Source organism: Camellia sinensis, chromosome 6, assembly GCF_055761805.1.
Source record: "Camellia sinensis isolate YWXY chromosome 6, ASM5576180v1, whole genome shotgun sequence".
Taxonomy (NCBI): domain Eukaryota; kingdom Viridiplantae; phylum Streptophyta; class Magnoliopsida; order Ericales; family Theaceae; genus Camellia; species Camellia sinensis.
In genome coordinates this window covers 136924382-136996470 of record NC_138966.1, presented here as the reverse complement: position 1 = coordinate 136996470, position 72089 = coordinate 136924382, and the positions used below count along the sequence as shown (strand labels likewise).

General features: G+C 39.6%; 1 protein-coding gene, 1 long non-coding RNA gene and 1 pseudogene across 4 annotated transcripts; all 3 read right to left on the bottom strand.

Moving 5' to 3' along the window:
• Window positions 1–34871: 34871 nt before the first annotated feature.
• Window positions 34872–38978, bottom strand: LOC114318145 (uncharacterized). The gene is made up of 2 exons (XR_014333122.1): window positions 35847–38978; window positions 34872–35719 (listed from the first exon to the last, which is right to left on the bottom strand). It is a non-coding gene; the product is annotated as an uncharacterized LOC114318145 (long non-coding RNA).
• Window positions 38979–40788: 1810 nt separating this feature from the next.
• Window positions 40789–50287, bottom strand: LOC114318143 (putative 12-oxophytodienoate reductase 11). Of its 3 annotated transcripts, none has more exons than XM_082874818.1 (6): window positions 49723–49973; window positions 48071–48314; window positions 43318–47881; window positions 42950–43080; window positions 41799–41960; window positions 40789–41640 (listed from the first exon to the last, which is right to left on the bottom strand). In XM_082874818.1, exons 3-6 carry the CDS (start codon window positions 43497–43499, stop codon window positions 41045–41047), a joined length of 1071 nt encoding a protein of 356 aa, XP_082730944.1. In that variant the 5' UTR covers window positions 43500–47881; window positions 48071–48314; window positions 49723–49973; the 3' UTR covers window positions 40789–41044. The 3 variants fall into 3 exon arrangements, with proteins under 3 accessions (XP_082730944.1, XP_082730945.1, XP_028120803.1); XM_082874819.1 differs by having other exon boundaries at window positions 48071–48243; window positions 49723–49968; XM_028265002.2 differs by lacking the exon at window positions 48071–48314 and having other exon boundaries at window positions 43318–43458; window positions 49723–50287.
• A 3188-nt stretch (window positions 50288–53475) lies between these two features.
• On the bottom strand, window positions 53476–54925 carry LOC114318126 (stromal 70 kDa heat shock-related protein, chloroplastic-like; annotated as a pseudogene).
• Between the last annotated feature and the right edge of the window lie 17164 nt (window positions 54926–72089).

The window sequence follows — 72089 nt, the reverse complement described above, 5'->3', positions numbered from 1 at the left end:
ACAAAACAGGTCAGTATACAAGTATACTGGTATGAGTACAAGAATTGACACCCACGTGTCCACCAGACACAAACAAAAATACATTAAATTCTTATTACAGGACAAGACAAGTAGTTCCAACCGCACCGAGACGAATGGGTAGTTTCTCGAGACACGGTGGCATTTAGTTTCTTGTCCGTACACAACAAAATATAAATGTATTATAAAATAAACAAAATAGAATTAGAATTATGGTGGGTCAGCCCTGCATAAAAAGTTAGTAAGACCCACCATCCTGCAAAACAAATAAAGTTAGTATAATTTAATCATAAGTAACTTGTTGAAACAAATACAAAATTACACCGTTTCATACTTAAATAATTCGAATTGATCAAAACTCAAAGAACGAAAGTCGTACAGAATCAAATTTCCTATAGGACAATGCGAAGGAATTTAACAGAAACTGAACATGTTAAGAGAAAAACTTGATATAAAAATCTAGATAGAATTCAATCGAAAAATCTGAAGCTGAAAACGAACCAAAACTGCCCTAAGATGATTTTTTTCGAAAAATTTCAAAACACGAAAAGTGTGCAGAATGATGTTTTACTTCAGTTTACGCGAAACCAATAAAAATGAGCTCGTTTCATGGGTTAAAACAGCCTATAAAATCTGCATTACCAAAATGAATCAAACCGACAATAACCAAGGTCATCCGATTATAAGTTCTAATCGATCTTTTTAATAAAAAGGTACAACACAAGAGTTGTCCAAAATCACGTATACATGCTTCTGCTCAAATTTCATAATTTATCAAGATCATTTACTATTTTTTTATCATGTACATAACAGTACCATACACACTATTCTAATAAATTCATAATTAAATTCTTTGTTCCTTAACTCCACCACTTCGGCCCTCCACTTCTGGCCTACACATATATCCCATGTGCCTCCCTTATATCTAACACCGCTCCGAAGCCAAACTTGCACGGAGATATCGTCCCGAGTTTGACTCACACTCCCCAGATGGTTAGCATATACGTACGCGCGTAAATCAAAGCACTCGTCTACTCATGAGAACGAGGCAACAATATAAATAACATCTCATCAACATCATGAGACAAATATAACAATGCCGGGCATAAGGCATTAAACAACTCTCATAATACTCACTTTTTTATACACTCTTTCTCCCCATCACTCAAATAAAACAACAATCCATGGAGTTATGGTGGAGTATAAGGAATTTATCTATAGGTTCATAATTAATTTTAATTTCATATGACCATGAGTGTAATTACAACCATAAAATAAATCTATATAAAAATCATAAACATGGCATACACAACTAATCCAAATAAGTAAAATCAATCCTTCATTTACATGCAAATACAAAATTAATCCAACATCAAATAAAAATAAATAAATAAAAACAACGAATCAATCCATCCTCTAACCAATATCTATGGATTCTAAGTTTATTTTAATTTTATATAATCATGAGTGTGATTACAATTATAAAATCAATTCATATAAAAACCCTAAACCTTGCATATATAACTAATCAAAACAATTAAAATCAATCAATCATCTAAAAACCCTAAACCTTACATAAACAACTAATCAAAATAATTAAAATCAATCAATCATCTATAAATCCTAAACCTTACATACACAACTAAACAAAATAATTAAAATTAATCAATCATCTAAAAACCCTAAACTTTACCTACACAACTAATCAAAGTAATTAAAACCAATCAATTATCTAAGAACCCTAAACTTTGCATACACCACTAGTCAAAATAATTAAAATCAATCTATCATCTTTGTGTGAATACAAAATCAAACTAATATCAAATAAATAAATAAAAACAAAGAATTAAATATAAATCAAGGGAAGTGGATTTTGTACTCACAATTATTTTTGAAGATCAAAGAATCACTCAAAGAATTAATAAAGTCACCCAAAATAAAACCTTAAACCTTGCATACCCAACTAATGCAATTAATTAAAATCAATCAATCATCCAAAAACTCTAAACCTTACATACACGTCTAATCAAAATAATTAAAAATTAGTCAATCATTTAAAAATTCTAAACCTTACATATCCAACTAATTAAAATAATTACAATCAATTAATTATCTAAAATCTTAAACCTTACATATACATCTAATCAACATAATTAAAATTAATCAATCATCTAAAAATCCTAAACCTTACATATACATCTAATCAACATAATTAAAATTAATCAATCATCTAAAAAAAATCCCAAACCTTACATACCCCACTAATTAAAATTATTACAATCAATTAATCATCTAAAAATCCTAAACCTTACATATACGTCTAATCAACCTACTTAAAATTAATCAATCATCTAAAAATCCTGAACCTTACATACTCAATTAATTAAAATTATTACAATCAATTAATCATCTAAAACCTTAAACCTTACATATACATCTAATCAACATAATTAAAATTAATCAATCATCTAAAAAAAAATCTCAAACCTTACATACCCAACTAATTAAAATTATTACAATCAATTAATCATCTAAAAATCCTAAACCTTACATATACGTCCAATCAACATAATTAAAATTAATCAATCATCTAAAAATCTCAAACCTTACATACCCAACTAATTAAAATTATTACAATCAATTAATCATCTAAAAATTCTAAACCTTACATATACGTCTAATCAACATAATTAAAATTAATCAATCATCTAAAAATCCTAAACTTTACATATACATCTAATCAAAGTAACTAAAATTAATCAATCTTCTAAAAACCCTAAAGTTTACCTACACAACTAATCAAAGTAATTAAAATCAATCACTTATCTAAGAACCCTAAACTTTACATATACTACTAGTCGAAATACTTAAAATCAATCTATCATCTATAACCTTAAATCTTATATCCACAACTAATCAAAATAATTAAAATTAATCTATCGTCTTTATGTAAAGCAAAATCAACTAACATCAAACAAAAAAAATAAATAAATAAATAAATAAAACAGCGAATTAAACATAAATCAAGGAAAGTGGGTTTTGTACTCACCATATTTTTTTGAAGATCCAAGAAATATTTGAAAAACTAATGGAGCCACCAAAATAAAACCATAATCTATTTTTTTCTTTTTTTCTCTTTTTCTTCTTCTTCACTTTCACGCCACACACACAGCACTCTTTTTTTTCTTCTTTGATGATCAATCTCTCCCCCCCTCTCTCTCTCTCTCTCTCTGTCTCTCTCTCTCTCTCTCTCTCCCGTAGCCCTGCTGCCTCTGCTTCTCTTTTTTTTTCCTTAATTTGTTTATAACCTAAACACTTCTTATAAATCCTAATAGTTATAATATTATATAACCTCATAGTTATTATACTATATAATATAAATACAACATAATTATAATATATATAAATATAAATATAAGATAATATATATATATATATATATAACACCTCTTTTCTTTATATAACAAATATAAATATTTAAATATTTAGATTAATTATATATAATTAAATAACACATTAAATTAATTAATCACCACATTAAATTCATTAAACTCACATTAAATTCTCATGTGACCACACAATTAATAAAACCAAAAATAAAATAAGATAACAATAATCATAATAATAATAATAATAATAAATAATGACTTAAGAAAATTAAGGTCGCTACATCGCCCCCGGTTCTACCCCAACTATCTAAAACACCCACCAACTTGCCAGACTCCCTCTTTGAGTTTGAGACGGACCCCACAGCATTGAAAGTGAGCAAGCTTGAGAAATTGTTCAAAAAGTCTCAGGGGGCCCGCTCTATTCCTGATATAGAGGATGGTTATACCGACTCAGTGGTGACCTTCCTGGAGCGGTTTAAAATGCCGCATATCGATCGATTTGATGGCTCTGAAGACCCAATGGTGCACCTCCAACTGTTTTCTGATATCTTGAGGCCAATGGGTTTGACCACAGCCCAGAAATTGTCACTATTCGGCCGAACCCTGTCTGGGATAGCCGCAATCTGGTATGCAAAATTGGAGAACTCTGTGAAACAGAACTGGGAAGGGCTGGCTGAGGCCTTTATTGCTCAATACTTCTACAACACACAGATCGAGGTCACGACTCGTGATCTCGAAGTCACCCGCCAAGAGCCATAGGAGAGTTTCTCAGAGTTCGTGACAAGATGGAGAGCAAAGGCCTCAATGATGACTACAAGGCCTTCCGACAAAGATCAGATCAGGATGATTGTTCAGAATCTGCATGGCAAGTTGCTGTAAAAGATGGTCATTCTACCTCTGTTTACCTTTCCAGCCCTTCATGAAATGGGGGTTCAAATCGAGGATGCCATTAGACAAAGGATCTTTGCAGAAGGTAATGAGCCTTCGAAGAGGAATGTTGCTTGCAATTCCAATGCTACTACTGATGGTAGAACAGCTGTGAAATGCTCAGAAGTAGACATTATCACCATTTCCCTCAATGACCAAAAACCAACCACTTCAACTCGCCTCCAAGCCCGAAAATTCCATCCTCTTTACATGAGTCTCTCCCAAGCTTTGAAAAAGCTGCAAGAAGAAGGGCACCTAGAACTCCTAGAACCCCAACCCCTTCCAAATCCTCTTCCACCAAGATATGACCCAGCTAAATACTGTGCCTACCATCAACAACACGGTCATGATACGAACCGTTGCATCCGCCTCCGTCATAAGATTCAGGATCTTATTGACGAATAGACCTTAGCTCCACCAAAAGGACCTCAGGTTAGTACTGATTCGTCACCTCCCCATCTCAACCTCATTCATACACTACCATCCACCTTCGACCCCAGCATATACATCACCCCAGCCCATCTACCCAAGCCTGAGGTGTTCATTCCAGAAAGCATGGACTTATGCATGATGGATGCACCTGGACCCTAATCATCTCAAACCCGTGAGCCCACTACTTCTGAGCTGAAGAGAATGATCGAAGATCTTTAGAGAACTGTGACAGATTTAGCCTCCAGGACATCGGCTCCATCATCAACCACATCACATACCAGGGAGTTCATGTCAAAAGGCTCCCCAATCTTGGAACGGGCTGTATTTGAGGAATGACAATCCCTTGGCAAAGTGGAGGCGGGTGGAAGGAACAAGATAGGGGCGGACATGGATCTCCATGAACATCTTCTGTTGGCTGTTGAGGCTTTGAAAGCCGAGGGACTGAACAAAGAGCAAGTGCTCGCAGTTGGTGCAAAAACTGTGGACGATATTTTCACCACTCAAGTTGGGGGCAGTTTGAATCAAGGGGCAAGCCGGGAGAAGGGTTGTTGTATCAGAAACGTTCCTTTCAGCTATAATCCTGCACTCAGAAGAGATCGACAAACCGGGCCAGCACCTGCCAATCCCTTTACTCACAAAAATCCACAAACCTCGAAGTACCAACCCCGAGGTTAGAGGGTCTTTCATGCCCTCTATATGCCTTTGTCCAACGCTCTCCGAGTCCTTGTTGGACAAGGCCATCTCAAACCCCTTGAGCCTCGGCCTCTCCCGAATCCCCTTCCGGCTATGCATGATGCCGCCCAGTACTGTGCCTTCCATCAGCAAACCGGTCATGACACTGACAGTTGCGTCCGTCTCTGCCACGAGATACAAAATTTGATTGACAACGGGGTCATCCCCACACCAGGTCCTGCAAAGTCTATCGGCACTTGATCAGTGAACTTGTAGGGGATAATGTGATGTGATCGAGGGATGAACTACCTGCGGGCGGCGTTCAGTTTATTTCAGATATGGTGTATAGCATGCACTGTTTTGAGCATTTGTGAATGCTAGTTTTGTACATTCTGACTTGGGTATTGGGTCAGTCTTGTTGTGTTGTTTTGAGTCTGTCTCTTTGTTTTGAGTCAGTCCTTTCATACTGAGTCAGTCGGGTCTGTCTTATTGTATCAAGTTAGTCCTGTTTTGTTAGAGTCAGGTGATTTCAGGGGTGTTACCTTGGATATCGCTTGCTTGTTTTGCGTTTGTCCTTTTGCTTTCCTTTGAGTCTGTTTCTGCCGGAGAGCCAGTCGTGCCAACAGATTTGAATGGAACAACAGTGATTTTCACACTCTTGTGTTTGCTTCTGCCATGTGCCAGTTGTGCCAGAAATTCTAAATGAGATGGCAGTATTTGACTAGAAGCTGCCTGCTTTTCTGTGCCTCGAACTCATTGCATTGACCTAAGCTTTTCAAAACTTTTTCAAACATTGTGATGAAAACAAAGAGGAAGAAATTCCTCGGGTTTTGCAAAAATTTGATCAATTGAGAGAAAGAGAGGCATGCTAAGCCCTTAATGAATGAGATCATGCTTGTTAGTGTGAGTACTGGGAAGGACCCTGGCTTGATCTAGACTGGTTTCACACTATCTTCAGCGCGAGCGATTTGTCGTTTTCTTAAAAATTTTCAAAAACAAAATGTTTTGCGCGGTCCTGCGAAGACTTGTGCGGAATCGCTCTTGAGATTGTGTATCTTAGGATCGCTCTCAGCCTCGAGACTTGAGCCCTTGCTTTCAAACCTTGACCTTGGATTCAGAGTGTTCAATGGTCAACCGCGATATGAGGCCTGTGTGGCCAGATTTGAAATAGCCCTCGAACAAGATGCACCAAAGTCAGATCAAGAAGATCAGACCTCATCAGAATAAGCTTGCGAAGCTAGAACAGAAGCACCCCTCGAACTAGGGACAAAAATGTCCGATATGCTCGAAGAGCTGAAGATGGATCCTTTAGTAAATCAATGCAACAGCCACTCTCCTGGATACGGATGGCTGCAAAACCCTAAAACCATTTGGCATGGACTTGTTACACTTTTACCCTTTGAGAGGCTCGCTGGGCCGAAAACCCGGAAGGGCGACCCAGGCAAAAGTTAGAGCAAGAGAAAAATACAAAAAAGAAGCAACAAAAAAAAATGCAAAAGATGCAAAGAAAAGAACAAAAAAGAAAATCAAAAAAGAAAAGAAATGAAAAGAATTGAAAAGAAAAGAAAAACAAAGCTCGCAAGGTCGAAAACCCGCAACAGGCGCCTTGGCAAAAGTTAGAGCATAAAAAGGAGAGGTTAAATACCCGAGCGTACCTTAACCCTGAACTACGTAAGGCTTGATTCCCATCTTTGGGATACGTAGGCAACTTCATTCTGAAGTCCAGCCGTAAAACACTCCAAATCGATTGTACCCATGTAATGGTTTTGATCATCTTTGCTTTCTTTGTATCCAAGAATTTGGTTGTGTTCGTCACTCTGAGGACTGACTACAATGCGCTGCGGTGCTATCCAAACAAGGGGCAACTTTTCGTTGCCATTCAAAACGCTGCAGTGTCATTTCAAACAAGGGGCAACTTTCCGTTGCCATGCAATGTCCTTCAGACAAGAGGCAATTTTCCATCGCTATGGGTCCGAGGTTGTGCATCTCAAGAGTAAGTTCCGCGCTTGTTAAGCATCGGCCGTTTGCAAAAATAGTTTTTGAGAATTTTTACTGAGGTTGATTAATTTTCTCGAAAATTGTTCTATCTTTTCCAAAAACTGGACCATTTCTTGGACCTAAAAAAGGAAAATTTTCAGTGCTCATAGCCTGACTTGCATGATTTCAAATAAAAAATCGAACAAGTATGTTAATCTAACTCTCATGTTGGTCAAAACTGTTTTAGTAGAAAGCAAAAAAAAATAAAAAATAAAAAATAATGGTCAAAATGATGAACTAGGAGCACAGTTGAGTCAGATGTTCTGTCTTTTCCCCTTTGTCAAAATACTTGCTAGAAAGGGCACTCCACTTGTCGGAAAGGGCACCGTATTCGCCAGAAAAGGGCACAACAAAGGGCAGAAAGCTCTCACATCCTCCAAGCAACGAGGTATCAAGCCAAGTGCGAAGTACGAACTGGAATGGATCAAGATATCCCACTCCCTTATCTGGATAGGTCTAAGCACGTCCAAACTCCCCAGCAAAGCATCATCAACTGATGTTAGCTGCAGATTTGCTACACACCCAGTTGTAGCGCAACCTTTCCGTGGGAGGAATTCACTAGCTGTGAGCGGAAGAAAGAGAATCTAGCAAAATGCTAGGGGCACGAGCCTACAATTTGCTGTTTATCCATCAACCACCCAGAGGAGGGATGAAAAATGAGAGATTGAAGAATAGAGAGATGTGCGATGAGAGGAAAAGTGAGAAGAGGGCTTTTTCAGAAAAACAGAGCTTGAGGGCCGAGTGATATGAGAACCACAAATGAGAAAAGGATGGGAAACACTACCCGGTGAAACAGGCTCCCTGTGCACGTTTGAGTGTCGTGTCTTTTGTGTTGTTTGTCTCAAATCTTGTTTTGAGTCGTTTCAAGTGTTACTCGATGTGTTTAGGTTGTTTACCTTTGTTTTTCCTTTGTCGAGTCGTTTTGGCTGTGGCCAGTCGTAGGCTCAATACCCGGTTGAGAACCCTTTTCTCATTTCAATTTCAAAAATCGTTTTGTGCTCAGAGTGCTGTGTCGTTCTCCACATTTGTGCAAATCGAGATTGGTTCTTTCATAAAGCAGCGGGATTCAACCCAGGTCATGTGAAAATAGTAAAACCAGGACCCATCTGAAGCTATGAAAGTTCCGGGCTACAAAGCAAAAGAAAAGAGGGAAAATGTTGGGCATCCGAGATTGTTTTCTGCAAGTTTCGTCATTGCATCATGTATGATTCAGAATGAGCAGTGTCTTGTATGAGCTGTGTGCCGAATAAACAAAATACTGTGTTATGGGCTGTGAGTTCAGAATGAGTCATGTTCAGAACGGGCCGTGTGTTCAGAATCAGCGGTGTCCTGCGTGAGCCGTATGTTCCAAAATAAGTAGAATATTGTGTTATGAGCTGTGTGTTCAGAATAAGCAGTATGCCGATACGAGCTGTGTGTTCAAAGTGAACAGAATACTGTGTTGACTGTTTCACTATTTCAAGCCAGAATGGGGATCAGAAGTGCTCTCTCTGAGTACCATTCCCCGTCAGAGTAACGCGGTTTACCGCCACTCACTCCATGAGGTGCTTTCTAAAGTGCCGCTTTGCTTGTTTATTGCATTCCTTAAACATCACGCTCTGCATTGCTTGCAACATGTATCGTATCATCACACTTATTGCATTTATTTACATCTTGTGTTATCTCTTTTTGTTTATCCTTTTACGCAGAGCAGCGTTTAGGATCGTTGTCCCCCGGGACTCAACTTAGGTTGCGTGGAACACGCTCCCGAGTTGTTTACCTCTTCTCACGGTTTCAGCGTGGTTAGAGTGTTCTTTTCCTCACACGATTTCAGCGTGTTTGGAATTTATCTCAAGTCGCGTTGTGCGCACACCTAGGCGGTTGTTGTTTGGACCTCCTCTCACGATTTCAGCGTGGTTTGAGTGTCCTGTTCCTTACGCGATTTCAGCATGTTTGGATTTTATCTCGAGTCGCGTTGTGCGCACACCTGGGCAGTTGTTGTTTGGACCTCCTCTCACGATTTCAGCGTGGTTTGAGTGTCCCGTTCCTTACGCAATTTCAGCGTGTTTGGATTTTATCTCGAGTCACGTTGTGCGCACACCTGGGCAATTGTTGTTTGGACCTCCTCTTACGATTTCAGCGTGGTTTGAGTGTCCCGTTCCTTACACGATTTCAGCGTGTTTGGATTTTATCTCGGGTTGCGTTGTGCGCGCACCTGAGCGGTTGTTGTTTGGACCTCCTCTCACGATTTCAGTGTGGTTTGAGTGTCCCGTTCCTTACGCGATTTCAGCATGTTTGGATTTTATCTCGGGTTGCGTTGTGCACGCACCTGGGCGGTTGTTGTTTGGACCTCCTCTCACGATTTCAGCGTGGTTTGAGTGTCCCGTTCCTTACGCGATTTCAGCGTGTTTGGATTTTATCTCGGGTTGCGTTGTGCACGCACCTGGGCGGTTGTTGTTTGGACCTCCTCTCACGATTTCAGCGTGGTTTGAGTGTCCCGTTCCTTACACGATTTCAGCGTGTTTGGATTTTATCTCAGGTCGCGTTGTGCGCACACCTGGGCGGTTATTGTTTTCAGACCTCCTCTCACGATTTCAGCGTGGTTTGAGTGTCCCGTTCCTTACGCGATTTCAGCGTGTTTGGATTTTATCTCAAGTTGCGTTGTGCGCGCACCTGGGCAGTTGTTGTTTAGACCTCTTCTCACGATTTTAGCGTGGTTTGAGTGTCCCGTTCCTTACGCGATTTCAGCGTGTTTGGATTTTATCTCAGGTCGCGTTGTGCGCGCACTTGGGCGGTTGTTGTTTGGAACTCCTCTCACGATTTCAGCGTGGTTTGAGTGTCCCGTTCCTTACGCGATTTCAGCGTGTTTGGATTTTATCTCTAGTTGCGTTGTGTGCGCACTTGCGCAATTGTTTTCGAACCTCTTCTCACGATTTCAGCGTGGTTAGAGTGTTCTTTTCCCTCACACGATTTCAGCGTGTCTGGAATTTATCCTAGGATGCATGGAGCGCGCTCCTGATTAATTTTCTTTATTCTTCCTCCACTCACGAGTCCAACGTGGTTGGAGTATGTCACCATTTTGCATCTATTGTACTCTCGTTGCATCGCATCTATTATCTATTGCATCACATCTATTACATCCATTGCACCATATCTATTTTATCATCTAGTCTAAGGAGACCTTAAATCCTGCATCATCATTCACGCTGTTTTGCGCATCGTACTTGCATCGCACTTGCATTTATTCGCACCGTCTTGTGCACTCCCCGGTCTAGGAGACCTTAAATCCTCTAAAGGTGTAATTCCTTTGGTGTTTTTCGTGCCCAAACGACTTCCCGTGGTCTGGTATAGCCACCTGTCTATGTTTGCGGTGAGTTCCTAGGAGACCAACTGAGACGGTGGAAACTAGAGTTCGAATGGCTCATGCCTAGAACACAAAGGTTCGGGATTTCCAAGACTAAAGTCTGGTTTAAATACCCAGGGGTATATCCTCGGCTTGAAATCTGTATGGCAGCCCCATAGATTGAGATAGCATGTGTATGCCCCTCAATTCTGGATACTGAACCAACCTAGTCTGTCACCCTGTTGGAGAATAGGGAAAGCTGCGACCATAGTCAGGGAGAAAAGTAGTACCTGTGGTTCAACTGAGAAGAAGCGAAAGATCCCCAATAGCATGAGGTAAGTCATTGCCAATTGCCCTTGTAAGGTACCTTTACCTCTTAGCTATTACATTGCATTTTAGCCACTTCATTACAGTGTATTGCATGAATCCTCAATTTTCAAACCGGCTTCGCGTAGCGTATAAGTCCAATTATCAAACCGGCTTCGCGTAGCGTATAAGTCCAACTTTCAAAACCGGCTTCGCGTAGCGTATAAGTCCAATTTTCAAACCGGCTTCGCGTAACGTATAAGTCCAATTATCAAAATCTTCCTGCATATCATTTTGCATCTTGCCCCCTGCCTGCAGGCATGCCTGCGGGCATATCTTTGTTATCTTGCCTGTTTGTCTAAGTCTTCGGCCTTGTCAAAAATGGGTCGCCTTTGGGCTTTGACATTCACTCCCGTCACGTGTGACTTTCGAGTTCTGTCAAAGAGGGGCAACTGTAGGCACCCCATTTTTGACCGACCTTAAGACTCAGACGTCATCGATTGAGCACTTAGTGATGTTGCATATCGTGCTCGTTCAGAGGTTTCAGAGTCTCGGCTGCGAGCCTTGCCTCCGGACTTCCGACTCTTTCATGCTTTGCCTCGGTTTGTGAACCAGGCTCTGTTTTCTCTGTTTCTCTTCCCGATGGGAGGGAGAGGTCTCGTAGATCATCTCTCAGTGGCCATAGGCTACGTTTCGTGGTCGTAGGCCATTTTGCCCGTTTGGAGTCCGGTTTTCCATTTTTTTCGGAGCCGTTGGCCGTGTGCCTCGGTTCGGGACTGCTTAACCACCTCCGTTTGCTCCGGTTTTTGGCATGCATCTTATTTGCTCCCTTTTGAGGGACACTATGGCTCGAAAAACCAACTTCGTGGTCGAACACCACTTCTGGTGCCTAACAGTCAGTTTTCGGGGCCTCGGGCTGCGCGTTTCGGCCCCCGAACCTCCATTTTGCATCAATTTGAGTTCATTTTTGGCAGGGACCTCTGTTTCATTATTAAGAAGGTCGTAGAAGGGTGGGAGGCCAGTAGTTGTTCTGACAACCAGTTTTATTCCTCCATCGCCTTCCGTCGCCCGTTTTTCCTCACTTGAAAGCCAATGTTGACCACCCTAAGGCCACTTTTTCTTGCCCCAAACCACATATTTGTGTTGTACACACCTGGGAGGCCACCAATATCATATGGCCGGCTAGTAATTGTGTGTGACCCTTTTGAACCCCTCCTAAAAGTGGCCTTTTCTCTCTCCTGGTTCACTTTCTCCAGTTTTTGACCACATGGTTGTGTTGTGCACACATGGGAGGCCACCAATCTAGGGTGGCCGGCCACTAATCATGATTGAGCCTTTTGACCCTTGATCGGCCGGCCATGGGGAGAGCCGGCCGACCACCTGCAACTTCAGTAACCGGTCGGCCATGATCCCCTCCACTGGTACATTTCAAATGTGTGTTCTGTTTCCCCCCAAATTGTGTATCCGGGGGGCTGCACTTTTGGGGGAAAACTTGAATTCTTTCCCCCCCATTTTTCCCCCATTTTTCTCCCCTCTTTTGCCTATATAACAGCAGCTCCAGCTCATATCTGAGGGTTACAAAATTTGGCCCTAAGCCTCTTGCATTGATCCTCCCTCTTCTCCTCTTCCAAGCACCAAAACCTCCCAAACCCTACACCATTTTACACTACACCACCTAGAACCACACCACCACCATCCATTCCAGCAGCTTGAGGCTGATTTCCAGAGGTGAAGAACTTCCAAACTTGGCTCAAAGGTTGTTGGAGTATTGGTCTACAAAGGTGAGTCACATTCTTCCCTTTTCTAGCCTTCTTTTGCATGCTTTCTAAGCCATACTTGCTTCCATTTTTGGGCTCCAACCCTAACTGAAAATGGTCATGTTTTGATGTATTTTTCATGTTTGTTTTAGGGTCCTTCCATGTTTAAGGTCTCTAGTTAACACTTGCTTCTTTACCTCTCTTGTATGCCTCTTTCTTGCATAGTATTTTTGGCCTATTTATAAACTGTTTTGAGCTTGGTTATAAACTGAAAAGTGGCTTATTTTGAGCCCTTCTTCAACATTGTTGAAGGGTTCTTCACTGTTTGAGGCTTCCATCTGTCACTTGCCTCTTTATCCCTCTTTTGGCCTCATTTTTGCATGTTTTGTTAGCCCCTTGTGCTTGTATTTTTAGGCTCTAATCTGAACTGTAAATAGACTTATTTTGACCCCCTCTTCATGTTTGATCAAGGGTCTTTTACTTTTTGAGGTTCGCTTTTTGCACTTTTTGTTTAAACCTCTTTTTAGGCCTTATTTTGCATAGTATTTTAAGCTTGCATTTGCACGGTTTTGGGTTTGGTCACTAAATTTAAAATACCATGTTTTGATCCCCTCTTCAACTTTGTTGAAGGGCCCTCCTATGTTTGAGGCCAGCAACCATCACTTGCTTCTTTGTCTCCCTTTGGCCCATTTCTTGTACATTGTTTTAGGCCTGTTTGTGTTTAGATCCGTGGATTGTTGTAAACTGTAAAGTGCTTCATTTTGAGCCCCTATTAAACTTTGTTGAAGGAATCTTGGCCATTTAGGCCCAGAAGATGCTACTTGCTTCATTACCTCTCTTACGGGGCCATTTTTGCATGCTAGCTTAGTCCTATTTGTGTTCATTGTTTGGCCTTGCTTAGAACTGTAAATATGCTTGTTTTGGGACTGCCTTGAATCTGTCTTCACACTCCATGTTCGAATAATGCATGCTTTGTATAGCTATAGGCCATTGCGTGTGCCTAATTTTGTGTTTCGGGTTCATTCCATGCATCGGGTACCATATTGCCATGTTTCGGGGCTGTTTTGCATCACATTTTGGTACTGAAATTTGCATGTTTGCATGCCATGTTTCATACCTTGCCATGCTTTGTTAGAGTGGCATTTGTGCCTTAGGATCGGTCCTCGGTTTGCGTGCACGTGTGCATGCATCTCGAGTGTCTCATTTTCATCTAATGGCCTCTTATGTGAGTGTGGTTGTGGTCCACTCATGTTGGTGTAAGTCCATTGCGCATTGTGTATGCTATTTCATTTCATAGCATTGTGTATGCTAGGTTGCATGTTAGCGCATTGTGTATGCTATGTTACCTCGTGCATCGTGTATGCCATTTCATAGCATTGTGCATGCTAGGTTGTATATTAGTTGCATTCATGCATGTCATGCATATTGCATTGTGCTTGGGATAGGGGTTAGCCCGAGCACGGAAAACGAGGTACGTTTCGTACTCCGAGTGACGGAACGTGTCTCAATTCTCAGTCACCGACACTCCGGATTATCCATGATGGAGTTTAGGTTTTGTTGTGTTTATATGTGCATTCATTCTATATTGAGTTGCACAATTCGACTCCTCGGCCATCATGCATCGAGATGCGTGATTGGTGGCACGAGGATCGAGGCATGCATACATTTGTGAAAATACATTGCCATGCCCTTTTTCTGCTCTCTGTTGTAGCAAATCAAGAATCAGTAGCCTTTCAAAGGCCTTGCACAGCATTCCGGCATCAATCGCAAACAGAGGCTAATTGGGGCATCGCAGTGGATTTCCGTACCAAGCAACCCGAGCATGCATCATTCATCATCCGAAGGAGCGTCGAGGCCGTCCCTAGCTTGCATGCTAGTTTACAGCTTACCTAGTTTAATTAGTTAATTAATTAGGATTTTGTAATTATTTGGACTGTAATATTTATTCGGGACTGTACATTATTTATTCGGACCCTCTGCGCGAGGGCAATGTTGTAATAAGTGCGTGTGTGTGTGATGTATGTCTTCCAACCCCACGTCTTTCTCCCTTTTATTTACCAGCTTATGATGGTTAGATTAGGGCATGTTTCAATTAGCATGCAGTATGATAGCATGTTTGCATTCATTCATCTGTTTTGCATGCACCGAGCTCGGCGCATCATACTAACTGTATTGTATTTTCAATTCCAAGTTGAATACATGTTAGCTGTAGCATTTCATATGTCATGTTTAGAATAGCCGAGCCTGCTATAGTTGCATTTTTGCATGTGTTGCATTAGGCATTTTTGTATAATTAGGATCATGCATGGATTTCTAATTAGCTTCTGTTTTGGCTTGAAGTACTCGGTAAGTTTTATGCTTTAGCATCTTTGCATGCATGTGAGTGACTGCCATGAATAGCATGCTTACCATGAGGCTATATGCTTATGTGATATAACTGCCTGAATTCCTGTGGGTGAAGGTTGGGTTATTTGAATTGGAACAATTCATCAAATGTGTGTTTTAAGCCCACTAGATAGTGGCAAAATCATGTTTTTCTAAGCCCACCTGAGGGTGGCAAATCCACGTCTTAGCTTACTTGCGGGTAGCACCATCAAACCATTTTCAAACAAACAAACATGAAATGTTTTGTTCCAATTCAGGCGATCCAGTCTATACTTTTATGCTGTGTGCATCACATAGTACATCTAGGCTAATAACCGGAATAAGAATGCATAATGTTTTCAAAAATAGATATCATGGTTAGTAGAGGCCGATCTTTGATCGGGCGAGCGGGGGTGCTCACGAAGTGACCTTCCCCAATCGTACCCAAGTTCCCGAGCCGAGGCAACTTTGGTGATGACGGACACGTGGCCTTAGGCAAACGAGTCAGGGTTTCCTAAATTTCGCAAAATAAAATATTTAGGTGGCGACTCTGTATCTGGCAAAGCAGTCCATGTTTGGCACTTCTTTCAAAATCTGTTTTCTCAAAACGATTTGTCAGATTTGGACTCTTTGGTTCAGATTACGAACCGTGGCAATTTGAGAGTCCTGAGCTGTAGTGAGCCCAATATCGAACGGAACGGGGTACTCGTTCCTCCCGGGGCGTTCGGGGACGTCTACAGTTTCTGGCGACTCTGCTGGGGATTTTGAGAACTTGACTCGAACTCATGATATCTTGTTTTGATTACACTTATGTGTTTCTTTGCATTGCATTTGCATTGGTGCGCCTAGGACACCGTGTTTGCCATCTGCTATTCCTGAACGGTTTGCCGGAGGCTTGTCTTGTCAAGGCATGACCATAAGGCTGACCGGTTGTGGGCTCTGCCAGTATGGGAACACAAACCCCGGTTTTACCGGGGCACCCTTTTGACCATTCGACCTAGTGCATATTCAGAATCCATAGTGACCATTCCAAACTAGGACAGGTTGCTTACCCGATTTAGGTTGTTTGAAACCGCTGCGTGCGTAGTGAAACCCTAGATCCTGACAAAATAGGACAGGGAAACCCTACCCCAACATAGGGGTGTTTTGGCTCTCACTTGTCTGCTATGTGCTTTTAGAGTGCGTCTCTATAGGAATGCATGTATCAGTCTACAAGTTTGGGCATCAGGCCTGCGGGCACCAGTTCAGTACTTTGGGATTCAGTTCACCTGAGGGTATCAGTTTACGGGCAGAATTTTGGGCAGAATTCTGTAGGAGGCACAGTCATTCAGCTCTGCTCATATGGGTTATCGTGAAATCAGGCTGAGATCCTGCATGTTTTCCCCTTTTGCTAGGTAGTCTTGGAACCATAGCTTCAGAAGGCTCCGATATCCCCCGAGGTTCATCAGACTTGTGCTGATAGACTTTGTCAGGTCAGAGATTCAGTTCAAAGGCAATCAGTGTTCCTTTGCCAGAAGCAGAGTAAAAGGCCAGTCAGGCACAGATCATCAGTTCAACAGTCTTCGGATCAGCAGTCATTGTCCATCTCACCTGTGTGCGGTTTGGTTGAGATATCTTCTTTTACCACAGAGACAGATATACCGATAGATAAGTTAGATCAGGGCAGTATGGCGGGAATGGAAGAGATGGTGCACCAACTCCAAGATAGTATGAAAGCCATACAGCAAGACGCTGTCCATCAAGCAGAATTCGCCAAGCAACAGGCTGTGGTCATAGCCCAACAGGCAGAGACAATTGCCAGGTTAGAGCGGCAAACTGGAGTATCTACTTCACACCAGGCTCCTCCCTCACCAAGAGTTCCAACACTCGGGGAGACAACTAATGTTCAGGAGGATACGGACATTCCGACAGGGCCAGCTCCGCCTCCGGTTCTACCCCAACTGTCTAAAACACCCACCAACTTGCCAGACTCCCCCTTTGAGTTCGAGACGAACCCCACAACATTGAAAGTGAGCAAGCTTGAGAAATTGTTCAAAAAGTCTCAGGGGGCCCGCTCTATTCCTGATATAGAGGATGGTTATACCGACTCAGCGGTGACCTTGCCGGAGCGGTTTAAAATGCCGCATATCGATCGATTTGATGGCTCTGAAGACCCAATGGTGCACCTCCAACTGTTTTCTGATATCTTGAGGCCAATGGGTTTGACCACAGCCCAGAAATTGTCACTATTCGGCCGAACCCTGTTTGGGATAGCCGCAATCTGGTATGCAAAATTGGAGAACTCTGTGAAATAGAACTGGGAAGGGCTGGCTGAGGCCTTTATTGCTCAATACTCCTACAACACACAGATCGAGGTCACGACTCGTGATCTCGAAGTCACCCGCCAAGAGCCATATGAGGGTTTCTCAGAGTTCGTGACAAGATGGAGAGCAAAGGTGTCAATGATGACTACAAGGCCTTCCGATAAAGATCAGATCAGGATGATTGTTCGGAATCTGCATGGCAAGTTGCTGCAAAAGATGGTCGTTCTACCTCTGTTTACCTTTCCAGCCCTTCATGAAATGGGGTTTCAAATCGAGGATGCCATTAGACAAGGGATCTTTGCAGAAGGTAATGAGCCTTCGAAGAGGAATGTTGCTCGCAGTTCCAATGCTACTACTGATGGTAGCACAGCTGCGAAATGCTCAGAAGTAGACACTATCACCATTTCCCTCAATGACCAAAAACCAACCACTTCAACTCGGCCCCAAGCCCGAAAATTCCATCCTCTTTACATAAGTCTCTCCCAAGCTTTGAAAAAGCTGCAAGAAGAAGGGCACCTAGAACTCCTAGAACCCAACCCCTTCCAGATCCTCTTCCACCAAGATATGACCCAGCTAAATACTGTGCCTACCATCAACAACACAGTCATGATACGAACCATTGCATCTGCCTCCGTCATAAGATTCAGGATCTTATTGACGAAGAGACCTTAGCTCCACCAAAAGAACCTCAGGTTAGTACTGATTCGTCACCTCCCCATCTCAACCTCATTCATACACTACCATCCACCTTCGACACCGGCATATACATCACCCCAGCCCATCTACCCAAGCCTGAGGTGTTCATTCCAGAAAGCATGGACTTATGCATGATGGATGCACCTGGACCCCAATCATCTCAAACCCGTGAGCCCACTACTTTTGAGCTGAAGAGAATGATCGAAGATCTTCAGAGAACTGTGACAGATTTGGCCTCTGGGACATCGGCTCCGTCATCAACCACATCACATACCAGGGAGTTCATGTCAAAAGGCTCCCCAATCTTGGAACGGGCTGTATTTAAGGAATGACAATCCCTTGGCAAAGTGGAGGCGGGTGGAAGGAACAAGATAAGGGGCGGACATGGATCCCGATGAACATCTTCTGTTAGCTGTTGAGGCTTTGAAAGCCGAGGGACTGAACAAAGAGCAAGTGCTCGCAGTTGTTGCAAAAACTGTGGATGACATTTTCGCCACTCAAGTTGGGGGCAGTTTGAATCAAGGGGCAAGCCGGGAGAAGGGTCGTTGTATCAGAAACGTTCCTTTCAGCTATAATCCTGCACTCAGAAGAGATCGACAAACCGGGCCAGCACCTGCCAATCCCTTTACTCACAAAAATCCACAAACCTCGAAGTACCAACCCCGAGGTTAGAGGGTCTTCCATGCCCTCTATATGCCTTTGTCCAACGCTCTCCGAGTCCTTGTTGGACAAGGCCATCTCAAACCCCTTGAGCCTCGGCCTCTCCCGAATCTCCTTCCGGCTATGCATGATGCCGCCCAGTACTGTGCCTTCCATCAGCAAACCGGTCATGACACCAACAGTTGCGTCCGTCTTCGCCACGAGATACAAAATTTGATTGACAACGGGGTCATCCCCGCACCAGGTCCGGCAAAGTCTATCGGCACTTGATCAGTGAACTTGTAGGGGATAATGTGATATGATCGAGGGATGAACCACCTGCGGGCGACATTTAGTTTATTTCAGATATGGTGTATAGCACGCACTGTTTTGAGCATTTTTGAATGCTAGTTTTGTACATTCTGACTTGGGTATTGGGTCAGTCTTGTTGTGTTGTTTTGAGTCTGTCTCTTTGTTTTGAGTCAGTCCTTTCATACTGAGTCAGTCGGGTCTGTCTTATTGTATCGAGTCAGTCCTGTTTTGTTAGAGTCAGGTGATTTCAGGGGTGTTACCTTGGATATCGTTTGCTTGTTTTGCGTTTGTCCTTTTGCTTTCCTTTGAGTCTGTTTCTGCCGGAGAGCCAGTTGTGCCAACAGATTTGAATGGAACAGCAGTGATTTTCACACTCTTGTGTTTGCTTCTGCCGTGTGCCAGTTGTGCTAGAAATTCTAAATGAGATGGCAGTATTTGACTAGAAGCTGCCTGCTTTTCTGTGCCTCGAACTCATTGCATTGACCTAAGCTTTTCAAAACTTTTTCAAACATTATGATGAAAACAAAGAGGAAGAAATTCCTCGGGTTTTGCAAAAATTTGATCAATTGAGAGAAAGAGAGGCATGCTAAACCCTTAATGAATGAGATCATGCCTGTTAGTGTGAGTACTGGGAAGGACCCTGGCTTGATCCAGACTGGTTTCACACTATCTTCAGCGTGAGCGATTTGTCGTTTTCTTAAAAATTTTCAAAAACAAAATGTTTTGCGCGGTCCTGCAAAGACTTGTGTGGAATCGCTCTTGAGATTGTGCAGCTTAGGATCGCTCTCAGCCTCGAGACTTGAGCCCTTGCTTTCAAACCTTGACCTTAGATTCAGAGTGTTTAATGGTCAACCGCGATATGAGGCCTGTGTGGCCAGATTTGAAACAGCCCTCGAACAAGATGCACCAAAGTCAAATCAAGAAGATCAGACCTCATCAGAATAAGCTTGCGAAGCTAGAACAGAAGCACCCCTCGAACTAGGGACAAAAATGTCCGATATGCTCGAAGAGCCGAAGATGGATCCTTTAGTAAATCAATGCAACGGCCACTCTCCTAGATACGGATGGCTGCAAAACCCTAAAACCATTTGGCATGGACTTGTTACACTTTTACCCTTTGAGAGGCTCGCTGGGCCGAAAACCCAGAAGGGCGACCCAGGCAAAAGTTAGAGCAAGAGAAAAATACAAAAAAGAAGCAACAAAAAAAAAATGCAAAACATGCAAAGAAAAGAACAAAAAAGAAAATCAAAAAAGAAAAGAAATGAAAAGAATTGAAAAGAAAAGAAAAACAAAGCTCGCAAGGTCGAAAACCCGCAACAGGCGCCTTCGCAAAAGTTAGAGCATAAAAAGAAGAGGTTAAATACCCGAGCGTACCTTAACCCCGAACTACGTAAGGCTTGATTCCCATCTTTGGGATACGTAGGCAACTTCATTCTGAAGTCCAGCCGTAAAACACTCCAAATCGATTGTGCCCATGTAATGTTTTTGATCATCTTTGCTTTCTTTGTATCCAAGAATTTGGTTGTGTTCGTCACTCTGAGGACTGACTACAATGCGCTGCGGTGCTATCCAAACAAGGGGTAACTTTTCGTTGCCATTCAAAACGCCGCAGTGTCATTTTAAACAAGGGGCAACTTTCCGTTGCCATGCAATGTCCTTCAGACAAGGGGCAATTTTCCATCGCTATGGGTCCGAGGTTGTGCATCTCAAGAGTAAGTTCCGCTCTTGTTAAGCATCAGCCGTTTGCAAAAATAGTTTTTGAGAATTTTTACTGAGGTTGACTAATTTTCTCGAAAATTGTTCTATCTTTTCCAAAAACTGGACCATTTCTTGGACCCAAAAAAGGAAAATTTTCAGTGCTCATAGCCTGACTTGCATGATTTCAAATAAAAAATCGAACAAGTATGTTAATCTAACTCTCATGTTGGTCAAAACTGTTTTAGTAGAAAGCAAAAAAAAAAAAAAAATGGTCAAAATGATGAATTAGGAGCACAGTTGAGTCAGGTGTTCTGTCTTTTCCCCTTTGTCAAAATACTTGCCAGACAGGGCACTCTACTTGTCGGAAAGGGCACCATATTCGCCAGAAAAGGGCACAACAAAGGGCAGAAAGCTCTCACATCCTCCAAGCAACGAGGTATCAAGCCAAGTGCGAAGTACGAACTGGAATGGATCAAGATATCCCACTCCCTCATCTGGATAGGTCTAAGCACGTCCAAACTCCCAGCAAAGCATCATCAACTGATGTTAGCTGCAGATTTGCTACACACCCAGTTGTAGCACAACCTTTCCGTGGGAGGAATTCACTAGCTGTAAGCGGAAGAAAGAGAATCTAGCAGAATGCTAGGGGCACAAGCCCACAATTTGCTGTTTATCCATCAACCACCCAGGGGAGGGATGAAAAATGAGAGATTGAAGAATAGAGAGATGTGCGATGAGAGAAAAAGTGAGAAGAGGGCTTTTTCAGAAAAACAGAGCTTGAGGGCCGAGTGATGTGAGAACCACAAACGAGAAAGGATGGGAAACACTACCCGGTGAAACAGGCTCCCTGTGCACATCTGAGTGTCGTGTCTTTTGTGTTGTTTGTCTCAAATCTTGTTTTGAGTCGTTTTAAGTGTTACTCGATGTGTTTAGATTGTTTACCTTTGTTTTTCCTTTGTCGAGTCGTTTTGGCTGTGGCCAATCGTAGGCTCAATTAGCATACAGTATGATAGCATGTTTGCATTCATTCATCTGTTTTGCATGCACCGGGCTCGGCGCATCATACTAACTGCATTGTATTTTCAATTCCAAGTTGAATACATGTTAGCTGTAGCATTTCATATGCCATGTTTAGAATAGCCGAGCCTGCTATAGTTGCATTTTTGCATGTGTTGCATTAGGCATTTCTGTATAATTAGGATCATGCATGGATTTCTAATTAGCTTCTGTTTTGGCTTGGAGTACTCGGTAAGTTTTATGCTTTAGCATCCTTGCATACGTGTGAGTGACTGCCATGAATAGCATGCTTACTATGAGGCTATATGCTTATGTGATATAACTACCTGAATGCCTGTGGGTGAAGGTTGGGTTATTTGAATTGGAACAATTCATCAAATGTGTGTTTTAAGCCCACTAGATAGTGGCAAAATCATGTTTTTCTAAGCCCACCTGAGGGTGGCAAATCCACGTCTTAGCCTACTTGCAGGTAGCACCATCAAACCATTTTCAAACAAACAAACATGAAATGTTTTGTTCCAATTCAGGCGATCCAGTCTATACTTTTATGCTGTGTGCATCACATAGTAAATCTAGGCTAATAACCGGAATAAGAACGCATAATGTTTTCAAAAATAGATATCATGGTTAGTAGAGGCCGATCTTTGATCGGGCGAGCGGGGGTGCTCACGAAGTGACCTTCCCCAATCGTACCCAAGTTCCCGAGCCGAGGCAACTTTGGTAATGACGGACACGTGGCCTTAGGCAAACGAGTCAGGGTTTCCTAAATTTCTCAAAATAAAATATTTAGGTGGCGACTCTGTATCTGGCAAAGCAGTCCATGTTTGGCACTTCTTTCAAAATCTGTTTTCTCAAAACAATTTGCCAGAATTGGACTCTTTGGTTCAGATTACGAACCGTGGCAATTTGAGAGTCCTGAGCTGTAGTGAGCCCAATATCGAACGGAACGGGGGACTCGTTCCTCCCGGGGCGTTCGGGGACGTCTACACCTTGTTGTTGGTGATACGCACAGTATTTGGCTGGGTTGTGAGAGGGGGGAAGTGGGTTTGGTAGTGGCCTCGGCTCCAAGGGTTTTAAATGCCCTTTCCTGATTAATACCCCTAGAGCCTTGGATAGGGACATATACAATGGGGTGAAGGTTCTTTGGCCATGGGGTTGGTATTTGGTGGTTTGGGTGTTACTTCCGGATGCACCGGAGAAAGGTGTGGCTGCCATGGGTCTTGGAAGGGGAGGGGGAATGGTGGTGACCATGCTGACTTCCGAAGTCCTTGTAGTTGCAGCACCACTCGGGCCTGCATTATTGTTGCGGTTAAAGGTTCTTCGGGGTTACTCTCTGTCTTGGTCAATCAGACCCTGTTTCATTGCATCTTCAATTTGTACTCCCATCTCGTGCAGATCCGAAAAGGTGGGGAAGGGGAGCACAATCATTTTTTGCATCAGTTTTGGCTGGAGATTGCGCACAATCATCCTGATCTGGTCCTTATCGGTGGGCCTTAAAGTCATCATCGAGGCCTTCGCCCTCCACCGGGTCACGAAATTCGAGAAACTCTCTTTGCGCTCTTGCCTTGTTATTTCGAGATCACGAATTGTAATCTCAATTTGGGTGTTGTAAGAGTATTATGCAACAAAGGCCTTGGCCATTTCATCCCAACTCCGCTTGACATCATCCTCCAACTTCGCATACCAGATAGCGGCCACGCCTGACAGGGTCTGGCCGAATAGCGAAAGCTTCTGGGGTCTGGTGAGGCCCATTGGCCGTAATATATCTGAGAATAGCCGGAGGTGGACCATGGGATCACCAGATCCATCGAAGCGATCGATCTGCGGCATTTTGAATCTGTCCGGCAACGTTACAGCCACGTCGGTATATCCGTTCTCGATATCCGGGATAGCCTTTACCCCCTGAGATTTTTTGAATAGCTTCTCGAGCTTGCTCAATTTCAGTGCTGTATGGTCTACCTCGAACTCGAAGGGAGAGTCTGGTTGATTGACAGGCGTAGGTGCCTTAGATAGTTGGGGCAGAATTGGGGGGGAGGGGCTGGCCCCGTTGGTACGTCCGTATCTGCCTGGACATTTAGTGCCTCCTCGGGTGTTAGGATTCCCGGTGGGGGAGGAACCGGGTGTGAAGCGGATGCCTCGGTTTGTTGTTACAGCCTGGCAATTAATTCTGCTTGCTGGGCCATGATCTCGGCCTGTTGTTTGGCAAACTCATCCCGGCGAACAGTTTCCTGCTGCATGGCTCTCATGGTCTCTTGCATCTGACGCATCATTTCTTTCATCCCAGTTATGTTCTGCTGACCCTACCGACTGACTGGTATGTGTATCTCTATGGCAGAAACTGAGATCTCGGTCCGACTGTTTCTAGCTAGGGTAGACCACTACTCTGGTAATCTCTGCTCAGACACACTGCGCTTTCTTGGCCTCTGTCTGATAACTGGGGGTAGAGAGTGAAACACTGGCTGTCCGTCAACCAGATCCTCGGATCGATTGAGTCGGCGACCTCTTGTCCAGGGTGCTTGGGGAATATCTACTTGGTCAGAAGCAATTGTGCTAAAACTGCCCCTAGTAAAAAGATAAATAAAGCAATAAGGAAATAAATAAACAGATAAACGGACAGCATATCAACTTAAAGTAAATGCACAACACACAGTTGGGCATAATCAACACACGGTCGATAAGCTGAACACACACTGTCCTCAATCACTGATCATTATCCCTGAATCACTGTCCCCAAAGACTGAATCTGATACCCGCAGATAACTGATTCTCAAACACTGACTGATGCCCGCAGGCCTGACGCCTTAAACTCGCAAACTGATATACGCAACCCCTGTAGAGACACACTCTGACAGCACATAACAGATAATTGAGAGCCAAAACACCCCTATGTTGGGGGAGGGTTTCCCTGTCATATTTTGTTAGGAGCAAGGGCTTCACTACGCACGCAGCGGTTTCAAACAACATATATCGGGTAAGCAGCCTGTCCTAGTTTGGAATGGTCACTATGGATCCGAACATGCACTAGGTCGAATGGTCGAAAAGGGTGCCTCGGTAAAACTGGGGTTTGTGTTCCCATACTGGCCGAGCCCATAACCGGTCAGCCTTATGGTCATGCCTTGACAAGACAAGCCTCCGGCAAACCGTTCAGGAATAGCAGATGGCAAACACGGTGTCCTAGGCGCACCAATGCAAATGCAATGCAAAGAAACACATAAGTGTAGTCAAAACAAGATATCATGAGTTCGAGTCAAGTTCTCTAAGTTCCCCAACAGAGTCGCCAGAAATTGTAGACGTCCCTGAATGCCCCGGGAGGATGAGTCCCGTTCTGTTCGTATTGGGCTCACTACGAGTTCAGGACTCTCAAATTGTCACGGTTCTTAATCTGAACCAAAGAGTCCAAATCTGGCAAATCGTTTTTGAGAAAACAGATTTTTTGAAAGAAGTGCCAAACATGGACTGCTTTGCCAGATACAGAGTCGCCACCTAAATGTTTTATTTTTGGGGAAATTTAGGAAACCCTGACTCGTTTGCCTAAGGCCACGTGTCCGTCATCACCAAGTTACCTCGGCTCGGGAACTTGGGTACGATTGGGGAAGGTCACTTCGTGAGCACTCTCGCTCGCCCAATCAAAGATCGGCCTCTACTAACCATGATATCAAGTTTTGAAAACTTTATGCGTCCTTATTCCGGTTATTAGCCTAGATTTACTATGTGATGCGCACAGCATATAAGTATAGACTGGATCGTCTGAATTGGAACAAAACATTTCATGTTTGTTTTTTAAAATGGTTTGATGGTGCTACCCGCAAGTAGGCTAAGACATGGGTTTGCCACCCTCAGGTGGGCTTAGAAAAACATGATTTTGCCACTATCTAGTGGGCTTAAAACACACATTTTAACGAATTGTTCCAACTCAAATAACCCAACCTTCACCCACAGGCATTCAGGCAGTTATATCACATAAGCACTTAGCCTCATGGTAAACATGCTATCATGGTAGTCACTCACACACATGCAAGGATGCTAAAGCATAAAACTTTCCGAGTACTCCAAGCCAAAACAGAAGCTAATTAGAAACCCATGCATGATTCTAACTACACAGAAATGCCTAATACAACACATGCAAAAGTGCAACTATAGCAGGCTCGGCTATTCTAAACATGGCATATGGAATGCTACAGCTAACATGTATTCAACTTGGAATTGAAAATACAATGCAGTTAGTATGATGCGCCGAGCCCGGTGCATGCAAGACAGATGAATGAATGCAAACATGCTATCATACTGTATGCTAATTGAAACATGTCGTATTCTAAACATCATGAGCGGGTAAATAAAAGGGAGAAAGACGTGGGGTTGGAAGACATACATCACACACACGCACACTTATTATAGTTGTGCCCTCACTCGGAAGGTCCGAATAAATAATATACAGTCCCAAATGAATAAATAATACAGTCCCGAATAAATATAGAATCCTAATTAATTAACAAATTAATCTAGGAAAGCAGTAAATTAGCACGCAAATCTATGGACTGCCTCAGCTCTGTTCCAAATGATGAATGATGCATGCTCAGGTTGCCTTGTGCGGAGAATTTCTTGCGATGCCCCGATTTGCCTCTGTTTACAATTATTCTTGGGATGCGTGCCAGGCTCCGGAAGGTTACTGATTTCTGATTTGCTGTAACAGAGAGCAACAATGGGGCATGGCAAAGTATTTTCACATATGTATGCATGACTACTCTTCAGGGAGTGTAGTCCTCGATCCTCGTGCCACAAATCACGCATCTCGATGCATGATGGCCGAGAAGTCGAATTGCATGACTCAATATGAAATGAATGCACATATGGACACAACAAGGCCTAGACTCCATCATGGATAATCCGGAGTGTCGGCGACCGGGAATTGAGACACGTTCCGTCACTTGGAGTCCGAAACATCCCTCGTTTCCCGTGCTTGGGCTAACTCCTATCCCAAGCACAATGCAATATGCATGATATGCATGAATGCAATCCTAACATGCAACCTAGCATACACAATGCTATGAAATGGCATACACAATGCGCGATATAACGAGGCATACATAATGCTCTAACATACAACCTAGCATACACAATGCTATGAAATGAAATGGCATACGCAATGCATAATGGACGTACACTAACATGAGTGGACCTCAGCCACACTCACATCAGTAGCCATTAGGTGAAAATGAGACTCTCGAAATGCGTGCACGCATGCACGCAAACCGAGGACCGAACCTAAGGCATGACATGCAACTCTAACAAGGCATGGCAAGGCATGGAACATGGTATGCAAACATGCAAATTTCAGTACTGAAATATGATACAAAATGGTCCCGAATCACGGAAATACGGCACCCGATGCATGGAATGGTCCCCAAACTCAAAACTAGGCGCATGAATTGACCTATAGCTATACAAAGCAAGCATTATTTGATCATGAAGTCTAAAGACAGAGCCAAGGCAGTCCCAAATCATGAACATTTCTAGTTCAAAGCATGGCCAAAAAATGCTAGCAAGATGGACTAAAATAGCATGCAATTTTGACTAGCAAACATGGTTTACATGGCAAGTATAGGATGCACATGGAATCTCACCAAACCAGAAAAAATCAGTGAATAAAACATGTGAAAATAGGCCCAAATAACCACTGATATGCAACCATGGCATGCAAAAATGATGAGTTACTTTAGAGGGCCATGCAAGGAGTCATTAAGCACATGCAAGATAGACATTTGGAATTGCATAAACAACTATGAAAATCAAATATGGTAGTCCCAAAACTCACCAAATTGACCCTAGAAAGTGACTCCAAAGCATGCAAAATAGGGTCTCTTTGGAAGGCCAAAATGACCACCAAACAAGTCAGGGTGAGAGGGGGTCACCCCCCTCTGATTTGGAGGCTCAAAACAGTGTCTTAGCCACTGAAAATGGATTTCAGTGGCTAGAAGGCCAAACAAAGCATGCAACAAGGGCTTAGGTGTAAGGCTCAAAATAGGAGACAATCAGTCATACAAGGAAGCATATGACCTCAAACAAAAATTTAACCTCAAAAAAACTCGAAGATGAGATTAAAAAAAGATATTTTTCAGTTTATGACAACTCTCAAAAACAAACACAAGTAGGGCTAATCTATCATGCAAAAATGGCCCTAAAAGAGAGAATAGAGACAAGGGATAGCAGCTGGCCTTAAAAAGTAAAGAGCCCTTCAACAAAGTTGAAGAGGGGGTCAAAAAAAGGCACTTTATAGTTTATGTCAAGCTTCGAAAATAATCACAAGTAGGCCTAAAATATCATACAAGAAAAAGGCCTAAAAGAGGGATAAAGAGACAAGTGATAGCTTCTGGCCTCAAACAGAGGAGAGCCCTTCAACAAAGTTGAAGAGGGGCTCAAAATAAGACATTTCACAGTTTATGACCAAGTCCGAAACAGCTCACAAATAAGCCTAAAATATCATGCAAAAAAAGGCCTAAAAGAGAGTTTAAACACAAAGGGTGAGGAGGAGACCTCAAACAGAGAAAGACCCTTAATCAAACATGGAGATGAACACAAAATATGACTATTTACAGTTCAGGTCAGAGCCCAAAAATGCAAGCAACAAAGGCTAAAATAGCATGCAAGATAGGACAAGAAAGAGGGAAAATGGGACTTACCCTTGTAGAACCAAGCTTCAACAGCTTTTGGACCAGGTTTGGGAGCTCTTAGCCTCTGGAAAACAGCCACAATTTGCTGGAATGGAGTGTGGAGGTGTTGTGCTATGGATTGGTGCAAGAATCTTAGGGTTTTGAGGCTTGGAGTAGAGAGAGAGGGGGAGTTAATGCAAGAGGCTCAAAGCAATTTTTGTAACCCTGAAAAATGGAGCTGGGGGGCTGGTTTTATAGAGGAGAGGAGTGGAGGAAAGGGGGGGAAAATCAAATTCAAATTTCTCCCCCAAAAGACCCCCTCTCGGATATAGGATCTGGGGGGAAAATGAGGGGATAGCTGGAAAGAACAAGGTGTGGGGGTCATGACCGGCCAGGTTCAAAAAGTTCAGGTGGCCGACCGGTCACCCCCCATGGCCGGCCGGCCGGCCAAGGATCAAAAGGGTCAATGCAAATTGCTGGCCGGCCACCCCAAAAAGGTGGCCTCCCATGTGTGCACAACACAAATATGTGGTCAAAACCCAGAAAATGTGAACCAAGAGAGAGAAAAGTCAACTTTTTAGAGGGGTTCAAAAGGGTCAAGGACAATTACTGGCCGGCCTATAAATATTGGTGGCCTCCCAGGTGTGTACAACACAAATATGGGGTTTAGGGCTAAAGAAAGTGGCCCCGGGGTGGTCAACATTAACTTTTTAGTGAGGAAAACGGGTGACGGAGAGCGATGAAGAAATAAAGCTGGCTTTTCAGAACAATTGCTGGACTCTCACCCTCCTACAAGCTTTCTACCAATGAAAATAAGGTCTCCACCAAAAATGAACCAAAACAGATGCAAAACGGAGGTTTGGGACCGAAACGCGCGGCCCGGGGCCCCGAAAATGGGCTGTTAAGCACTGGAGGTGGCGTTCGACCACGAAGTTGGTCTCCCGAGCCACAGTGTCTCCCAAAAGGGAGTAAATAAGATGTATGCCAAAAACCGGAGCAAACGGAGGTGGTTAGGCGGTCCCGAACCGAGGCACACGGCCGTCGGCTCTGAAAAATCGGAAACCGGGCTCCAAATGGGAAGAATGGCCCACGACCACGAAACGTAGCCTACGGCCACTGAGAGATGATCTACGAGACCTCTCCCTCCTTTCGGGAAGAAAAAAAAAAGAGAAAACAGAGTCTGGTTTGCAAACCGAGGCAAGGCACGAAAAAGTCCGGACGCAAGGCTCGCAGCCGAGACTCTGAAACTTCTGAACGAGCATGATATGCAATATCACCGAGCACTCAACTGGTGACGTCTGAGGCTTAAGGTCGGTCAAAAATGGGGTGTCTACACATGGCCTCGCACTTTTTCCCCACCACTGCCACCGTGACTCGCATGCTATCTTCCTCCACCAACTGAACCCTAAGTTGGTCCTCTTCCAGAGCTTTTCTCTCCTCCAATTTCCTCTCTCCCTTTGTCCCTAGCAGCGTCTCTGGCGATTTCTCCCGCTAGAAGCTCTGCCTCGCCTTTCTTAATCCCTACTCCAACTCTCATCCCAAAAGAGGCGTTGTCACCATGGTCCTATTCCCAAAACCCACAAATTTGCATCACCTTCTTTCTTATCTAGGGTTTTTCAATTTATATATATATATATATATATATATGCATATGCATATTATGTTTGTATCTATTATATAAAGCTCTAATATAGAAGTTCCTTCATTTTCAATTCAACATTTTTAACTTTGTTCTTTTAATAATAGTATCTATTATATATCTTGCTCTCCTTCATAGAGGCCTTGATCCAACTCACTTCTGTCATTGAAGTTTGAAGGAAAAAAATTATCTAGCCTTGATTTGTATTGCGAGTTTGATTTGATTTCTTGGAGAAAAAAAATTCCACCTTTTTGTTGGTTGATGTCATGTTTGGTTTCTATCAAAATTGAGAGAGCCATTCATGAATCAACAAGTTATTTTTTGAGATTTTGTAGAGCTGATTATAAATTATCTAGCTTTTTGAAGCGAATTCCAAGTTTCAGAAATCAATTGACAATTTTCTTGCCTGTTGTTGGTTATTTATTTATTCTGTTGTTGGCTAAATGGTAATTGTTCAATTTTCTCTGGTTTGTTGTTGTCCAATTTTTTCTGATTTGTTGTTGTATGAATATCTTACAATCCAGAGAAAATTGGTCAAAATGGTAGTTGTTTAATTTTCTCTTATTTGTTGTTGTTCAATTCTCTAGTTTGCTATTGTATGAATGTCTTACAGTCTAGATAAAATTGGTCAAAATGGTGATTGTTCAATTTTTTCTAGTTTGCTATTATATGAATGTCTCACAGTCTAGAGAAAATTGGCCAAAATGGTGTTTGTTCAATTTTCTCTGGTTTGTTGTTGTTTAATTTTCCTGGTTTCCTGTTGTATAAATGTCTTACAGGCCAAAGAAAATTGGTCAAATTAGTGCTTGTTCAATTTTCTCTTATTTGTTGTTGTTCAATTTTCTCTGGTTTGCTGTTGTATGAATATCTTACACTCCAGAGAAAATTAAACAACAAAAAACTAGAGAAATTTGGAAACTAGCCACACAAATTTTCTTTGGGTAGAGCCGCACAAAGCTACACAAATTTTTTCTAACACAATTTTCTCTAGATAGAGCCACGCAAAGTCACACAAATTTTCTCTAACACAATTTTCTCTGGATAGAGCCACACAAATTTTCTCTACACAATTTTCTCTAGATTTCTTTGATACTCAGAGAAAATTAGTCAAAATGGTGGTTGTTCAATTTTCTCTGGCTTCTTGTTGTCTAAATGGCTTACAATCTGGTTTGATCAAAAACACAAAGAAAATTATGAGCAAACTAGAGAAAATTGGTCAAAACACAGAAAGAATTTCTCTGGAGAGAATTTATGGGAGGTTCAGAGAAAATCTTTGGGAAGTGCATCTGGGAGGTCTAGAGAAATTCTCTGGGTCGAATTTTCTCTGAATCGATATTGAGGAACTTTAGACATTATGAAAATATTGAGTATAAATGCTATAAAATCTTAATACCAGGGATCTTAAAAAAAATCCCCTTAAAATAATCATAAAAGAACAAAAATTGTTAAAAAATTAATAAAATAAAATGTCATATTCAAATTATAATCATTTTATTTTTTCTTTCACAAGAGTTAAAAAAAAAACTAAAAACCTCATCCCAAACGAAATACTAAATTAAAATAGTCAAAAAATTAAAAAATTAAAGACTAACTCACGTCCAAACGTACCAAAAGCTATTGGTTACTTGCTTGGTTTATTTAGCCTCCGTTTGGGAAGTGGATTGACTTTTTGACTTTTTTGACTATTTTAGCCTGGGGCTAAAAAGCCTGATTTGGGAAGGACTTTTTGATTTTTCTGACTTTTTGATGAGGTGTCTTCATGGTAAATTACCAAACTGCCCTTCACATGTGTTTTACATGTGAACTCATTTCTTCTGGTCCTCCACGTCAGACGCATAATTGGACCGAAACTGTTTTGCTTTTTTTTTTTTAAATTTTTTTTAATTTTTTTTTGTCATTTTTTTTTACACATTAATTAGTTCTTGTTCTTTAATTTACTTTTTTTTTAAAAATTTTTTTATTGGTATACAATAACTTTTTTTTATTTTTCAAAAATGAGTTTTCATGTGTTTTATTTATTTCTAAATTACGTCGTGAATGGTAATATATGTTTTTATATTTTTTTTTAAATATTTTTGAATGAGGCTTATTTTTCTCGTTATTTTTTTTTAATTTATGTTTTTGTCATTTTTTTATTTGTGCACATTAATTTGTTTTTTATATTTCAAAAATAGATTTTCATGTGTTTTATTTATTTGTAAATTACGTGGCAAATAGTAATTTCATTTTTTTTTTTGGATGAGGTGTATTTTTGTCGTTCTTTTTACTTTGAATTTACGTTTTTGTAATTTTTTTTAATTTGTATACATTAATTTGTTTTTAGTTTTCAGAAATGATTTTTCATGTGTTTTCCTTATTTTAAAATATGTGCCAACTGGTAATTCATGTTTTTTACTTTGATATTTTTTTATTTTTGACTTTGTTTTTAATTTGTTTGGTTTTTTTGGGAAAACATTTTTTTATGTCATTTATTTAAAATGATGTGAAAAATCATATATTGTCGTGGCACATGACAAAAAATGAGGTCTGTTTTGGTTTTTTGTTGTTTTGAACTGGTGTTTTTATGTTTTTAATTGACGTCGCACATGATAATTTCTGTATTAGTTTTTTTTTTTTTGTTCTTATTTGTTTCACCTTGTTTTCTTTTTCGAAAAGGCTTTTTTCTGTAGTTTTTGGTTTTTCAAAGTTAGGCACATCACCAACAGAAATGGGGTATATTCCCGTGTAAACACATTCTCCTTGTACATGATAATATATTTGAATACAGTCTCTTCCACATGTGTTACCAATGTTACAACCCTATGAAAATTAGGTTGCCTATTATATATTTCCTAACGTTCCGTTATTACGCATGTAACATAATTTGTCACATATGCGAAGGCGCACCAATGCCATATGCAGGTCCTCATCCCCAACCATTAAACCATCCTCGTCATGTTCAACTTCTGGTATGGCATTTACTATTGTCATAGCCTCTTCCTCCTCACAGATTGGGTGAACAGTTGTCGGATTACCTGTGTTTCACCGTATATAATTATGTAATGCCATTGATGCACCTACTAATTGAACTTGCACATTTGCAAAGTCATACCGAGGCATGTCTCGAACAAACCTCCATCGATTTTTTCAGGCACCGAAAGTGCGTTCCACCACACTGCATAACGACGAGTGAACTTTGTTAAATAATTCCCTTGGCGTGTTTGCCGTCGTGATCTGTGGAATACGTCAGAATTCTTGTTGGCGGTAACGGCTGCCTCTAAATGGTGCTAAGCAACCTATCCAGTTTGGATAGCCAGAATCGACAAGATAATATTTGCTTGCAGAAAAGACAAAAATGTATGACACCAAAAACAAACATTGTGCTTCATTTTCAAGTAACGCTGTCTGACAAAAAATTATAGCCCCATCAATGCAGAATTCATGGCACTGTGTTACCTTCGTCAAGATGTGGAAATGGGACATTGTTATTTGTTAGTATCTCGTTGAAGATGCGACTATCATGCATACTTCTTTCCCATCCGCACGAAATGAAGATGAAACACATGTCAAAATCGCACGTGGCCATGATATTTTGCGTGTGATAGTATTTCCTACAGAAATATGTTGCCGCATCTGGCCCCGTAACCCATGCCCTTATATGTGTTCCGTCTATTGCTCTAATACAGTCCTGCAAACAACCCAATTGTAATGTTACTTATGATGGATAACAAGTAATGGTTATTTTCATACGTCACGTCCAGTTAATAATAAAAACAAAATAAATACACTTCGCACTTTTATGTCAATAATGTTTTTCAGTAATACCTTGAATGGTAGGTATTTTCATCTAGACCGCACGTATGGATGTATACGATGCTGACTGTATGTGGGCCGGCAATGAACAACAGTGAATTCTTTCATGGAAGTTAATACGTTATGCACGTGCCGAGACACAGTCTCCCCCGAATGTTGGAAACGTTCTTGGATTTGCCGATTTTGCATCCCTTGCAACATGTGGATAAACATTGCAACGCTTTCTTCAACAGCTAAGCTATGTGGCTGGTGCAGTACTTGTAATCCAAAATCATTTACTAATGTCTCACACAAAGCGGCAAACACTTCTTTCGGCATGTAAACATTTTCCTCAAATCGACCCATATGGCCCGCATATAGTTCGCATATCCATGCCTGCCCGGTCAATATCGAAGTGCGGCATGGCATTTTAACCATGTGTTTTTCGTACCACTCTGTAGCATACTGGCATGCTTGTAGAAATGTCCGATTGTTTTCTTGTTGCAGCTGTACTGCCATTTGATTAAGCATTTCCCTTAATTCGTCATTGTTGCTGCCATCCCAAGGATTCATCACGTCTTCGTTGATGCGAAACTTACAAGAGTGGCACTATTTTAATCAGTTTGCACATAATTCATTGACTCAAATGTAATAACAGTTTGCATGTATGAATGCCACATGGTTTTTTAATGTATGTAATGCCGTCACCAATGTCATTACTAACGCATCATGATATGAATTGAACAAATTGTGAACCTGGTCGTTATATTTTACAGGGGGACCATGGTGGTAACAACCACAAAAATGACGTCAAACTAACATAACTGTTTCCCTCGCAAAATAAAGACATACAAAAGCTAGCAAGAAAGCTGTCATTGCGCATTTCATTGCCATACATTTAATTAAAACAGAAGCATCCCATTCCTTTCCCAAAAAATGCATAACCATGCTTCCATTTTTTCTACGACAAACTTAACAAAAAGTTTTGTTCACCATAGCTAGCAAGAAAAAAAAACAACAAGAAAGTAATAAAAACATGCAAACACAACCATCCTATTTTAATACAGTGCCAACAATAACATAAGTAAAAGTTTTCAAAAGCAAGAGAAGGGCAGGCATCTTCAACAATCCTAACACCCGTACATCACATCCGGCGAGCCCTAAACAGGTTCGCAAACGGCGCCGACGCAGTACACTGGAGCTGCTTTTGTGTAAGCCACCCTATGATGCTTTCGTCATCAGGCTGGCACATCATCACCTCCCGGTAATCTGCGTTATCCATAAGTGTCGAGGCGAAATGGAATAGCGCCGTACCAATCAGGGATGGAATACTCGTCAGGTGATGCATGCACTCCGAAATAGCATACAGCGATTCGTTGCCTGTGAGGTGCCTTACCGTAACCTGCTGATTCTTCGTACGCACCACATCTGTTAGATTATTCATGCTTTCCGCAATAACTGACGCTCTACTTGTTGCCTTCTTCGACTTTGAAACACTTGTTGATGGCGTCTTTCTCATTTTCCCCTTTGCAATCGGAACATGCTCCAGTGAAGAATCTGAATCCACGTCATGTACTACTGCGGGTATCGAATCAGCAAATGGCTGGCTCCCAAACTATGTACAGAATCAGATGAGTCATCAGCAGCTTCAGGAAGTTTCTCTCCCGGGGTCCAATGGTGCTTACCAGTAGCTGATGCCCCCATAAAGACCGTCTCCATCAAGTCACGATGTTCCAAGGTTTTTTTCCTGAACTTGGCACACATCTTGTTTATCTGCAGAAATGGAGATGTATGAAAGAGAAAGACATTACATTTCATATAATTAATTAAAAGTAAACTAAAAAGGTTAAAAATGTACTGGTAACAGACAAATAGGAAACTTGTTTGTACATATACTTACCGATTCCATCTTGTCCCACCACTCCTCAGGTGCTTGAAACATACCTGTGTCATAGTCAAACCCTATCCCTGACACTCCTTTGTTTGAATCCATCAAATTTGTCTACGCTTGCCACTCTTTTTTCAAACTCATGTATTTATTTTTCAACTGTTTGAGACCATGTTTTCTTCATGTTTTTTTTTTCTCAAATTTCCTTGCTAAGGACTTGTACCCTACTTGGCTGAGGACTAGGAATGGTCGATTTCTTTTTGTAATCTCATTTGCAATCAACTGCAGGAAAACTCGGATTGAGTGACTGTCCCATAAGGCCTTGTGGCTGAACTGATTATGTGTCTCTTCAAGACTGCTTGACTTCTCTGTGACAATGCCTTTGCTTTTGGATTGGGTACGCGGAGAAGTACGTATGGAAGCCATTACTAATGTACGGTTACAAAAGATTACCATCACAAATTCGGTTATTATATACAAACGCATAAGCCATTGCACATTAATAACAACAAACAGAGAGATAGGATGGTAAATTAGACAGCATATAACCACTGCACATTAATAACGTACATACACAGGTTCCATGGAACTCAGTAGTGGACATAGTTATGATAGTCATTAATACGTCTACTGTTTCGTAGTGGAGGAAGGCAAAGGCAGCTTAAAGTCATACTAAAACATACTACCAATATACTAACAACCTCGTAACGTGTTTGTATATACTGACAACATCCTAACGTTGCTTACATACGGAACAACAAAATGATAACGACAATGCATAGCACATAGACAATGGTCTTAAGGACACGCAAGGATTGTTGAATGTCTATGACATCAGCCCGCAATTGCATGACAATTTTGCCTCTGGGTGACGCACAGTCTTGGTTCTCTTGCCTTGGTTCTTCGCACCAACCAATCCAACTGACACAGGGCTGATGAGTGCAAATGATGGAACTATTAGTGAATGGGTTGTTAATGTTCATACAGTTATGACTGGTAAAGAATGGGTCACTCACCACAAGGCGGGGACCTGCAAAGTAGGGACGCCCTGGATTTTTGGTGGACCTGGAAATCTTAACAATACAGGGGCCATGTCCACAGGCACACATTCATCGTGGCCATGTACTGGAAGTTATAGTAAAGGTAAACGAAGCCATGCTATGCTTTACAAACATTCGGAAATGACAATGAATCATACAAGTAATTAGTTTATGTTATCCATATATCAGGTTAAACATGAACTGAATACGTTATGCAGTAGTTTCATAGGATAGGTATAGAAACTGACAACTTCCTTCAGTTTATTTTTAAGCAAAGCAGCCTACATTATCATGGTTTCACTGTGAAGGTGGGACTAGAAAAGCAGACATATAATTTCCTTTTCAAACCTAACAGATAAAAAAGGGCAACCTAACCGTGTGTTTACATGACTGAAAAGAAGAATTCATGATCAAATTAAGTCAGAACATTGTAAATTATGAAGCCGTAATCAATAGACAATTCAATTAAATTTACATGAATCAACATGATAACGTACAAAGACTAACGTAGTCGTAATTTGATTCCATTAACGAAATTGAATTTTTGTAAAAGTATTGTGCATCTTTAATTTACGTATAGTGGTAGGAGTATTTATTAACCCATATGCACTTGCACAGATTTGATATATAATCATTAATTTTATTATTATTACTATCTAGGTTATTATTATTATTGTTATTATTTTCAGGTGTTTTTTGAAATTTGAGAATAGTTTATTTATGTCAATAATTTAAAAGATTATATTTGTATCCAGATGACTAAAATTGGACATACTTCTTTTAAAAAATATAAATAAAATTAGTTTATATATACTTAGACTAGATCAACTGAAAAAGAGTTATAAGCAGTCACACTCCAATCCATTTCACACCCAGTTCAGAATGTCACCAACCAAATGTTTGGTATCACACAGTAACATTAAATCAATTAGATTTGGTAATATTATGACGACTCTAATAATATAAGGGAAATATAATAAAGAACACTAGTACAGTAATCAAGTTAACAGAAAAGCGGATATATGAATAACCAGAAAAAGTGACCTTCAATAACATAAAAACAAATCAACTTTGGATTTTATAAAACATAAATTTGTAGACAAAAATCTGACATTTCTTTCTTCATTCAGCATTGACATATATGAATGAAGTTGAATAACCACAACCGAAAAATGAAAAATCAAGTTATGAATAATGAAGACATAATCAGATATTCATTCAGCATTGAGCATTGACATTCATTTAGCATCAGATATTCATTTAGAATCTGATATTCATTTAGCATTGAAGACAGAATGAAGACAGAATCAGATATTCATTATTCACATATTAATTTATTTCTTCATTCACCAATTTTTTTTTCTCTCTTCATTTAGCATTAACAGTGTTTGAAGAAGTGAAGACAGAATCATATATTCATTCATAGAACCCATTCGGATTTCAATGAAGAATCACAACACTGAATGAAGACAGTAGAGGGTTTTATTCAGATCTAAATTTAATCAAGTTAACAGTGTTTGAAGAAGTGAAGTTGAATAACCACAACCCAAAAATGTGACATATTTGAATATTAGGACAATTTATTGGAAGAGAGATGCAGATATTCCCTTCAGCATTGACAATGTCTCAATAAGTATTTCACAGATAATAAATCAATAGGTATTTCACAGATAGAGACATCCTCTTCAGCATTGAGTAAAAAATCACAGAACCCATTCATTCACAGAGTCAGATTTCCTTATTCATTCACAGACTCAGATTTCATGACAAATCAATAGATATTTAACAGAATCAGATATTCATTCACAAAATCAGATTTCATTCAACATTTGTATACATCAATTTGAACTTGTTTGGCTTTTTTTTTTTTTCATTTTTAATGAGAATTATAAGAAAAAAAATCAAAAGAAGAACAAACTGTTTAAGAATCTCAACAGATGTATAAGAAGAGGTTGTTAAGGTTCTTTTGGTGTATCTGTATTTTAATTTTTACCATGGGTTCATCTATATATATATATATAAGAACAGATTTACAAATTTATATATAACAACGGCTATATATAAGAATAGATATATATATATATATATATATGTATATATATATCTGTCAAAAATGTGTGAACCCAAGCACCACGGCACACAAGCAGATCGGTAATGAACCCAAAATGTGTCAAGAGTATTTAACCGTAATGAACCCACACGATAAGCCAAAAACAGAGTCGGCCATTCCTTTGAAATTTGGAAAAAAAAATTCTTTAACAGAGAAAGGGATTCTACACATGAACCCTAAGCAGATCGGAAGCAGCGGCCACACACACGCGAATAGGGAAACAAAATTAGAAGGGTTTGAAAGAATTACCTGAAGATCGGTGGTGTTTGAGAGGGTTCGTTCTTGTTCGCCGCCGCCAACATACGCCCCAATCGTTCAATTTGCCGACTTGTTCGTGAGTCTTCTTCGACGCCGCAGATGCGTAGTCCGCTGCCGATCGCCTCTGCGAAGCTGCCTCAGATGTCGTCGTTGCTGGTATACATTAATTGCCTTTTTCGTTTGTTGTGTGCCCTAGGAAAGTTGTGTGTGTGGTGAGGCGTTGGGCCTCAGAATGAGAGGAAACATTCAGGGTATTTTGGTAAATTTACCCTAAGAAGGGTTTTAACCCAACCCGTTCAAACACTTTTGTCTTCATGTGGCTAAATAAGCTTTTTTTTGTCCGGACGTGGCTAATTTAGACTCAACTTTCCTTCTCAAACACCACCTTATTTATTTATTTTTTCAAAAGAAAAGAATAATTTGACTCAATGATAAGACTTCTGGTTAATATTCTTAATAATGCAGACTCAAGTTATGAAAACAATTTTTTCAGGGCAAATTACGCTAACAGTCCCTATAGTTTGAAATTTGTGTCACTTTAGTCCCTAACTTTTCAATTGTGACACATTTTATCCTAAATTTTGAATTCTGTTCCAAATAAGAACAATTGAAGATATCATTGTTTAATTTCAAGGGCAAAATCGTCAATTTAATAAAATATAAACTAATTTGACAAAAATAAATGTCAAAAAAGTATTTTTAATTTTTTTAAAATTATTTCTATCCACTAAAGATAAAATTATGTAAAATTGATTAAAATTAATAAAAATTACATGATTAATTTTTAAAAATTAATTTTACATGATCATCATCCAAACACATAATAAAAATTAATTTGGTAAAAAAATAAATAAATATCTAAAAGATTTATCAATTTTATATAATTTTATCTTTAGTTGGTAGAAATAAGTTTTAAAAATTCAAAAATATTTTTTTGACATTTATTTTTATCAAATTAGTTTATATTTTATCAAATTGATGATTTTACCCTTGAAAAATCTAATGGTATATTTATTTAGAACAAGATTCAAAATTCAGGATCAAATGTGACACAATTGAAAAGTCATGGACTAAAGTGACACAACTCTCAAACTATAGGGACTATTACTGTAATTTATATATTTTTTTTTTTTCAAAGTATGTACTATATCTTATTATATTAAATCTTTTTAGTAAAAGCCAGGTGCACCGGGTCGCATTTTTTCGGAAAGGGAGAGCTAAATTTTTTTTGTTTGTTCACTTGTATTTAATTCTTTCTTGCCCTTGGGTGGGTAGGCTTTCATTATTATCGTAGGAAGAATAACTGATGATGTATGGACTGATCCGAGAGGAGGGGTGAGGAAATGAATAGCCAACCAACCTCATTATGCCGTTTGCCATCCAAAGGGATGTTTTGAAAATTGGATCATTGAGCACATATATTAAATTAAGGGTGAGTCAATTACAATTAAACTCGGATGTTATAATTAATTTATAAATATATTTAAAATTATATATCAATAAAAAATGAAGATAATTTCAGAGACAGCATGGGAGAGAAGCAAAATAGAGGGGGACAAAAAGTTGAAGAGGTACATTCACTTGAACATACAAGACTTTCTGGCTTCCAATTCACTTGTGTCAAATAATAGCTACATTGCAACCACTTAAACAATCAAAGTGAGCAGAAACATGTAAGTGTATTATTCTATTACACTGATACAACAGTGTTAAAACAAAAAAAGGGAAAATAATTTATTCTAAAAAGTGAATCCTAAAATCTTGACAACAATGACAGTAATCCAACCCCAGAAGAAGAATTTTTAAGCATTGGTTTCTTCAAGAAATGGATAATCAACATAACCAACAACAGGATCAGGAATACAGAAGGTCTCGCTACTGTACTTGTTAAGAGGAGCATTGAGCTCAAACCTCCTTGGCAAATCCGGATTTGCCAGAAACAACCGACCATATGCCACAAGATCTGCATGGTTCTCTGCCACGGCTCTCATACCATCTTCTCTGTCATAACCTCCCGAGTCAATGAAAGTACCCTTGAAAGCCTTCCTCATTGGCAAAAGCATGTCGGGGCATTCAAATTTTTCTCCAACAGTTTTCACTCTAGGCTCAAGCATGTGGCAATATAGAATCCCATATTTATTTAATGATTCCGCCATGTAAAGACCTAGAGCTTTTGGATTTGAGTCCCCGGATTCCATGTAATTTGCAAATGGAGAGAGCCTAATTCCAACTCTACCAGCTCCTATCTCATTGACAATGGCTTCAACGATTTCGAGTGCGAATCGGCAACGGTTCTCCAAAGAGCCTCCGTACTTGTCGGTTCGGTCATTGATTTGGTCTTTCAGAAACTGTTCTACTAGGTAACCGTTAGCTCCGTGGATTTCAATCCCATCAAAACCTGCAAAAGAAACAATAAAAGCAACCTGAGCTTCATTTGGTATGAGAAAAATCTGGTTTCTCAAGTTCTTACAGCATTTTTCAAAGAAAATGTCTCTTTTTATGATCTTATAAATCTGACAATGCTTAATATTAATGAAAATATAGCCACAAACTTACCAGCTCCCATTGCATTCCTTGCAGCGAGTCTGAAATCATTAACAATTTGAGGAATTTCATCAGTCCTTAGTTTCCGTGGAGGTGAAAATTGTGCAACATCAACACCATTAGTCAACGACTTGTCTGTAGAGGAGATTGGAGCTTGCCCTTTTGGCTGAAAACCTGTACATAGTAATTGCTCAAGTTAAGAGAGAACCAAAATTGTTTTTATTTTGTTTTTATCAGTAAAAAATTACAAATTATATTAAAAAAGAGGCAGCTACCCGTAAACAAAGTGTAAAGCAAAACTGCTATACATATTTTCATCCAAAAATTGGTCCGAGGATGGATCAATCCCACCCAAAAACCAGCAGTACAAAATGTCCAAAATTGTACTACTCAGAACAAAAATAGGAATCTCAACTCTGTCAAAATATTGTCTTAGCTCCTCTTCAAGAAAACAACCACTTCCCAATCCCGACAAAACGAGATATCCCAAAAGATATATATTCCTCTTTCAGCCGCAATCCTAGCAGCATAAAAGAAACCATCTGGGAAACCATTAACCAAAACCAAAAACCAAAAATAAAACTGTAGAAATACATAACTGAATCCAGTCTCTCCACTTTTGGCCCAAACCCATCATAATTACCACATAACCAAGGAACAGAATCAACATGGTTATAGGCCTTCTCAATGTCAATCTTGCAAATCAAACCCAGGGATCCACTTCTCAACCACGAATCCACTCATTTGTTAGCCACTAACACAACATCCAAAATCTTGTGGCTACCCATGTCTCAACAATGTTCTGTGTTTTGTTACAGAGAATGTACATCTAGTTAGCTTCTTCCAGTGGAAAACTACTTAAAATCCTTATTTTCTAGGATATGGTAAACAATGAGACCAAAACCTCAAAACACAACCATAATCAACATACATATCGAGTCTGTGCAACATAGTCCATGCATAGCTGACAATTGTAAACAGAAAACTAGAAGTCAAAACGTTGCCACAAATTCTACCACAAATGTTAGTTATGTTTTGCAAACAAAGAAGCTAAACAAGAAGCTGGAAACATTTCACTCAATGATTTTTCATTGTTATTATCAGTGAAATATTGTCCAATGATGAAAGAGATATTCGAACGGGGGCAAAAGTCAACAATATACCTTGATTTGAAACTCTTCCCACATGCCAAATCTGACAAAAGAATATACCACCCTTTGCATGAACAGCATCTACAATTGGTTTCCAGGCTTCAACTTGCTCCTTTGTCCATATACCAGGTGTAAATGGATATCTTCATTTGGAAGGAAAGAAGAATTAGTAATAGAACAATAAAAAATGTCCATATACCAGGTGTAAATGGATATCTTCATTTGGAAAGAAAGAAGAAATAGTAATAGAACAATAAAAAATGAAGACACTCACGCTTATTCACACAGATAGACACACTCTTGCACATGGACACCTACATATTTTCCTTTAACTCAATAGAAAAGATTGAAATTGGCGAACTACTAATGTTAAAAAGTACCCTTGTGCAGTATCGGAAACCCCAGCGGCTTCGGAAATGAGAAGACCTCCTTTGCTGGTCCTCTGTGAGTAATATAAGATAGCATGTGGTTGAGGAATGTTGTTGAAAGATCTCTGCCTAGTCAATGGCGCCAAGACAACTCTGAAAATTTTGGAGCGGGATAAGAAAACTACATTAAGCATTTAGACAATGTGCTCATCGTAAAGATGAACCTTGCACTAATTAAATTATAATAGCTTCTTCAAAATTAAAAAACACAAGGCAAACAAAAGAACTACCACTAAAACATGACAAAAGTTCAAAAACAACGTTAAGAACTTCATTCGATGATTAAAATTCAATCACGATTAAAAAGAACTGACACGTCCAGATCAACATACGAACTGTAGCGGGATTGTGTGTTGTGTCAGTTATAAGCTACAAAGACATACCTTTCATAAGTCTATATGGGATAATAAACTGAAAATTTCAAAAGAAAATGACGACAACCAAATAAATAAAAACAAAGTCAAAAAATGAAGAGGAAAAAGAAAGTTACTCTTTAAATTTGCAGAGAGTGCCTAAAAAGGAGATGTGACCTTCCCATTTATCTGTGAGGGTATGCAACTAAGGGATATTTGTTTACATAGATATCAGATGATTCTTCTCAAGCCCCTTAAAATCTCATAGAAAACCTCACTTTTTTCCTGTATTCTTGTTTTAAAAATAAAAACAAAAACAGAAATTTTTTTTGAATTCTTTTCCAATTGACGCATTTAATGATGATGAGCAAAGACTTTCTGCAAGACACAAATTTAAACAACTGCCAATAAAAGTTGAGGAGAGAAAATACATTTGGGCCAATACATAGAGAATAATCATCTTGTTAAATAATCATTTGAAAATGCCAGTTCCAGAGCAATCTATTAAGTTTAGGCTGCATCTGTTAGAATAGGAAATTATATTGTTGGAATAAGAAATTATATTCACATATTTTATTCTGATTTGATGTAATGGGTTGTAATGAGTTGGCTCATAATTCATGCCTTATGGCACTCCTGTAATTATGCTTTATTCTGAATATAAAAAGGGTTGAGGTTTCATTCGTTCTCTAACTCTTTCTTTTCTCTAAAATCTTCATGGTATTAGAACCACTCAGACCCTAGCTACCCTATTCCAGCCATACACAGCAGCCATACCCAAGCATGTTCTTCCGACACACTAAAGCCTCTCTTCTCTTCTCCGATAGCCTCTCTTCTTCACCCTCTCACACCGACAGTCAATCCATCCCAGACTAGGCCTCCCGAAATCCCTTGCCCAGGCCTCGACAGTTCTCCTGGGCTACCCGTCACCCTATTAGGGTGAGTCGGCAGCCACTCTGGCCTTCTAGGGGTTTGTTGGGAGCCCCTCTAGCCCTCTAGGCCTATGTCGACTTGCTCTCTTGCATCCAGGGCTCTTGTAGGCAAGCCTCCAAAGCTCTCCACCTGTGACGACAGTCTCTCTGGCCCTCTAGGCCTCTGTTGACTTGATCTCTGTCTCTCTCTTGTAATGTTTTCAACTTAAAATACAAAAACCACAAAAAAAAAAAAAAAGAAGATAAAAAAATGCATTGAAGAAAAAAAAAAACAAAAACGAGTTCTTAATTCTTTATGTTTTCATCGTGGCAGTTGCGTCTTTCCTTCCACTATTATCTTCCGGATTTGTGATTGGCATTGTATTTGAGAGTTAAATAGTAGAGTATGCACAACAGATTCTCTTAGTGAGTTCACTACTTCTTAGCCACCTAAGAGCGAGATTTTCATTATACCTCCTAACCTTGGCCTTAAGATCACTGCCTCTTTATTCAATGGTCAAAATTATCTAGCCTGATTGCAAAGTCAGACTATTTTTTTCAAGAGCAGAAGGAAAATGGGATATGTTGATGGAAGAATACAGGTACCCAGTACCACGAATCCTAGTTACGACCAGTGGGAGATCACCAACTCCATAATCATGGGTTGGTTGATACATTCTATGGTACCTGAGATTGGAGAGGGCTACTTGTCTATGGACACTGCTTAGGATATTTGGAAGGCTGTAGCTACTACTTATTCCAGGAAGGGGAACTTCTCACAGGCTTTCGAGCTACGTTGCTCCATTGAAAGGTCAGTACAAGGTGAGATGATTATCCTTCAGTATTTTACCTTCCTTAGCAACGGGTGGAAGCGACTTGATCACCTTTAGGATTAAAGCCTGTCTGTCCCACTGATTCTGCTAGTTCATCATCCGCAATTTGTTCAACCACTGGCAATAGTGGAACAATCTCTTCACACCAAGGTTTTCCCTTAAGGGATGACTGTGACACTGGAGAGGTGAGAAAATAAGACTAAGATTCAAAGAAAGTGACATTCATGGAGACAAATCATTTGCGCGTAGGAGAATGATAACACTTATAACCCTTTTGGGTTGCAAAATAACTCAGAAAAATACACTCAAGAGACCTAGGATCTAATTTACCACGAGTGGGTGAATAATTATAGACAAAGCAAACACAACCAAAGGCTTTAGAAGAAATAGAGAACCTGGGAGAGGTAGACCTTAACAAAACTTGAAGAGGTGTCTGTTTGTGAAGGACTTAGGTAGGAAGACGGTTGATCAAATAAGCGGTAGTGAGAACAGCTTCCCCCTAATAGGATCGAGGAACCTGCATCTCAAAGGATAGATAACGGGCCATATCAAAGAGATGGCGATTTTTTTGTTTTGCAACACCATTTTGTTGAAGGGAATTAGTGCATGAAGTTTGGTAAATAATGCCATGAGTGGCGAAATAATGGGCAAGACCAGAGTCAATATATTCCCTCCATTATCAGAATGTAGAATCTGGACAACCGCCCCAAACTGAGTACAAACCATTTTATGGAAGTTTTGAAACACAGAAAACATCTCACTCTTATCTTTTATCAGATATACCCAAGTAGCCCTGGAACAGTTATCGATGAAAGTAACAAACCATTTTCGACCTTTTAAAGACATAAAAGGGGATGGACCCCATACATCAGAATAAATCAAAGAAAATGAAACTGAACTTTTATTAATAGACGGAGCAAAAGAGGCTCAGTGTTATTTTCCAAGTTAACACGACTCACATTGAAAATCAGACACATTATTTTTCTAAAAAACAGAAGGAAATAAATGCTTAAGTAATAAAAAAGAGGGATGTCCTAAGTGATGATGCCACAACCAAATGTTTTTCTTGATGAAGTGCCTATCAATCTCTACATGCTTGATTTGTCATGTTGAACTGGATTATGAGCTATGCTGATCGCCACCTTATTGTCACAGTACCTCCTCATGGAATCGGTCTGATGGATCCCCAACCATCAAGTCCCCTAACAATAGTCGAATCCATAGCAACTCACATACACCCTAAGCCATAGCCCTAAATTCGGCCTCAGCACTAGATCTAGTAACCACATTCTGTTTCTTATTTCGCCATGTGACTAGGTTGCCTCCAACAAATGTGCAATATCCAAAAGTTGACCGTCTGTCAGTGACTGATCTAGCCCAATCCGCATCAGTAAATGCCTCCACACCGAGATGTTCATGTTTTGAGAAATAGAGACCCTTTCTAGGAAAAGACTTCAGGTACCTTGGGATTCTCATAACGGCCTCTAAGTGGGAAGTTCTAGGAGCATGCATAAACTGGCTAACCATGCTCACTGCAATGGCAATGTCTGGACGTGAGTAGGATAAGTATATGAGCTTACCCACTAGTCTCTGACATCTCCCCCTGTCCACTGGCTCTCTCTCTTGATCCTCACTTAGCTTTTGGCCCGGTTCTAAGGTGTATCACATGGTCTATCTCCAAATACTTTTTCTGACATATGAAGATATCATCCTTGGACCTAACTACTTCAATGCCCAAAAAATACTTCAAAACACCCAAGTCTTTGATTTCAAACTCCTTGGCTAAGTATTCCTTCAACAGAGGGATCTTCTCAACGTCATCCCCCTGTCAAAACAATATCATCAACATAAACAATAAGAAGAGCTGTTGTCTTACCATGTGAGGAGTGTTTCACAAATAAGGTGTGTCAGCTTGACTTTGCTTGAACCCATATCTTAGCATAGCTTGAGCAAACCTTTCAAACCAAGCTCTAAGAGATTGCTTTAGCCCATAAAGTGACTTCTGGAGCCTACATACTTTAGCTTTAGACTTAGCATCTACAAAACCATGGGGAATATCCATATAGACCTCTTCTACTAGGTCTCCATGAAGGAATGCATTCTTTACATCAAACTGATGAAGTGGCCAATTCAAATTTGCTGCAAGAGAGAGTAGTATTCTCACAGAGTTCATCTTAGCCATTAGGGCAAATGTCCACTGGTAATCTACCCTATAAGTCTGAGTGAAGCCCTCAGCAATCAGTCTTGCTTTGTACCGTTTTATGAAACCATCGACTTTGTGTTTTACAGTGTACACCCATTTACACCCAATTGGATTTTTGCCTCTAGGTAACTCCACTAACTCCCAAGTGTCATTCTTGCTGAGAGCTTTTATCTCCTCCAACATGGCATGTTTCCATTTAGGAATACAGAAAGCATCCTGAAAATTGATAGGTAGACTCACATAAGAAATCTTAGACAGAAAGGCTATATATGAGGAAGACAGATTAGAATAAGAGACATGATTAGTAATAGGATGTTAAGTACATCACCTAACCCCCCCTCCTATTAGCAATGGGAATATCAAAATCTGAAAACTCAGGAATAGGAGTATTAGGATCAGGATTACTTGGGTTTTCATGAGAGGAGGATGACTCTGGACACTCATCCGGAGAAGAAGTTGGCAGCAGAGGAAGGAAAGTAGTCTTTTGCATCCAGGTGACTTTGTGTCTATTCTTTGTCTCTGACATAAACTTTGCCTGCTTCCTTTTCCACAACAACTGCTGGTTCATCATCCGCAATCTGTTCAACCATTGGCTATAGTGAAACAATCTCTTTACACCAAGGTTCCCCCTGAAGGGATGACTGTGACACTGGAGAGATGAGAAAGTAAGACTGAGACTCAAAAAAGGTGACATCCATGGAGACAAACCATTTGCGAGTACTCCATTTGTGAGGACTAGGGACCAATTAGCAAATGTTCTCACCAAAGGAATAGGGAGCAAACCATTTCATAACATTCTCAACAAGCTGGGCATGAGAATTATCTTCGCACCAACTTGAGTGGAAATGTCAGAATAGGAAATTATATTGTTAGAATAGGAAATTATATTCACATATTTTATTCTGATTTAATGTAATGGGCTGCAATGAGCTGGCCCATAATTCATGCCTTATGGCACTTCTGTAATTATGATTTATTCTGAATATAAAAGGGGATGAGGTTTCACTCATTCCCTAACTTTTTCTCTTCTCTAAAATCTTCAGCATCCACAAATCATATGAGCGAATAATATGGAACACTGCATATGATATTCATTACGAACTTTGGAGAGATACACATGAGATGATATTGAAGGGGAAAACACTACCAGATATAATTAGCCTAAGAGGTGAAAGTGGTTTACAAGACAACCATATCTCATTTCTAAAACTCTGATCACACGATCATAAAATCAACCACATAAAATAATCCTACTCATATTGTCTGTGGTTGGTTATGTGTCCCTGTACTTAAACCCACCTTTGAATATATGTAGGCCATCTCCAGCCCTTACTCAAAATTTTACTCGAATTTGAGTAAAAATTTGAATAAAAGGTTAATTTGATATGAATGGACAAACTCAGATTTAAGCATAAATCTAAGTAAACTACACTAAAGCAAAGTGGTAAATTTTGGAGTCACAAAACAGCCTTCAAAATTTTGAGTAAACTTGATTTGTCAAAATTTGAGTAAAACTCAATTTGGTATAAGTTTGGGTCAAGGAGTGGAGATTGTTTGAGTGATTTTTGCCAAATTTTAAGTTTCATATACGTTTGAGTCAGAGATGCCCTAAATATAAAATACCAGCAAGTATACATTTAAATCTAAAAATATAATATGTCAGCACATTCATGTCAAATAGAAGTAAAACAATAAATAAAAAAATAAAAATTGACTAAAACCCACAAAGAAGAAGATTTCTTCAAACTAACATCCAGTAAATATAAAAATACAGTCCCTAATTAGAAGAAGAATTACAACCCTGAACACAAAGAAGTCAACTGATTGAGAGAGTGAAGTACTGACTATTAAAAATGAAAGAATGAATGAATTTCCCATATGGGATTTTCCTCAAACACCAGTTAACAAATCCATACAGCAACAGAAAGAGAAAACAAATAAAAAAAAACTACTTTTTATAAATGGAACTGTTTATTGCAATATGAACAACGCAAAAATCAAGTGGGATCAAAATCAAGAAAAATTTATACTGTTATGTAAGAAAGAAAGGTAGATACCTATGAGAAAGTAGGAAGTTTCCCATCTTGTATGGGGAGAGAAGAGGGTTATGGAGTGGATGCTCTTGCTCTTTCTCTTCTTGTCCTTGCCCTACTCGTTCCAATTCCATTTTTATTCACTGAAAAAGCTTGAAAAATGGAAGTTTGTCGATGAGTGAATGAATGAATGATATCCCAAAAACCAAAGAGAATGAAACTGGGATTTGTTAACAATACAAGAAAGAAGATTACAGGACAGGAGGCTCCACATTGGATTAGGGGAAGCTGGGTGGGGGTATATATCTTAAGAGGATCTTATTCTTAATTTTTTTTCTTATGAAATTTAAATTTGATAAAAAAAATAATAATAAATTATTTTCAATTCATTCATTAAATATTTCATCAAATAAAAAAGATGAAGTATTGAAATTAATTTTTTTTCATAAAATTTGATGAGAGGAAAATTTAGTAAATTTTAAAAAAAAAAATTATAAAAATTTGAAGTATCAAATTGTTTATATTAAATCAAAGTTTTTTTTGTGGAGGCTTTGGTGGCCGAGCCGTATATAGTCGCACTTTAAGATGCCGTGACTGAAAAATTTAGGATTGGGTTGATAGATTAGTATTCTTTTAAGTTGTAACCTAAGTTTAGTAACATACTAACATTCTATTTTGATAAAAAAAAAAAAAAATTAAAAAGTAAATAACAAATCATTTTTTTATTTAAATTTAAAATAAAATAAATTGAGAAAGAGTTAAAAAATGTTCTAATAAAGGAGGAGAGAGGGGCTCCAATCCAATAGAATTCGGGTCAAATTTTGCAAGTTGAGATCCTCTCCTTGGTCTCTCTTCTTGCCTCCCTACTTGCAACGGTGGAGATGCACCCCAAGATGATCCAATAGTCCTATTTCCAAAAAAAAAAAAAAAATTAAAACAAATTGAAATAGCCAAATCTGGATTGTTGGATCATTTTAAAGTGCATCTCCACCGTTGTAAATAAAGATGCAAGGAGAGAGACTAAGGAGAAGATCTCAACTCACAATGGCGGGGCAAGTTTTAGATTACAATAATGTTAAAATGATTAGTGTATTAATAATATATTAAGTAAATATAATCCAATATATTATTAAATAAAATTTAAAGAGTAAATTATACTGACACCCTTTGAGATTTATGTTTATTACAGTCCCTCCTCACCTTTTAAAAATTACATATCTCTCATGAGATTTAAAGTTTCATTACAGGTTCCCCCTCAGTAATTTAATTTTTTTAAATATTAATTTTGCCCTCACTAGGTAAATTACATTGATACCCCTCACATTTTAGAAATTATAATCCCCTCCTTAAGGTTTAAAGTAGCATTATCAATTGCTCCATCGGTTAGTATTAGTTGGAAAAAAAATTCATTGGAAAAAAAATTAATTGGAAAAAAAATTTGTTAGTAAAATTTTTAAATTTCTGTTTAAAAACCAACATAAGCTCATTTTTGAATTTACTTTTTTTTCTCAAATTTACAAACTGAGACAACCATTTATAAACCAAAAAAATTATCAAACAAGTTTTTATGGTAGTTTTTATAGCGATCCCGGGTTTACCCTTGTTGTACAGTGATCCGGACATGTGTCCGTGGATGTTGGTAGTTGTTTATTATCTTGTTTGCATCATTTTTACTTTGTATATTGAGTTATAGGATGTGTTGGGCAGGTTTGTTACAGGTTGGTTGTGTTTGGGAGCCTAGTGCTGCTGCCCAGATTTTTGGACCTTCGTTCGAGCGAGGAGTTGGTCGCTCGAGCGAGAGTTGAGTCGTGCCTGGTGGATCGAGCCAGAGTGGCTTCGCTCGAGCGAGCGATTGCGTCTGGTTCTGGACCTGAGAGCTGCACTTCTTGGCTCGAGCGAGTTTTCTTCGCTCGAGCGGTCTGGTTAGTTCTTCGCTCGAGCGAGAAGTCTGTCGCTCGAGCGTGCTTCTGGTTGCAGACCTGAGGGTTTGAGTTGTTAGCTCGAGCGAGCATTCTTTCGCTCGAGCGCACTTCTGAGTTTTCGACTCGAGCGAGAACTTCTTGGCTCGAACGTGAGTTTTCTGTGTCTGGTCGCTCGAGCGAGCGTGTTTTATATCAGCGGACAGTAGCGTTTTTGAACATCAGTTTTTCACTTCCTTTTCTTTCAAACCCTAGATCCGAGACTCTCTCTCTCTACACTTACACTCTCTCTAAGATTTGATCTCCCCAGAGTGTGAATCTAGCCTAGGGCATTTGTTAAAAAGATAGAGGGCGTTGAGAGCTTCGACTTAATCTGAAGAAGTTTGGATTTGGAGCACGTTGATCTTCGAGTCTTCATCTCCTTTTTGGCTCAAACTTCGAGGTAGGGATATCCTACTCCTCTCTATGGATTTTGTCTTTAAATTTTAGTATTTTGAGATGTTGGGGTTGGTTTGGTAATTTGGTGAAAGTTTGGGACTTTTGTGTTATTTTACAAAAGTTGGGGTTTTATTCATAATAAACCTAGATGCATGTTTGGCATAGAGAAATGGAATAAATGTTGAATCATTGATGAAAATGGGACCTAAGGGTTGAAATGTTAATTATGGAAAATGACCTAATTACATTGTTTGATTAATTGGGATAATTAATTGTGAGAAATGAGGAAATGAAATGAGATTGTTGAGATTGGGAATGCAAAGGGTTAAAGGGTGTAGTTGAATTATTTATCACTCACCGGAATGAAATGTTGATTGAATATCCATTGTGCATTTATTTTCTGTTTAGAGATAACTGTTTTGGGCTATCGGTGGAGGATAGTCGTGATTGTTGTAGACAATGCATGATGATTAGGCAAACGGAAACTAATCAATGGAATGTGTCATGGAATTTGACGGTTGATAGAATACATTAACTGTATGTATTGAGTGATTGTATATAGAACCAATGTGTTTGTATACGTTATGTGTAGAGGAGGAGATGGGGGATGTACTCCGCGGTTTAGGGGAAGATGGGGGATGTACCTCTAAATCGGATAGCGTTGGGAGGAGATAGGGGATGAACTCCGTAGATACAGCTCATATGCTTGTCTAGAGAAGTGAAGATAGAACTCATATGCTTATCTTTGTGAAATGTGGATACAGCTTATATGCTTATCTGTGAATGTGGGATATAGTTTTTATACATATCTGTTGAAATGATAACAGAGCTAATATGCTTATCTGTTGAAAAAGGGAAAATGAAAAGTAACTTGGACTCATAAGTCGTATGACATAAAATGTGATTTATGTGGATGCATCAGTGTTGGCCATCTATCAATTGCTAATTTTTTAGTCATTGTTCATGGTTGGTTTAGTGTATTTCTACTGGACTGTGGCTCACCCTATATGGGAATATCATTTTCAGGTACAGGTAGCATGCCACCTCCAAGGACATAGCTTGGGAGACTAGAGGCGGACATACTTTTGTCGTTTTATTTTTGATGTATTACATGTAAATTCAAGCCAAGGGCTTAATATGTAAATGAGTTAGTACTCTTTTGTTGTAACCAAGTGTTAACTTGGAAAGCTGTAAGCCCATAGGGCATTTGCTTTTGTTGTTAACATGTAATACTTTTTGTAATGAAACTCTGATAAATGGAAGAATGTGGACCTTTTACATATAAATGCATATCTTTATTGATGGGTTTAATGTTGTTATTTTGAGGGCGTTACAGTTTTCAAAATTTTTGTAAATATAAATTGAATACTGAAAACGAAATAGTTACCAAACATGCTTCAGATGGTAAAAATGTCGTAAAATTAACAAAAAATTAAATAAGTTACCAACGTAAGAAAATACTCATTAAAAGATTCTTATAGCTATGTATGGTTTGATTTTTAGAATTTTTTTAAAAAATTAAAAATTAATTTGGTTAAGAAATAAAAAATAAAAAAATAAATATCATCAGGTGCAGGTCCAGAACCAAGAGACCCTGGCTGGCCATAAAGAGACTGCCCTAGTTGCATGACTTCTTGGTTCAGTGAGGCCATTGCGTCCTTAATGGTTTGAGTTGAACCCACTGAGATAGCATCCTTTAGTTCTTTCAGTTTGGTCTCCACCTTCTCCTTGACCGGAGGAGGAACCTTGCCTCCCAGCTCCTTAAGCTGCTTTTCAGTTTGGTAGACAACAGATTCCGCCTGATTTTTCGTGTCGATAGCATCTCTTTTTTCCTTAACTTCCTTTGCGAACTTTTTAGCCTCTTGAACCGTCTTATCCACCTACAACATTTTCATTTCATCCAAATGGAGTTTTCAAGATTCATTAATGAGATACAGTTGAAGCAAGCATAAATTTGACTAAAAACAGTTTCAAAAAGTACGGGGGAAAAAAATCTTTCAAACTTTCTATTTCAGTCGGATCGTAGGAAATCAACTGATCACAATTTCATTAATTTAAATGAAATAATTTCATTCTCCTTTACCATTTTACTTGGGCAATCTAGTAGTAGCTGACATTTCCTATAATTCCTTATCTAAATGTTGACCCTAAATTTTTTTCTCTTTCTTTATAGAAAAACTCGCAATAACAGATGAGTATATATCAAGTGTCTGATAAGTGAGTTCCACTTCCTTGGTTAAATACCTATTCAACTTTCTATTGTCAAAAAGTTCAGATCTCAATAAATCAATTTTCTTTGACTGTCTTCAAGATAAAATAAATTTGCAAAACCAATATATAGTATGGTTTAGGAAATTCAGTTTTGCTTTCTTAACTATTACAGCAAGTCACCAGTTTAAGATCAACCTAAAAATAGTCACTTGTTTAACACTAACAATCTCAGAGATATTCATTACCAGTTTTTAACTACTCATCTTGTGGATCTCTTTCATTCGATAACATTACCGTCATAAGAAGAGTTAAACAAAGACATACCTCATCTTTAGGTAAGGTGCTAACACCGGTTATTGTGATGTCCTGCTTCTTTCCTGTTCCCTTGCCAACAGCTGTGACAGAAAGAATACCATTGGCATCGATGTCACATTTGACTTCAATCTGTGGAACACCACGTGGAGCTAGTGGAATACTATCAAGACGGAAGCTTCCCAGAGATTTGTTGTCCCTCCCAAACTCTCTTCACCTAGAAGGACATTAATCTCGACACTGGTCTGCCCATCTGCAGCAGTGGAGAAGACCTCTGATTTGGATGTCAGTAAGGTAGTGTTCCTCGGAATAATCTTTGTCATTACACCACCCAATGTTTCAGCACAATGTCACTAACGTCTCTAGCTAAGACACCAGACTGGAACCCAAAAACAGAATGTGGGATAATTACTGTATGAGAGGGTTCAAGAAAGTTGTTGGAAAATTCGAAGATTTTCGAAGAATAATCTTTGTCATTACACCACCCAATGTTTCAGCACAATGTCACTAACGTCTCTAGCTAAGACACCAGATTGGAACCCAAAAACAGAATGTGGGATAATTACTGTATGAGAGGGTTCAAGAAAGTTGTTGGAAAATTCGAAGATCCTTGAAGAAAAATTCAAATTCTCTAGAAGATGATGAGAGTCTTAGATTCTTCAATAGTCTTAACTAAGAACACAAAAGCAAAGAGATGATGGAGATAAGAGATTGGGTAAAGAAGAAGGCAAAGTAGCTAGAGAGAGAATAATGGCAAGGCTCTCCCATGGATCTCCCACTTTCACTCTCAAGGTTGATAATGGAGAAGGGAAATTAGTTCTTTCCCAAGAGTTATCTCTCCAAAATCCATCCCTTGTAAATCTATGGGTGGGTGCTATTTATAGACACCTCATGATGTAGGACAGATACATGGGGAATATTCTTTCTAACCACCTTGTCCGAGGAGGTGATCTGTCCGAGGATGAGGAAAACCCTCGAAGAGGAGATCAACCTCTCGATGAACCCTTCTTCTTAGCCACACCTCACCAATGATCCCCAATCATCCCAAAGGGTTAGGGGTAGTCCCAGAGGACGCCCTGCCGCAGAAAGGTCAAGGGTAGTTCAACAGAACGCTCTGCCGCAAATATTGCCGAGTCTCAAGGACCCCCTAGATCGTGCTAGCTCGACCTGGGTATAGGTTATTTTAACCAAATAGTGAATTTAGCTCCACTTATCGTCCTCGGGATCGGGTCCTTTATTCGGACTCCATTACGCCCATGGTTCTGGAACGTATATCCCGAAAAGCTCCGAGTCCGCAAGTGTTCTGGGACTCATTAATGGAGCGGCTTTTAGATTGCGTCTGAATCCGTTCGAAGCCAAGTGCTTCGGATCTCTAGGTTCATGGATCCGAATCTTTTCGAGTTCGGGCTCGAGTAAGTCTCTAAGTTCGTGGATCTGAACCTTTCAAGGCTTAGAGCGATTCGGCCCGTTTAATGGCGATAAATCCGGACCCACCAATCTTGGACTTGCGATAAATTCAGGCCCACCAACCTTGGACTATTGGGCCTAATTAATTTAGTTGGCTCAAATTAGCTCCTCTTACATTTGCCCTTTACGTGTATAAGAAATTTTAGTTTTCTCGGACATGCATAGTTTCACCTTATCAGCCATGCTTCGCATTACGTCTTGACAGAGTCTATGGATAAAATTGATGACTCATCATAATTTATGAGTAAAGTTGACAACTAATAAAGATAAGAATTTTTTTCTTCATTTTCTTTTTCTTTTTCTTTTTCTTTTTTTTTGGGCATGTTTGTCCAACATATTTTTGTGCCTCCTTTTTTTTTTTTTTTAAAAGAAAATCAAAACTTGAATTGTTTAATGCTCCACCAACCAAACCTTGACATTTAATCAATACAGAACCAACTAAGCAGCCCAAAGAAAATAATAATAATAATAATTCTTTTCCTTGAAAATAAACAAATCACAATAGTTGACCTTTTTTTTTTTATAATATATAGACATATTGCTTTTCTTGGGCATTCTCTTTCCAGAAATTTCAAACCTAAAAATAATCTTTCCATTGAAAACAAACAGATCCTACATCATGATCCAGTCGATTTCTCTCTCTAGAATAGTGGAAACCCCTTGTTGCAAACTCATAAAATGCTTGGCCCTTTATATATATATATATATATATATCCTTATGTTTGAGGGAATTTTCAAAGAATTATACTTCTCTTTTTTTCTATTTAAAGAAAAGGACAACAACCCTAATCAATAGCCTCTCACTTTTTTGATATACCCATTTTTTTTATTTTTTTGGGTGTGCTTTTCTCTCTTTGAAGTATTAAAGAATCAACCCTTATTCTTTTCTAGGTTGCCCACTGTCGCCGCTCCGATTGTTGCCGATGCCACTATCCAAGCTACGGTTAGCACATTCCAACACTAGCTCTACTCCACCCTCAGTATTTCACTTCAGTCCAGCATCAATTTCTTAGAGCTTCGGACTTACCAGAGCTTAATCTTGCTTCCACAGTCACCGAAGATCCGCGCGGCTTTGCATGCCGCCTGTCGCCACTGCTGCAGACGCCATGACCCAAGTTCCTACTAGCTCACACCGACGCGAGCTCTAGTCCGTTTTCAGTGCTTCAATTCGACCCAGCAACGCGACTTCAGAACTCCGAACAGACCAGAGCTCAGTCTTGCTCCATCGAAAACCACAACTCTTTGTGCGTCGCTTGCTGCAGCAGCCTTAGGTACCGCAGCAGCCGTTGCAACCTGCGCTACTGTTCTTTGATGCGCCTTTGTTCGCTTGTTATATTTGCTCTGGACACGTCAACACTGCGACCCTAGCCATCGCCCGTCTATCTCGCCAACTTCAATATTTGCTCACTCCGTCGCCACTTCCTCACGATTTCAGTTTGTACTGTTCTTGGCCACTCTCTCTCATGGGCGTGGCCTTCAGATTTGTAAGTATTTTATCGAAACCCACTCTCGAACCTCTTGTTTTGACAAAATCTAAATTTCCGAGCCTTATTAGAAATTTGATTTGTGCCTTTGAGATTTGTGGGAATTGTTGTATACCAATTTTTAACTTGAGATAGTTGAAGCTTCTATTGAATCTTGATTTGCATGTGAAATGTAATCCTGAAATTCATGTTTTGGAGCTTAACCTTATGTTGATTAATCTGACACAGATTGAGTATTAATGTTGCAAAGATTCATTAGTGTAGAGAGAGATAACTTGAATCCTTTGAGTCTTGTTGGTGTTGTTGCTAGCTTTGCTATAATGGGGTGAATAAAATACATGTTGTTGTTCTCGATGAAACCCAAGGAAATGAGGCCCTCATATTGTATACAAATCTTGTTGTCGAATGATTGGTTGTCGTTTTGTTGATCTTGTGGATGCTTGGGAAATACATAGCTGATGCCAAAATTTTGTGTGACCATTGTAGCTTTACGTTGGCTTGAGAGGAACCGGCCTGGAGAGACAAAACCTTAATTGTTGCATTTTCATGAACTCGCTCAGAGGAATAAAATTGCTGCAACTTAAGAAGATCATTACTATTGTTGATGTCGCCTCTATTTCGGTAATGTTTGAAACATAATTTGAACGATATTGTTTGTCTAGTTTGTCGGCTTTACTATTTCAAGCAAATAAATTTTTGTGTGAAATCCACGACCCCGAGGCCCTCAGAACCCGCACTAATGAGAGCAAGAGCTGTCCTTCGGAAGTCTGAACGAGAGCAAAACTGTCCCTCAGGAGTCCGAAAGTAGCATACACCCTACTTCGGTAAGAAAGATCCCTTTGGAAGGCAACCAAGTCTACAACGCTTACACCAATAAAAGTAAAGATTGTCACTTGGAAGTCTGAGTAGAAGCAAGGTTGTCCCTCAGCGAAAACAAGGCTCTCCCTCAGAAGTTCAAATGGAAACAAGGCTGTCCTTCGGAAGTCCGAGTGGATGTGCACTTCTACTTTGGTAGCTAATAGAAGCAAAGGCTATCCCTCGGGAGTTCGAGTAGGAGTTCACTCTACTTTGAAAAGAAAGATCCTCGGAACTTGTATTGATGAAAGCAAGGGCTGTTCTTTGAACTTGCACTAATGAGAGCAAGAGTTGTCCCTCGGAAGTCCAAACGGAAACAAGGCTATTCCTCAGGAGTTTGAATAGTAGCACACACCCTACTTTGGCAAGAAGATCTCTTCTGATAGGCCACTGAGTCTCGAGGGTTGTTCTTCGAAAGTCCGAGTGGGAGAACAGACTCTACTTCAGCAAAAAAGATCCTCGACACTTTTTGAAAGTCTGAGTAGAAGAACACACTCTACTTCAGCAAGAAAGATCCTTGAGGCTCGCACTGATGGAAGCGAGGTCTGTTCTTCGAAAGTCTGAGTGGGAGCACACACTCTACTTCAACAAGAAAGATCCTCGAAGCTCGCACTGATGGAAATGAGATTTTCTCTTCGAAAGTCTGAGTGGGAGCACACATTCTACTTCAATAAGAGAGATCCTCAAAGCTCGCACTGATGGAAATATAAGAAAGACCCTTCAAGCTCGCATTGATGGAAGTAAGGGCTATTGTTTGAAAGTCCGAGTGGGAACACATACTCTGCTTCAACAAGAAAGACCATCGAAGCTTGCACTGATGAAAGTAAGAGCTGTTCTTCGGAAGCCTGAGTGGGAGCACACACTATTTCAGCAAGAAAGATCCCTTCAGGTTGGTAACCGAGTTTATTATTCCTCTGTCTTCTTTGAAGGGCAACAAAAATTGAAAACTGTTTCAAGTAACATAACACAATAAAAATACACAATATAGAAAAAACAACTTCTAATGGAGATACACAATATGGAGGAAATAAATTTTTTCATAACATAAGAAAGATAGAACTTCTTGGACAATGCCGTAAATACAAATTGTAAATGTCATGGATAAACTTCTTCTATGAAATGTTGACATTTGCCCCTAGAGTTGCAAGGTTATTTGGAAAGCTTTCACCAGCTGCTCGGGCTATGGCCGTCATACACCATCATAACCATATCTTCTAATATATCTTGGGGCCCCTGTTTTTTGAACTTTAGCTCATCTGCTTCGACTTTCTTTCTAAAGATCTTCTTAAGTGTCCGGCACTTTTTTGTAGAATGTCCTAGTGATCGGTGGAAAACACAATAATTAGGACCCTCGCGGTCCTTCTTCGACAAAAGCTCTTCGATACGAGGCAACTTCAGTTCTCCGTTTGCCACCCATTCTTTAACTAAGGCCTTCACCTCCTCAACACTACATGGAAAATGAGTTTCATCTTCACAGTTTTTCCTCTTCTGACCTCTGAATTCCACCCCCTACGACTTTTGTGTAGAAAACGCGGAAGCCGCAGTGACAAAAGGTCTTCGAGATGACTTGAAGCTGGTTTTATAACTAGTCTCGAACTCGAACTCCTGAGATTGAGGTATGTTGATGTTCCGAGATGCTTCAATAAGTGCCAAGAATGTGGGCAACTTGTGATTAACAAGAAACATCTTGTACCCGTTCAATGCCCCTTCTACACTGATTTGGACCAAGTAGCTTTCCTCTACAGCCTCATGACAGTCCACGGCTTTGTCTTGGAACCTCTTCACATATTCGAGAATGTCTTCACCCTCTCGTTGCTTTTCCTTACATAGGGTGAGTGCGGTTACCTTCTTAGCCACTTGAAAGAATTTGGTGTGGAATTTGTTGACCATCTCCTCCCAACTTTGAACAGAGTTTGGGGTCAAGTTAACGTACCAACTATATGTTCGGTCGGTGAGGGACTTGGAGAATTCTCTCAGTCAGAGGACATAATTTGTACCATGAATCCCCAAAGTCTCAATGAACCGAACAACATGTTCTCGAGCATTTCCTTGCTTGCCATTGAATTTGATGAACTTCAGCACCGTGTACCCCTCCAGGTATGGATAACTCAACATCTTGATAGGGTATAGTGGCTTGACATTCGGATCAGGCAAAGAGGGTAAAGTCCTCTTGCTCCGTTCGAGATCGAACATGACTTGCACATCGGCGAGAGTGAGAAATTGTTGAGGGAGAGAACTTGATGGTGGTATTCGCGGAACCTGACTTGTAGACCCGAAGACTGAGCTTGGAGCAACTTGGCCATTTGGGTACTGAGAATTCACTATCGGTGAAGACACATGATGATATTGGCCATCGACACCTATGGACACGCCATTTGGTGATGGGACCTTGCATTGGGTCCCATAAAGTCCATCGTACGCCACGGCTATATCGGGTTGGGCTTGCAAACTCGGCATTGGAGCCAAAGGAGACCTACTCGGTACATGAGTAGAATTTACAATCAGTGGAACAAAATTAGGCATGGATGGAGTACCATTTTGTAGAGAAATTTTTGTACGCTTTTTTTGAACTTCCACAATCGTTGGAACACCATTCGTTACGCCGGAAACTCCTCTAACCACCGTTGGACCATGGCTCAATCGTCTAGGTGCGTGATTTTGCGCTCCATGGGCCGCAGGTTGGCCATGACTTGTTCCTCCTAGCACTTGATTTTGCACACCATTTTGTACAACTTCAGGGAGAATTTGGGGTGGATCTTGATGGTTTTGACCATTCCCAATATCACCATGAAGTTGTTGATGCTTACCAGCACCGATTTGACCTCTATTTGTTGCTGGTGGTGTGAAATTCGAACCCATCACCAACATGGTGTGGGTGAGAATTTGAAGGGTCGTGAGAATCTCTTGTTGAGTGTGTTGGAGTCCTTGAATGGCTTCTAGGATGAGAGGTGGGTCTTGAACTTGAGTCCTTTCATCACCACCATTTGAAGAGCCTTGTTGATGAACTTCTTCTTCTCTTGCCGTTTTCACCGGAGTTGTGTAGATTCCGGATCTTGTTGAGACTATTAATCAATCTGCCTCCACAGCAAAGTCGCCAAATGTATGAGAGGGTTCAAGAAAGTTGTTGGAAAATTCGAAGATCTTCGAAGATCCTTGAAGAAAAATTCGAATTCTCTAGAAGATGATGAGAGTCTTAGATTCTTCAATAATCTTAACAAAGAACACAAAAGCAAAGAGATGATGGAGATAAGAGATTGGGTGAAGAAGAAGGCAAAGTAGTTAGAGAGAGAATAATGGCAAGGCTCTTCCATGGATCTCCCACTTTCACTCTCAAGGTTAATAATGGAGAAGGGAAATTAGTTCTTTCCCAAGAGTTATCTCTCCAAAATCCATCCCTTGTAAAGCTATGGGTGGGTGCTATTTATAGACACCTCATGATGTAGGACAGATACATGGGGAATATTCTTTCTAACCACCTTGTCCGAGGAGGTGATCTGTCCGAGGATGAGGAAAACCCTCGAAGAGGAGATCAACCTCTCGATGAACCCTTCTTCTTAGCCACACCTCACCAATGATCCCCAATCATCCCAAAGGATCAGGGGTAGTCCCAGAGCACGCCCTGCCGCAGAAGGGTCAGGGGTAGTTCAAGAGAACGCCCTGCTGCAAATATTGCCGAGTCTCAGGGACCCTCTAGATCGTGCCAGCTTGACCCGGGTATAGGCTAGTTTAACCGAAGAGTGAATTTATCTCCACTCACCGTCCTCGGGATCGGGTCCTTTATTTGGACTCCATTACGCCCATGGTTCTGGTACGTAGATCCTGAAAAGCTCCGAGTTCGCAAGTGTTTTCGGACTCATTAATGGAACGACTTCTAGATTGCGTCTGAATCCGTTCGAAGCCAAGTGCTTCAGATCTCTAGGTTCGCGAATCCGAACCCTTTCGAGTCCGGGCTTGAGTAAGTCTCTAAGTTCGTGGATCTGAACCTTTCGAGGCTTAGAGTGATTCGGCCCGTTTGATGGCGATAAATCCGGGCCCACCAATCTTAGACTATTGGGCTTAATTAATTTAGTGGGCTCAAATTAGCCCCTTTTATAATTACTATCATAGTTGTTAAAATCTTATGATTCGTAAGATACAATACAAGTTTCAAGCAAAAGAATTTGATTTGTGCAGTTTTAAACCCCCCAAAAAAATTGATTCGGGCATTTGAACCTTAAATTGAGTAAATCTTATGATTCAATTGTGATTCACTACAATTCATTGCGACTCAGTTCTATTTGCATAATACATGAAACGGTGCCTCATAAAATCAGAAAGGAAATCAACTAGTTATATTGATATACATATATACAATTTAGTTATATTGATATTTATATCATTTTAAACACTACATGTGTATTTTTATATGTATACATATATTATACTATATTTATGATCCACTATTTAAAAATAAATATAAAAAAAATGATTTTGTTGGAATTATGATTCTTATTTATAGTGTGTTAGCTGTATAAATTGTAAAAGTCAATCACAATTCAACACGTGACATGAAGGAGGCAATTTAGGGAGTTAATACAAGTTGTCAATCGAAGTTAGACACGTGTCAGCCCATATTGATAATAATGGATCTGCGTAGCACTGGAACAATCAAGGGATATAAGGTGATGTGGCCTAACGGTTACTCACAAAGTTCAAATTCAAAATCAGGAGGGAAGCCTAACTGCAAATGTGGTGTAGTGGGACTAACTGTGATAGAGCATGTTTAGCAATCATAGAAGGACGTTTCAATAGTTAGAAGCCCACTTCGACGGTTATCATTGAGAAGTATAAATAGTAAAAAAGGCCCCAGAATAAGGCATCCAAACTCAAATCAAAATACCAGTTTATTTACTTTGTTTTCCCTTCCTGTTTTACAGTTTTTTACATTTCTGCACTTCAATTCTTGTATTGTACTTCATTCCTAGGAGTAGTATCAACTAGTTTGTTGTTGTAAACCTCTACGAGGCTGGGTTAGATTATTATAATTTTTTTATTTTACTTAATAAAATTCTGAATTATTCTTCACTTAATTGTTTATTAAATTCTCCAAAAACAAGCCACCAGTAAAGGTCCTCTTCATTGAGGCTGAGAGAACTAAAACACAATCGTCTAATAATTTGTTGGCAATTAATCTTCTATAAGGACTGATTGATCCTTGTTGGCACACTTAAAATTACAGTATTAACCTTCGAAAGCTAAAAAAGCCAACATATATTTTTGGCACGCCTAGTAGGACTAATTGAAATGGCTAGACGTAGGAGACAAAGAGAAAATGAACGCCTAGAAGAATGTGTGGAAGGAAAGGTAGAGATACTTGATCCAAAGGATAATGTGATAACACACCCTATGGAAGCACTTATTTCATCAGAACCTATGGTCGAACACACCAGTAATTCAGAACATGCACCACATGTTTAAAATGTTGGACGAGGCCATAGAATTGGATCATCTATTGTTCCATCTACTCAGCCAATAAATCTATGGACAGGCCTGGTAGATGCCATGGGACAACAATTAATGAACACAATAGAAAGATAAGCAATATCCTTTATGGATCGGATGAATTCCCATCAACCAACTAACACAAGGCATATGGAGAAAAATTCAAATGTTCATCAGCAAAAATTGGCTAGAGATAAACAACCTATGCAAACTAATGGGCATACTAATAGTCAGACTAGTAATCAAAATTATGAAAGACCATCACCTATACCTCAGTCTTGGTATGAGCCTCTTTCGAGGCCTATGGTAAATCAAAATACCTCATTACCTAACAGCGAAGCCATCAAATTGGTGGATCTGGGCCAACACAAGAAAATGGCATGAGAATATTTTCAAATCCCATGTTTGAAGCCATACCTGGCACAAGGGGGTTCACTAATCCCTTGTTCGAATTCATACCCGGGGGGTTGGAAGGGTTTCCTGTAGTTGGGAGAGAAACAACACCTGTTCCTCTTATTATAACACCTTTCGCAGGTCCTTTCGCAGGACAGGCTCAGAGAGGTCAACCATGCCCTCAACAACAACCAATATCACAAGGACAACCAGTCCCAAATATACCTCCCTATGGACCAAGAGGACCTCAGGCACAAGGTTTTCCACCAAATCTTGTGTTTGTTCCTCTAGTGGTAGTCCAACAAGCACAAAATATGGTTCCTAGGGACCAAACTGCTAATATTATCAGAGAAATGTGTGGACCTATGGCTCGGAGGGTTCAAACTCCTGTGTATAGGAAGCCATACCCAGAATGAGTGGATAGGGTGCATGAATACCCAAGGGCGTTTAGAATACCAGATTTGCTCTTTTTTATGGAAATGGAAACCAGTCAACAGTAGAACACATTGCTAGGTTTGCAGCCCAATGTGATGAATTTACCAATAATGATTACATGAAGTTAAGACTTTTTCCAAATTCTTTAACTGGGATAGCTTTTGTATGGTATATTAACCTTACACCTGGCTCTATCCAAACTTGGCAACAAATGGATGAGGCATTTCATGCCCAATTCTTCCAAACAGAGCCAGAGGTTTCCATGGCAGACTTGGCAAGGTTAAGTCAAAGACCCGATGAAAAGGCTGCTCAATTTATTGCCAAATTCAAAAGAGCACGAAACAAGTGTAGGGTCATTCTACCAGAGCCTGAATTTATGAGATTGGTTCAAAATAGTCTAGAGTTCAGGCTTTGAAAGAAGTTCAACTCAACTGAGTTTCGAGACTTAGTGGAATTAACCTATAAGGTGTCTAGATATAAATTATTACTTGAGGAAGAACAAGATCGAAGTAATGCATCATACAAGACTTACTATAGAGACCCTAATTACGAGATTGATGCAGCAGAGATCGTAGGAAAACAGCCTATGACCTGTGAGGCATTAATTCATAAAGATACTACAATTTACTAACAGTTTAAAAAGAAAGACCTTCATAGGAAATATTCTTTTGACTTAACAAAGGCATATGACATTTTTGATCATTTGCTTGTTGCAAATTCCTAAAGTTACCAAAGGGAGTTAAAATTCCTTCCCCAGAAGAACTTAAAGGGAAAATGTATTGTAAATGGCACAATTCTTGGTCTCATTCAACTAAAAATTGTATTGTTTTTCGGGACAGGATCCAAGAACAGATTCAAACGGGGAGTTTGAAGTTCCCAACCAAAGCAGAGAAAGCTATGGGGATTGACACTAACCCATTTCCAAAGATTAGGGAAGCTACAGCTAATGTTGGTGTGCTTGACTTCCAAAACCTATCCTTGAAAGAATTGAAGGAGGTTAATGTGCAGATGCATGTTGCTAACCAGACTACTGTCAAGAATGATATCAGAAGTTCACCAGCAAATGGATAGAGCTTTGCAGACCAAAAGGAGGACTCTAGTGAGGAGACACTGGATGATGACTCTCTAGAGGTGGCTGTCATGCAAAGGATATGTCCCACATGCAGGTTAAGTTACAAATGGTTGAAGGGCTTCTCAATTGATGGAAAACAATATTACAAGGATGTGTAGAGACGCCCCAAACCAACCAGTGCCTACAACAAGAGGCCATACCCAACTGGTCCCAGACAACAGCCATTCTTGGCTGGACTATCAGCTACTAAAGTGCATTCTAAGGGTAAGAGACTTCTGCATGACTTCAAACCACCCAACTATTACAAGATGGAAGGCCATTATCCTGAGAGGAGGCCTGAGGTGGGCTCAAGTTATGGAATCAGAGCCAAAGATTGGCCTCCAAGAGCAGCCTCAAACAAGATGCGAGGTAACCACCCGGACAGGAGGCCTGAATTAGGCTCAAGACAGGGAATCAGGGACAGACAGTGGCCTCCACAGGCAGCTTCGAAGTTGCCTTCGAAGGCAGAAAGTGCTAGTTCAGCAACTGAACTAGTAAGTTCATGGGTACCTGGGGTTCCAGATTGGTTTGTCATGCAGAACAAGCCTAAGGAAATGCCTACCCAGAAGAGTGTTTTTAGGGACCAGGGTAGAATGATTAAACCTCCCTTGGTGGCTCCAAATAATTGGGTATTACTCAAACACCCAAAAACAAAGGAACTAGATATGGTTCCTGTAATCTCTAGATCCCAGAGGAGAAAGATTCATCGAAGGTATACTCAATACTAGAAGAATCAAAAGGAAAGTGAAGAGAGTTCCTCATTAGCCCTGTCAAAAGGCCATACAGAAGGAAAAGAAAGTCTAAAATTGGCCGCTCAGAACAAAAGAATTGTCAGCAGGGAACAGTTGGCTAAGGTTCACACTAAATTGAAAGCCAATGAAAGATTAACCATAGCAGGTCTTGAAAAGGCCTTGATGGAAAGCGACACTAAAACAAAAGAAGAAGTTGATCTAGGCCAAAGCAAAGAAATGGCTGAAGATGAGATGTTTGAAGCCTTTATGGCTGAACATACCTTTTTGGCAGAAAAACCAGCAGGAGTAGAACATTCAATGGAAGTCACTAGTGTTGAAGTACCAGAGTGCAACATGGAAGATGCGTCCGAAGTAACTGAGCAAGTTAGTTTGGAAAAGCAACAAATGCAGCCACAAGTTCAGTTTCACTCATTCCCTCCAGTATCAGTAAACATGGTACATTTACTGCCACAAGAGTTCTAGGTTGGAGATGGAAACTAGGAAGGTCAGGAGATTGACCTTATTCCAATTTCTAGCGAAGATTCACAGGTTAGTATGGTTCAAGATGAGTCTGAAGTGGATTTTTTCATCAAATTTTGATGAAGGATTGGAGATCGCCTAAGTCTGCGTCAGAGATGTCCTAACTATAAAATATAAGCAAGCACACATTTAAAATATAATATGCCAAACAATAGATAAAAAAAATAAAAATTATTTAACAAAACAACCCATAAAGAAGAAGATTTCTTCATACTAACATCCAGCAAAGTAAATATAAAAATATAGTCACTAATTAAAGGAAGAATTACAACCTTGAACACAAAGAAGTGGACTGATTAAGAGAGTGAAATACCGAGTATCAAAAATGAAAGAATGAATGAATTTCCCATGTAGGATTTTTCTCAAAAACATCAGTTAACAAATCCATACAGCAACAAAAAGAGAAAACAATTAAAAAAAAAGCTACTTGCTATCAATCAAACTGTTTATTGCAAATATAAACAACAAAATCGAGTGGGATCAAAATCAAGAAAAATTTCTAGTGTATGTGAGTAAAAAAAGATAGACACCTATCAGAAAGTAGGAAGTTTCCCATCTTGTATGGGGAGAGAAGAGGGTTATGGGTGTTGGAAATGGTAGAAAAATTCTGGGTAAAACCAGAATTTTTTCTCAAGTTTGGTCTATTTTTTAGGTGGGCCCCGAGTGTCGATTTACTCGGGTCAAAGTGGTAACGCGTTCTATGCCGCGTTGTTATTCACGTGGTATATTTGGTTGCTCAAAACCATTACCGAGTGAATGGGAAATTGAAGCCAAAGTGTGCTCCATGGAAATGGAGTTTTGGTGGAAATTCCTTAAGGTTATAAATTAGCTTGTCCCACATTGATTTGGTGGGAAGTTTTGAAAGGGTTTATAAGGCTTGGGTGAGATACTTGGGGTGTGCCCCAAGGGGTACCCAAGTGTTTTAGAGGGAGAGGTTATGGGCAAAATGGGCTAGACCCATTGGACCCAAAAATCACCACACACGCGCGCGCGCGGCCGTCCGTTCGGTCGGGCGGGCTGGGCTGGGCCTGGGCTTGTTCGGCCCAATACTAATCTTTTTGGGCCATCCAAACAAGGCCTTTCCCATTTTCAAACAGAAATAAACTAGTTTGGAATTAGTGCACACCCAAACAAGGCCCTTCCCGTTTTTTGCTATCTGTTTGAATTATTAACAGATTCAAATCTGTTTGAATTCAAAACCAACAGGTATCATACCTGTTCAATTTAAAACCAAGAGCCACCTTTACATCTATAAATAGGACCACCCTCATTTGATGTTTTTCATTCAGAAATTTCGTATTTCACCTCTGCTTATTCTATTCTTCATTTTGTTGCATTTTATTTCTGAAAGAAAGAGTGTAAACACTTAGTGTGTTCGTAAGGCAAATAATTTGTAGTGCTGCTATTGTTTATGGTAGATCATTTCATCCTGGGAGATAGACGTCCAAATTCTGATAGCATCGTGGAGAGGACGAATCTGTCTTAAGGACACAGTGTCAAACACTGGACTTGATCAGAAAATAATTCGAAGAAATTAAATCAAGTAAGTTATTTAATTAATTTTCAGTGTTGTTTTTATCTATTAAAATCAGATTTAAATTTTATTTTTGTAACAAAATAAAATCTGTTATTTATTTATTTATTTATTATTTCGAGTTTGATTTTTGTAATCAAACAAATTCTCTCCTTTTCTTTATTTCTTTATATTCTTGTTGTTGTTTTGTACACAACATACTTTAATCTATTTAAATACAGTGAAGATTGTCCTACAATCTTAAGACAGAATCCTTTTTGGGTATCTTCATTGTATTTAATTTTCTGTGTTTTCAAAGTAATATTCTGGTTGGAAAAACAAATAGTGATTTATGCTATTTGACAGATAGTAGTAATATACTGTCTCTTTTCTTTGACAACTAGTAGTAATATACTGGTGTCATTAACAATTGCAGAATATTAATTGGTATTACAGAAAATTGTTGTGATATTTTATTTTTCTAAGTTTTAGTAACAAGGAAAATAAAATTATTTTGTTGTTATAATTTATTTTCTGTTTTAGTAACTAGAAAATTAATTTGTGTTTTAATTTTTTCTGATTTTTGTAATCAGAGATTATGGCTACTACAACTGAAACTGCATCTGGCAGTGGTACTCCTATTGTTACACCTACATCGGTCCCTATCCAGAACCATGTTCATGTACCAATCAATCATGGAGAAAAACTGGAAAAATTTAACGGTACCGAGTTTAAGAGATGGCAGCAGAAGATGCTGTTCTATCTTACGACTCTTAATTTGGCCCGGTTCCTCCATGAAGAGGCTCCAGCACTTAAAGAGGGTGAAAGTGATCAGCAAGTTGTTGCCGCTGTAGATGCTTGGAAACATTCAGATTTCCTGTGCAGAAACTACATCCTGAATGGCCTTGACAATATGTTGTATAATGTATACAGTCCTCTGAAAACAGCAAAAGAATTGTGGGATTCTTTGGAGAAGAAATATAAGACAGAAGATGCCGGCACAAAGAAATTTTTCGTCAGTAAATTTCTGGATTTTGTAATGGTAGACTCCCAAACGGTAATTTCTCAAGTTCAAAGTTTTCAAATAATTTTGCATGATATTCATTCAGAAGGTATGTCTCTTAGCGAGTCATTCCAAGTCGATGCTTTAGTGGAAAAGTTACCACCGGCTTGGAAAGATTTCAAAAATTATTTAAAACATAAACGCAAAGAGATGATTATGGATGAATTGATTGTAAGATTAAGAATTGAGGAAGATAACCAAAAGGCTGAAAGAGGAATGGGAAAAATCCCATTGAGCCCAAGGCTAATGTGGTAGAACAAGTTCATAAACCACATAACAAAAAGAGAAAGTTTACTGGAGATGGTCCTAAACAAGGCGATAGTAGCAAGAAGTTCAAAGGAAAATGCTATAACTGTGGCAAAACTGGACATCGAGCTTCTGACTGCCGCCGCCCTAAGAAGGATCATGGAAGTACAAGTAAGAAGACCACTAATCAAGCCAATGTAACAGAATTGGATTACATCTCTGACGGAGTGAATGACATCAACCTTTCTGCTGTGGTGTCTGAGGCTAACTTGGTTGGAAATCCCAAAGAGTGGTGGGTTGACACTGGAGCAACTCGTCACATATGTGCGGACAAGAAAATGTTCACTACCTACAATGAGGCTACAAATTGTGAACAACTTTTTATGGGAAATTCTTCTACTTCTACTGTGGCTGGACAAGGGAAAGTGATCTTGAAGATGACATCAGGGAAAGAACTAACCCTTAACAATGTACTGCATGTACCTGACATCCGGAAGAATTTAGTTTCTGGGTCTTTGTTAAGCAAAAATGGTTTTAGACTTGTATTTGAGTCTGATAAATTTGTATTAACAAAGAGTGGTATGTATGTTGGTAAGGGATACATGAGTGATGGTCTCTTTAAGTTGAATGTAATGACAATTGTACCGAAAGTTGCTATGAATAAGAATAACACATCTGTTGTTTATATTCTTGAGTCAAATTTATGGCATGGTAGATTAGGGCATGTGAATTTTGATGCTTTGCGTAGATTAATTGGTTTAGATCATATACCAAAGTTTGAAATTAATCCTAATCATAAATCTGAAATTTGTGTAGAAGCGAAACTAACTAAGGCTCCATTTAAATCGGTTTAAAGAAAAACCGAACCTCTAGAATTAATTCATACTGATGTATGTGATTTAAAATTTATTCAAACTAGAGGAGGCAAAAAGTATTTCATAACATTTATCGATGATTGCACAAGATATTGTTATGTTTATCTACTTAGAAGTAAAGATGAAGCCTTAGAAATGTTTAAACTCTACAAAACAAAAGTTGAAAATCAACTTGGTAAAACCATTAAATGGTTAGAAGTGATAGGGGTGGTGAATATGATGCACCATTAAATGAATTTTGTGCACAACATGGCATTATTCACCAAACTACAGCCCCTTATTCTCCACAGCAAAATGGAATTGCTGAAAGGAAGAATAGAACCCTAAAAGAAATGACGAATGCCATGTTACTAAGTTCAGGTTTACCACAGAACTTGTGGGGGGAAGCAATATTGTCTACTAATTATGTTCTTAATAGAATACCCCACAAGAAAACCAACAGCACTCCTTATGAATTATGGAAAGGTCGACCGCCTTCCTACAAATACTTAAAAATGTGGGGGTGTTTGGCAAAGGTTGAAGTTCCTGTTCCTAAAAAGACTAAGATTGGACAAAAAACAGTAGACTGTGTGTTTATTGGTTATGCTCAGAATAGTAGTGCATATCGGTTTCTGACTTATAAATCAGAAATACCTGATATAAATGTGAACACTATTATAGAGTCAAGGAATGCTGTGTTTTTTGAACATGTCTTTCCTTATAAGAAAGGACAGGAATTAAGTTCCCAGAAAAGAACTTATGATTGTACACAAAGTCAAGAGACTAATGACAATCAAACACAAGAGACTAGTAATGGTCTCGACCAACAGGATTTAACTGATGATGAACCAAGACGAAGTAAGAGAGCAAGAACATCAAAATCCTTTGGTCCAGATTTTCTGACATACTTGTTAGAAAATGAACCTCAAAGCTTTAAGGCAGCAATGACAGGTCCTGAAGCACCTTTGTGGAAAGAGCTGTTAATAATGAAATTGAATCCATTATGCAAAATCATACTTGGGAATTGGTGGATCTTCCACCAAGTTCTAAACCTCTTGGATATAAATGGATATTCAAGAGAAAAATGAAAGCAGATGGTTCAATTGACAAGTATAAAGCAAGACTTGTTGTTAAAGGTTACAGACAAAATGAAGGTCTGGACTATTTTGACACATATTCCCCTGTGACAAGAATAACATCCATTCGCATGTTTATTTCTATAGCAGCGTTGTTTACTTTAGAAATACATCAAATGGATGTTAAGACAGCTTTCTTAAATGGTGATCTAAATGAAGAGATCTATATGGAGCAACCTGAAGGGTTTGTAGTATCAGGGCA

Coding starts and splice junctions, on each gene's coding strand:
- LOC114318143 (XM_028265002.2), bottom strand. CDS start 49,832: ATGGAATTGGAACGAGTAGGGCAAGGACAAGAAGAGAAAGAGCAAGAG. Junction 43,081..43,317: donor GTTTCCGATACTGCACAAGG/GTACTTTTTAAC, acceptor TTCCAAATGAAG/ATATCCATTTACACCTGGTA. Junction 41,961..42,949: donor GGGAAGAGTTTCAAATCAAG/GTATATTGTTGA, acceptor TACTATGTACAG/GTTTTCAGCCAAAAGGGCAA.